Below are 72,089 nucleotides of genomic sequence, written 5' to 3'. Positions count from 1 at the left end.
CTAAAATTTAAATGTTTTATGTAACTAAGGTTATAAAAGTTTCCTAATTTCTGTGTTGCTAAGAAACTAATTGATTGTTGATATTTTTAATATAAGCACGTGATTTTACAATGCTTAGAAGCAACAAAGATGTCAGACAAATAATGTATTGTAGAAGTTTTTGATTAAATGCCTAAAGCTGACAATGTACAGAAACTAGAAGGTGAAAAATTTGTGGTAATGCCACAGAACCACAATTCAATTTGGAAACAGCTTTGATTTTAATTCAAAATATTCAAAGTTAAAATGAGATAGAAAAAAATATTAAGATTACGTGTTTGTGTGTGTGTTTTCTTATAGCAAAGGCACATTGGGCTATCTGCTGAGCTCACCAAGGGCTAAAGATTACGCGATTTTTATTGCAAAATATTGTTTGATAATAATACTTGTTAGATAATCACAATTATTGTTATGAAAATTCTTTAAAGAACTCGCCTGGCAGGTATATAACTTAAGAGCAAACATTTGGAATATTGTGTTCAGTGTTATTTTGAATTTCATGCAAAGCTACACGAGGGCAATCTGCGTTAGCCGTCCCTAATTTGGTAGTTGAAGGCAAATGGGAAGGTAGCTAGTCAACATCATTCACCGTCAACTATTGGACGACTCTTTTACCAACAAATAGTGCAATTAAGCGCTACATTATGAAGTTCCTATGGCTGAAATAGCGAGCATATTGGGTGTGATCGAGATTCAAGCCTGCTACCCTCCGCTTACGAGTCAAGTGCCTTAACCACCTGGCCTATTGTGATCAGTCTTTTCACCACTCACTCCTCCAAAAAAATTATATTTACCAAAAAAGTTTTACCTACTTCAAAGTCATCTTCATATTACTGAAGGAAGAAGAGTAATAACATTCATGAAAAGATGTTTTACACCTTACTAAATCACATGTTCATTGCAAATTTAATAATTTTTCATACCCTTATTTTAAAATAGACCAGAAAATAGAGAGAATGGTGTTTCTGATTTTAAATATTTCTTGGGGAGCATGCCTCTGGATCTTCCTTGAGATATTGTGCATAAAATATGGTGAAGAGTCACAAGCCAGCACTACATAGTACACTGACAGGATTATCTCCCTGATTCATCAGTATCACCCACTTAAACATACTAAAAAACCTTGTCTGTTGATTTTTTATAAAGAGATCTTAATATAACCTTTCCATCCCTGGAGTAATTTTAGTAGCTGTGGTGTGAACAATTTACAACAAATCAGTGTCATGACTCAGACAAAGCTCAGATAATATTTCAAGTGAAGACTATCGAGGGCCAACTAGTGACTTGAATAGAAAGATAACTTCCTCGTTTTTACTTGATAATCAGTTTAGGTTGCATCACTCTGAACAGTCCTTTATACATCACCATTCCTTCTTGTGTATGAAGACCAAAGTTGTACACTACTTTATAAGTATTTGGTGGATCAGAGCAAGATGTATTGATTGTCTTTTTCATGAAGTAGTTTGATCCTGCAGGCACTTGTCACCTTGTAATTCAGAAGTTACTTTTTTGTTTCATAAATGTTTAACAGAATTTGAATTAATAACTTTTTCTTTAATTATGTTTTTTATGTAAATCACTAAGATTTTCTATACTTAATCTTTTGCCATAGAAAGGGATTTTAAGATTATAAAATTTATTTATTTCAATATAATTTCTTCAATAAAGAAATAAGATTTGATATAAAATTGCAGAATGACTTGCCAACATTATGGTTAAGAATGTAACTGAAATGAGTCTGAGGTAATTAACCACCTTAATACAAAAGTTTCCAATACCAAATAATTAGTAGTAAACTGTATTTTAACAAAAAGATTAATTATTGGCCATTGAAAAACAAACTTTATATTATGTATTATAAACATTGTCCATGATTTTATTCCTCACTCATGTTTAAAATTAACTGTAGCAAGTACATTTATGAAAAGTAATTTTTTACAGCATCCAATCAAGAGCAGTTTTCCTGATGTCACTGGTGGTGTTTTATCAAATGTGAAAAGAAAATTAGGCTTACTAGAAGTTTCCAAAATGGTAAGTGTATCTAAAGAATTTTAAAAAAATGTACTTCAAACTAAAACATTCAGGCAACTGATTGTGATCCACATACATATTCCATTATCAATTTAATTATCTTCTATTAAACCTGTATGTGTGCTTGGTCATTCTGACCAGTTTTGTAATCTCCATGTAAACATGAAATTACATAAACCACTGAAATATTCTAAATATACAAAGTGTATCATCATGAGTTTTGGCAAATGTTTATCTAAATGTTACATTCCTCTTGCAAACTGAAATTATAGTTCAAGTAAATTGCTTTCATAAAACATTTATCCATTAATTTATGAATTCTCTCTCAAGTAATTCTGTGTAAAGTGTGATTTGTTATGCTAAGAATAAAATTACTTGTGTTCACCTAATGGTTTTTATGTTTAATTTACATTACTCATTATGCCTTCGAAATGAATATCATTTTTTTATTTTTCATAGAACTTTAAACTTGCTCTCTTATCTTCTCTACCATAACACCAACAGTAATGAAAGTAGTGAAACAAATGTTGAAGTACATAATAATTGCAGATTGTGAAAATGCAATAACAATTTTTATTTTTGCACAGCCTCAGTTTTCTAAACATTTCCAATTTGGCTGCTTTTACTTTACAATGTCTTTCTGACCCTGTCTAATGACATAACTGTGAAATATACACAGTAGTAAAAGTGATCTAACCGACTGAAATACGAAGTGAACAAGGGCACTGAACATTTTGGAGCTATTATGAGGCAGATTGATTTTTTGTTCAAAACTGGACTGTTTGTCTCTTTATCTAAGTTTCTCTCAGGACCTTGGCCTTGAATATGCTGTATGCTGTTCAACATTTGATACTTCAGCCCTGAACAGGGTCTTTCCACACTTCTCCAGTTCAGAGTCTGTACACTGGGTTCCACTGGCTCTACTTTTGGGAATATAGTCTGCCATTCATGTTTTTGGTCTTCATATTTAGGTGTAGCTGACTGAGTTCAGTATGTCATAGATTGACGTTGCTGTTTCCACTGATCAGCCCACCATACGATGTTTTATTACCACCTCTGCCTGTTACCTTTCTCTGAGTCATCTGAGGAAGGTTGATACTTCCAATTGGTTGTATTATTTTCATTGCCAAACATATTTTGAACCATACTTCTATTCCCTTGTATGCAGTTGGTTTAAAATCAGTTTGTTACTTTAGTTTTACTTTTCCCCTTCTCTCTTTGTTCTGATTTATTTGTTTTTGGTATTTCCTTAGTTTGGTGTTCATATCCCTTCATCTTATATCTAGGTACTTTGTCTTGTCTATTGTTTTTTATAGTTCTGTCTTTTGAGATTGCTCCTAACCCTTTGGAATCCAGGGTTTAGACTTCAAAGGTTATTCTTCTTTGGAACCAGTCCCAGTCTTGGTCCTGTCAGTGCCTTTCTCTCTCACTTCATCTCCCAGTTTACTTTCTTCTCCAACAACCTGGGGCTTTGAATGTCCTATCTCATAATTTCATCAATCTTCTTTTTTCATACTTTACCTTTCTTATTGTTCTATTTTCTATCCACTTCTCACTGATCTTCTGTATCTTCATTATTAACAGAAGGAATTATAGAATCTGTCTCCCACTCTACTATGGATTTTTATTCTAGTCTTTTTGTTGTCCCCATAAAGTTGGTTTTTTATACTGTTCCCTTAGTGTGGATTCCTGTACGTGGTGAGGGGACCTCCCAGGTAAGGTTCTGTTTTGTCTGGTTACCTTCTCTGGGATGTAAACATTTACTATTTAACTTCATTAAAATGTATTTATTTTCACTAATACATATAAACAATTGTGATAAAAATACTGACAGAAATAGGTTACAACTTCATGTTGCATAACAAAAGTGTAAAATGTTTAATAAATTCCAAAAAAATGAAAATGAAACTAATTCAAGTATTTGGAAAGACTTGAGACCTACTAGAGCAATAGCTCTGATGATAAAATAATGCTTTTGAGAAAGTATTTAAAAGGTTTAATGAATGAACACAAATTTGGAAAATGTTTTTCACTGATAAGATCAACAGTAGAGTTGTTTTATGGAGGATTAGACACTTGTTCTGCAAATATTAAGGCTAATTTGTGACACCTTTGCTATTTTTCTTATAAGAGCAAAGAAAATTAGCTTATCAAAATATGTTCTGTGATTTAAAAAATTTAAGAATTGGTTTTATGGCGAATCATACCATCTCAGTGCATGCATCGTAAGTATGGTCTTTCACTGTCTTTTCATCCTTACTTTTAGACATGGAATTGGTCTCTGTTGGTACTAAGTTTTGTAGTCAGTGAACAAATTTTCAATATCTTGTACATATGTGAACAACTATTTCTGTCCTTATCATGAAATTAGAAACAGTTAAGGAATGTTATGAAGAAAAAAGTATTTAAATGTGATTGTTTGGAAAGTTTTGAAACATTCTGTTGTGTGTTGGGGGGAAGGGAGTTTCTTCTGGAAGTGGAATTTTATGTTTAAGAATCAAGAGGATTTCTTAAACATTCATTTGGTATGGATAAATCTACGCTACATCATACATGTATGAAAAAATTGCATTATAAAGGTACTTGTCTCAGTTAATGTGACAGTATTGTTTGTTTATTTAATATAACCTTCCAGTGTATACAAATAATTTGTGGTTTATGCAGAAATGACTTGAAGTTTCCCTCTTCTTGTTATTGTAGCATGTATTGTAGTACCAATTGCATGCTAAACAACTGAGAGAACTGTTTAGAACTGGAAAATTTAATTGGTTACCTTCAGGCAGTATTTACATTGATTAGTTTTGTGCAGTTTAATCAAAATTATGACTTAATCAATTGTCACAATAATAATAAACTAATTGCAAATAGAGATAACAATTTTCTCTATTTTTGGTAATTTTATTTATCCAAGTAATAAAAATGTTACTTTGTTTGCTTCTGAGCACAAAACTGCATACCTGACAAATCATGAACATCAGCAGAGATGCCAACCATTATGATTTGAACGTAATCATTACGAGTTTGGTGTATACATTACAATTACATGCTCATACAGACAAATATTACAACTTGTTGCAACTCCCAAATTATTATATATTATTTTGGCCAATACAATAAAGTGATAAATTGTTCCCCAGGACTTGAAAGGGGTGAAAAGAAAATTTCTAGTAAAATGCAAATAAATTTTGATAATAAATAAAAGACATAGTCCAAATGGCTACTTGCAATAATCATGTTTGTGCTTCAAATAATAAAAAAATATTTGTATCTCCAACATCTACCAATAGTTTAAGTGCAGTGCTTCTCCTACTGGGTATGTGGGGGAATCCATAGTTATGTCATCAGTGCTTGTCAGCCAATCAGTGCTCGTGTCGATGGGTATTTATCATTTTCTAAGCAGCATGGAAACACCAATGCGATCGTTCACAAGTTGGAAAAAAAGAGGCCTCGTTTACCAGATTGTCTTGTTTCTGGCAAATCTAAAAGGACTGAAACTGTGGAAGGGTTCTGTCTACAATAATTACGCTCAGTCATTTGAAATAGTTGGCATCTCTGTATCAGATAGTATAAAACTTTTAATTATAAATATGCTTTAATGTCTAGTTTATTAACATGCATGGATAATGAAGTTCATTAATCGTTTTAATGCCATTTAAGTTTTTTTTAATATATACATTACACATTTTTAATGTGGCTCCCTTTTGAAAATCACAGTATATGTAATTTGATTTGAAATTAGAAACTGGCTGTAAAATTAAATCACTTGAAAACATGACTGTAAAGTCCAACTTCAGGTGACTAATGCTGCTGTTTGAACTACCCATTAGTTTTCCTGTCTATAATTTTGCAACACTTCTTTTAAAACATTTTTGTTACTTTCCTTTTTGAAAATGGCCATAACGTCAAATAATCTGGAACCAGGACTAGAAAGGCCAACTTCAGGTGACTTATGGTGGTTTTTGTACTTACCTCTTTGTCCTCCTGGTGAGTTACGATAATTACAGTTACCCTACAGAAAGTCCTTTACAACTTGAATTACTGTAGTTTTCTCTTAATGTTGTTGACTTGATGTAAACTTTGGTTTTATGCTATTTGTATGTTGTGTTTTTAAACATTGTTTTTTTTATCATAATTTCTTTTTATGAATTTTACTAAATTTACTTTTTTTACTGGATGTTTGACATAGATAGCCTAACTGCTTTGTGCTATAAAACTCTAAATCAACCAACCAATCTCTCACAAACACTGACAAAACTCCCTTGCTACTTCTGAAAGATTGTCCATATCAACAAACATATTACCACTGTGGATATTTTCTTGTGTGATATGTTCTTTGTTACGATACCTTTAAAAGTATACAAATGTCTAGATTTTTTCTTAGAAGCACCTTGCATCATGGAATCGTGCTTAGATGTTAGCTTCAAAACTGGTACTTGTGCTACGAGTATCAACAGCATTTTTCTACCAAGTGATTCTCTTGTGCTGCTACTAATCTTATTCGTCTTCTCTTTTTTCAGTTGCTTGTTTCTTGTGTATCTGTTGCCCTGAAACTTCCTGGTTTCTGATTTGTGAGGACCATGCTTCATGTCCAAATTAAAATATTCAGGAATTACAAGGGTAATAAACATTTTTTGTTAGACTACATGAATAAGTAAAAGTATTTTCTTTGTTTAACACATAGAGTTTAACATTTTTGATTGACTCATCAATAAAAGGTTATTGGTACAGTCCATTGAAAGGAAGTAGTAATAAGAAAATCTGCATTTTGATAATGAGGAGGAATTACAGTCAAACTTGGTAAAATTATTAACAAAAATGGATAAAAACAATTGTGGATCACACTGCCATGAAAATGGAATGTAAATAGGGCATTTAAATAGAAAATCTTTTAGCTTTCATACTTTTTTAAGGGTTTACAGTGGTTCTCAGAGGTTTTGATAAGACATTGAAAATATAGGGGCTAAGAATTCAAAATATGCAAAACATTAATTGTGATATTTTTTGATATTTTAAGGGAACATGCTACTGTAAAATTAAGAACAGGGAATCCCAGGTGTGATTGATCTGTTTATTTACTGATTCAGCCCCTTAGGTGCCTTTCAAGATGAAAATTTCAGTTAGAGTTATTCTGGTAGAAATTATTTTTACTGTACTTAATCTTTCCGAACTGTAGTTGATTATTAGAAAGTACCAAAGTATTTAGAGTTGTAATACTTCACTTACATTTCTTATACAACCACAAAAGCAAATATTTGGCTGCGAATATAGATAGTTTTTCTAAAAGTTCTTTAAACACATTTTAAGGGTGTTGAGTGTTGATATAATTACTGGAACATTCTTTATCATAAAAACTTTTGTTCTTGAGAATGATTGCATGAGAGATTGAAATATTGTACTTGTTTTTAAAATATTCCTTCTTACTATAAAAGGTGTAACTTCCAATAATCTTACAGCAGTGTTGGTATTATGAGTACTTATCACATTTTCAAACAGTTTTTCCTTTTTATGTACCTGTTAAGAGCAGAATGACTTTATAACACCCCTTTGTCGGCCCGGCATGGCCTAGCGCGTAAGGCGTGCGACTCGTAATCCGAGGGTCGCGGGTTCGCGCCCCCGTCGCGCTAAATATGCTCGCCCTCCCAGCCGTGGGGGTGTATAATGTGACGGTCAATCCCACTATTCGTTGGTAAAAGAGTAGCCCAAGAGTTGGCGGTGGGTGGTGATGACTAGCTGCCTTCCCTCTAGTCTTACACTGCTAAATTAGGGACGGCTAGCACAGATAGCCCTCAAGTAGCTTTGTGCGAAATTCCAAAACAAACAAACAAACAAACACCCCTTTGTCAAAAGTTTGAATGAGTTATTCATGTTTTTTGCACTTGTTAACAGAGTTCTTAGAATTCTTGCACAATTACCAGCAGCACAGTGTGTGGACTTTTAATGCTAGAAAATTGGTTCTGTGTTCTGATACACATGGTGGGTAAAGCAAAGATAGACTATTGTGTATATTTGTGCTTAATTACAAACACATAAATACTTAGAACTCAACAAAACATTTTGTTTCTGAACAGAATTTAAAAAAATTATACAACAGACATTGTGGAAACACAAATTAAATTTTTATTTTCTTATTCATAATTGTATGCAGTGGACAGACATCTATATTCACAAATAATATTATCCTTCTAGTAAAATGTGTAAAAAATTGAAATATATATAGTTGACATTTCAAGTCATAGTCTTAAACTGATGACATTTGAATTCATGTTTGGAAAATTCCTTATAAACAAATGTTTCAATATTTGTGTACAGTAAGAGATATATCAGTTTGGTGAATAAGTATGACTTGTATAGAGATTTCTAAAGCTAACTGTCATAGAAAATTGGCTCAGCTCAATGCAAACCTAACTGACAGCTGTCTGTTATTTTCAAGTAATGTTATTATAAGGTTGATAGTGTTGTTACATTTAATAAACAACAACAAAATAAAAATCAAACTTCTTTAAAGCCTCTGTTTGTATGTAATTTTCCTTTAAGTATTGTATAAGAAAGATTTAATACCAAACTTAAAATACTGAGTAACGATGTGTGCTTGTGAACAAATTCTATGTTATGTCTTTTTGTGTAAGTATTAAAATTGATGTGTGGGTTAAAGATAAAAAAGTAGTTATATTTTAGTGTCTTTATTTTTCTTTCAGGTGAATAAAAAAGTATTACATTTGTTCAGAAAGTGAGATAGAAAAATAACACTTTCATTTAATATATATTAATTAGAGCATAACCTACTATTTTGTAACTTTGATCTTCATCTACATATTCAGAGTAAATCAATGGATCATTGTGATATAATTTTTGAGCAACAAAATCTTTCAAAATGCAGAATAACTTTTTTATAAACAAGTACTTGTGTTGAGCTGTACCTCATGTTTAAATGTTCTAATGCTGTGTTTTTATCACCCAGATAAATCATGATTCTAGCCTATCTAAAAGTTTACATTGGATAATACACTCCTTTCTTACATGTGGTAAAGCAGAATTTTGTATTATATCAGTGGTGTTGTCCCATGACTATCTGCACAAACAGAAACAAGCTTCAACAAGCTGGGCATTGTCTATGTGAATTGAACCATCTGCCAAGATTCTGTGATTTTGAATGTGTGAGGACACTCTTGTAAGTGGAAAGTAAGTTAATTTCTATAGTATTTAGTATCTGCTTAGTTTCATGTAACTTTAAAAAGTTTAAACATTTCAAGTAACTTGTCATTCAGTTTGTTGAAAAAATTTTGGGACCATTCAGCAATTTAACCAGCATTTATTTATTAGCATGTTAAGGTAATTAAAAAGCAACACTAACCAAAATGAATAGTGATATATATATATATATATATAAACAAACCAAAATTTCAATGTTAGTTACATACCACACTCGGTTATTTATTGAGTCTTGGAATTTAAGATGTCTTTATTAATAATTAAGTAATTTGCTTAAGTTTAAATTATCTAAGTTTTGAATAAGGCTTAATAGGAACTGAGAATGTCTTTCTATATGTATATTTTAACTTATAATACATTTTCATATTCCTATCATTTTATAATAAGTGAATATTGTTTTTGACTTTTTTCATCTTCAGTTTAACATGTGTAAAGAATAGATGTAGATGACTTAATACAGAGAAAAGTGATGGAATGTAGAAATAAACATAATACATTGAATAGTTATATAGTTGATTCTCTGTCAGTAATGACCTCCACTAGTGCAAACAATAACTAATTTCATAAACCAATCACACTGATATAAAAATAAGTCTTGCTGGTACCTTGCCATTGTTTTTTAAATTTTAACATTGTGCCCTCTTGTCATAATGGGGTATAAACATTGTTTAATGAAATTTAGTCAACTTATTGAAAATTTGGTAGTGAGGAAAGCTGAAGAATACTAGTAAATAAAAGGCTGTTACTGATGGAATTTTGGCAAGCTATAGTTTTAATTTTGTTGTATACATTGATCAAAGTGAAAGAAACTTAAAATTTAAAATGAATAAACATAAGTAAAGTGTTGAGAAAAAAAGGTAAAATTCCTACATTACGTGAACATGCATATCGTATCAGTCTTATCATTTATTTGAAAAGAACTGTTATTTTGGATCAATTGAATGAAATAACAGCTGGAAATATCGGATAATTTACGAAAGAAATGAAAGTGAAAGTAATTATAAATAAAGATAAAGGTTTGGCAAGTCAACCAGTATATGAATGACATGTTTTTCTGAAAGTTCAGTGTATTAACTAAGTACTCGCATGATCAGTGGCTTTTTACATATTTATGGTTTCCATGTAGAGTACCTGGTTTGAGACTATTTAAACTTTCCAAACAACAATGATCACTTGAGTGCCTCAATTAAACTGTACCCTTGTTATTTATGGAGTACCTGAGGGTCAGTGCTTGGGCTTTTGTTCTTTCATATTTACATTAATCATATTGCTAGAGGCATGTCATGAGAGTTTACTGAGTTATATTTAAAATTTAATAAAGTTACTTTTATTATCATGGTAAGTAAACTTGGCAACAAAACTTAGCTTGTAATACAAATTTGGAAATTATATAGTTTTATAGGACAACATTTAAAAATGTCTTAAATTTTCCATTGTTTTCGAATTGTGATATTTGCATTTTAAGTATTTCCTCTTCTCTTATTTATTGACTACTTGTCCAAGAAGTACAAAATTTGACATAAGTTGCTCATTATAATATTGTTATTACTCAAAGTATAATTTTTTTTATAGCCTTCAATCTTATTTGGTTACAGAGCTATAAACTAGAAAATCAAGTCCCTTTAGCCATACCCATAATTAAGTTTTCTCTTTCACAAGTTTCCAATATTTAGTTCTCTTTGATATTTAAAACTATATTACTTTTAACCAACAGAAATCCAAATATTATATTACATAATTTTCTGTACAGGAGTTTGTTTATTTTGCTTCCAGTGCAAATTTTATTTCCACAGGAAACACATTGGCAAGTTTAGCCAAATTTTTATTGAGTCTTACTGAATGGTAAGAAAGCCAGAAAATTTTGATAGTCCTAGGACAATATGTGCTTTTAGCATGTTATTTTGTATTCTTTGTTGCAATTTTGATTAACTAAAAATCATTTAGTGCAGTAATACCATTATAATAATAGTTTTAATTGAGAGTTGATAAAAAAAAGACCCAGGTAAGTACTATATTTCTAGTTTTTCATGTGTATTATTTATTATTATAAAGGTAAATAAAATATAAGTTTTAGATTAGGTTAAATAAAAAAAAAAAAACGTTTTCCTGTGATATGCTCATTAGTAACCAATGCATTACATAATTTCTTCAGGTAACGTAAGCTGCATGTTTACAAAGTGGTTCACAACTTGTGTGGTGATATCATTAGTTAGACACAGTTCAAAGAGCAATAAAATTTAAGCATAAATATACATATATTGTAAAGGGCTTAAAGCTATTTAAGATAGTCAAATGTGTCGTGAAGTCATTTTTTGAAAATACAAAGGACAATATGTTTTCTTTTCATGGTGTATGAGGTGTAGAGTTAGAATGAGGAAAATAACATAACACATAAAGTTTTACTGAAAAAACACACATTGAAATTCCAGTGCAATTACCCACCCTTTTTCACAGTTATAGCTATTTTTCATATGATTTCCTTCTCGTGCACAGATTGTCACTCACTACTAGCTGTGAATTACTATCTAATTACACATGTATGCCACATGTGTAAATTAGCATTCAACAACTCTCCACCAGTATGAGTGTAACACATCCTTTTTCTGATATTTATATCACCACATCAACCTGCCACAATCAAGGCAGGTTATCTTAATTGCAGGGTATAGCCATACATTACAAACCCTCTTAGATATTTCCAGTGTCAGTGTTTCGGTCGCTCAAAGACGTCATGTTGTGGTTCATTGAACTGTGCTCATTCTTGCCCAGAATGGTTAGAAGAAAAAGAGATGCAGCATTTGAAAACGATTCATAACATTACTTATCCTGAGGCTTGAAAATTGCTGTCCAGCACTTCATCTCAGATGTATGGCTGCTGCATGTCATCCCACAACTACAGTGGGAGTGCAGACAGATATCTCTGTGTCTCCAAAAGAATCATTCTCAAACCAAATGGAAAGGATTTTGACCTCCATTGTTAAAAAAGTTGATGAATTAGCTTAACATCCATCTCTGTCCCTAACATACATTCCAACAAATCCCAAGATCCACTTCCTCTGGTTCTGGGTACAGGCATTTCTTTGGGTGCATCACCTTCTCCCACCACAAGATGCAAAAAGGATCATTTGTTCTTGTCCCCAGTCACTGGAATTCTCTTTAAACAGCATGGACCTACCCAATCGACCCAGGACAGGATTCATGGAGGTTGACAGACCTCCCTCAAATAAAGACAGTAAAGAACAAAAGACATGGACAAAAACAGAAGGGTTCTCCACCCAACTTACCTGCACATAAGTAATAATGTCCAACTTGATACAATGGAACTGTCAAGGTTTACGTTGTAATCTGGATGACATCAAAACACAGATTGCTTCCTACCATTCTGCATGTCTTTCCTTACAGGAAATATACCAGTAACGTGCCAATACAGTTACCTTTCAGTATTTTTTTTTTGTACAGAAATGACAGGCTGTGTGATGGATGAGCGCATGTAGGGGTGGCATTGTTGGTTTAATAGCATGTGCCCACCCTGTCTTTGCCACTGGATGCACTCTTGGAGTCTATTCCTATCTTGCAAGGTGTTGCTGTACACTAATGCTAGTGATAATTTATTGTTTATGCATGACACCTTGTTAAGAGGATAAAATTGGTCTTACCTGAAATCTAGTGTGTCTTTTTAAAATCCCAAACTTGTTTATTCTTATCCTTTGGTTTTAGATATATCACAAGAAATCACAACACATTCATCCTTCCTGAATATTTTATATATTTCAATAAAGTCTATTCTCTCTCTCTTCTTTTTTTTAATGCTCTTAACATGCTTTTCATAAGTTGCCAGGTAAGTCAATCACGTATTTCAGTTGAAAACAGAGAATCTACCTAATTCTATCTAGTTTCTTTGGTTTTGTACATTTCTTGTCAACAAGCTTTTTTATTTTGTAAAATTTCAGTCATCAACATTATTTTAACTGAACTTTTCATGTTCTTAATTATAGGAATATGTTTTAAAGTCATTTTAAATACTTTATTGTGAGAGAGAAAAATGTAATGTAGATTGTATGGTCAGTAGTATGTACTTAATGGGCATTCTCTACTCAATCATACAAAATTAAATGTAGTCATGTTGTTTCGTATTCAGTCAGTAAATCAAACCACCCCACCCACTCCCCACAAAAATTATATTTACCAAAGAGTTTTGCCTACTTCAAAGGCATCTTCACATTACAAAAGGAGAAAAGATATAACATTTGTAAAAAGTTGTTTTACACCTAATGAAGGAAACACAAAATCACATGTTCATTGCAAATTTAATCACTTTTTATACCCTTATTTTAAAAGAGACCAGAAAATAGAGAGAATGGTGTTTCTGATTTTAAATATTTCTGGGAGAGCATGCCTCTGGATCTTCCTTAAGATATTGTGCATAAAATATGGTGTAGAGTCACAATCCAGCACTACATAGTACACTGACAGGATTATCTCCCTGATTCATTAGTATCACCCACTTAAACATACTGAAAACCTTGTCTGTTGATTTTTTATAAAGAGATCTTAATATAACCTTTCCATCCCTGGAGTAACTTTAGTAGCTGTGGTGTGAACAATTTACAACAAATCAGTGTCATTACTCAGACAAAGCTCACACAATATTTCAAGTGAAGACTATCGAGGACCAGCTAGTGGCTTGAATAGAAAGATAACTTCCTCGTTTTTACTTGATAATCAGTTTAAGTTGCATCACTCTGAACAGTCCTTCATACATCACCATTCCTTCTTGTGCATGAAGACCAAAGTTGTACACCACTTCATAAGTATTTGGTGGATCAGAGCAAGATGTATTGATTATCTTTCTTATGAAGTAGTTTGATCCTTGAGGCACTTGTCACCTTGTAATTCAGAAGTTACTTTTTGTTTCATGAATGTTTAACAGAATTTGAATTAATAACTTTTTCTTTAATTATGTTTTTTATGTAAATCACTAAGATTTTCTATACTTAATCATTTCCCATAGAAATGGATTATAAGATTATAAAATCTATTTATTTTATTATAATGTCTTCAATAAAGAAATAAGATTTGATATAAAATTGCAGAAAGACTTGCCAACATTATGGTTAAGAATGTAACTGAAATGTGTCTGAGGTAATTAACCACCTTAATACAAAAGTTTCCAATACCAAATAATTAGAAGTAAACTGTATTTTAACAAAAAGATTAATTATGGGCCATTGAAAAACAAACTTTATATTATGTATTATAAACATTCTCCCTGATTTTTTTCCTCACTCATGTTTAAAATTAACTGTAGCAAGTACATTTATGAAAAGTAATTTTTTACAGCATCCAATCAAGAGCAGTTTTCCTGATGAAGTCACTGGTGGTGTTTTATCAAAAGTGAAAAGAAAATTAGGCTTACTTGAAGTTTCCAAAATGGCAAGTGTATCTGAAGAATTTAAAAAAATGCACTTCAAACAAAAACATTCAGGCTACTGATTGTGATCCACATACACATTCCTTTATCAATTAAATTATATTCTATTGAACCTGTATGTGTGCTTGGTCATTCTGACCAGTTCTGTAATCTCCATGTAACCATGAAACTACATAAACTACTGAAATGTTCTAAATATACAAAGTGTATCATCATGAGTTTTGCCAAATGTTTATGTAAAAGTTACAAGTCATTTATTAACTGAAATTATATTTCAAGTAAATTGCTTTCATAAAACATTCATCCATTAATTTGTGAATTCTCTGTCAAGTAATTATGTGTAAAGTGTGATTTTTCATGCTAAGAATAAAATTAATTGTGCTCATTTCATGGTTTTTTTATGTTTAATTAACCTTACTTATAATACCATCTTAATGAATATCATTTTATTTATTTTTCATAGAACTCTAAACTTGCTCTCTCATCTTCACCACCATAACACCAACTGTAATGAAAGTAGTGAAACAAATGTTGGACATACAAAATAATTGCAGATTGTGAAAATGCAATAACAATTTTTATTTTCGCACAGTCTCAGTTTTCTAAACATTTCCTGATTGGCTGCTTTTGATTTTATTACTTTACAATGCCTTTCTGACCCAATATAATGATGTAATTGTCAAATATATACAGTAGTAAAACTTAACCAACCGACTGAAATACAAAGTGTACAACTGAACATCTTCAACATCCAGATCCCTTCTTTCACCTCTTGTGGAGCAGATTGATTTTTTGTTCAAAACTGAACTATTTGTCTCTTATTTAAGTTTCTGCCAGGACCTTGGCCTTGAAGATGCTGTACCCTATTCACCATCTGAGACTTCAGCCTTGAACAGGGTCTTTCCATATGTCTCCAGTTCAGAGTCTGTACACTGGGTTCCACTGGTTATACTTTTTTGGGAATATACAGTCTGCCATTCTTCCCTTTGGTCTTCATATTTTGGTGAAGCTGACTGAGTTCAGTATGTCACAGATTGATGTTGCTTTTTCCATCAATCAGCCCACCACACTATGTTTTATTACCACCTCTGCCTCTTGCCTTTCTCTGAGTCATCTGAGGAAGGTTGATACTTCCATTTGGTTGTACTGTTTTCATTGCCAAACATCTTTTGAACCATTCTTTCATTCCCAGTTATACAGATGGTTTAAAATCAGTTAAGTCTATTGGATCTGCCATGGTTTGTTGCAGCTAGGTGGTTTTGTACAATATCCTCTCTACAGTTTCTGTGTTCACTGTCAAGTTATATGGCATTTCTTTTGTTCTGAATGATATCGAAGCTACACAGTACACTCACTGTTCTATTTATACCAACTCTTTTCACTCTCTACTGGTCAGAGAATCGCTTTGTGTTAATTCTCACCTTATTTTCACAATATTCAACACTGGCTGGCCTATTTTTCTTCTATCTTCTATTCACATCCAGTTTTTCTGGATAACTGGTCATGTTGGTATTCACAGGAACAAGTTTGCTGACATTAAGTTGGTCTGTTCTGGTGCTGTCACTGCTTAGCTTGTTCTATATATGGACTGCAGTACTGTATTCAAGGCTCAGCTTCTATTTCCCGTACATAAGGATTGTTTCCTATATACTAATATCACCAATATTTCTATTCATTTTTTATTTCTCGTATATTAGTTTTTGTTACCTGTATATTAATATCACCTTTATTTTTATTAATTTTTCTATTTTCCACATATTAGTATTGTTTCCTATATATTTCTTTACATCATCATTTTCTGTAATTCCCATTTCTTTTTATTTTTCTATTTTGTGAAACCTGTTTTAACATTTTTTTAACTGTTGTCACTGCCATCTTTCATATAATGCACACATTCTTTTATGTACATCTAAACATGACAGGAATGCCTTCTGTTATTATTTACATAAATGACATCAACATCTGTACTTGTAATGTGCCCTACTAATCATTGCTCTTTATTATCCTAAAAAAAGAATAGTCAATCGAGTTAAGATATTTTATGTCACCTTTATTGGGTTATATGTTGTACTGATAAAGATTTAAACACTCATTCAGTTTCACATGGACATAAACAGTCAAAGGATTGTTAGGCTAGTTTGACCTGCTTGAAATGAATAGTGTATTTTGTTCAGTTTAAATTCTTGCTCTTGCTCAGTATGTTAGTTATTGATATTTCTTTTCCAAAAGTTTAGTGATGCATTTGAAAGCCACGCTGTGTAACATTGAATAGATTCAAAATAGTTATTGGTATCTGAATAGACTTATTGACCTAAAAGTTCCATCAGTCTATAGAAATACAGAGATAAAAGTTAGTTTTGTATATCACCTTTTGAGTATATGTATAAAGATTGGCTCTGCTTACTGTTAATAGGAAGATTTTGAATTTTTCATGAAACATTAAGTTATGAAGTACTTTATAAAAATGATAAATGTAGCATGAGATAGACTTAAAAATTGAAATAACTTTATTTTAACTAAACATTTTAGTAAACTGAAAACATTGAAGATCTACATGTTGCATTCTTTGGAAATAAGAAGCTTTATGGCTGTCAGGTATTTGCAGTGTTAAAGAGTATAATGTGTGTGGTAGAAGGAACACTCTAAATGTCCCTCTGGTGTTAATATGTATAATAAACAGTTTGTGTCATGCTTCTTTGTTTTAATAGTAATGGTCTACAATTTATATCATTGTTTTGTAACAAAACTACCAATTGATATTGTTAGGTCAACTATGGTATTTATGTTGTGAATGTTTAATATACATATTGGTTTGTTTTTTATTCTTGTTAATTTTGGTGATAGAACAAAACAATTTAATTCAGAAATTATTTAGATTTAGAATTGATATTTTGTCTTTATTGAGCTTAGAGTAAGTTATTGCACAGTACATTTTTAAGCTTAATTATAAAACAAATAATACCCTAGGCTCACTTATTTCACCACGATAAGTTAAATAGCATTTTATTTCTATTTTTTCAGTTGTTTATTAACATTGAGGTATAGATAAAAGTAAGATAAAAGTTACCAAGGGTTTCAATGGAGTAGCGTTTCAACTAAGCCTTTGTTACAATAATGTTTTACACCCAATGCTTATATTTAGGCCATTAAATACACCTTCTGTTACTAATGTTAAGATCAGATGATAGCTAGTTGTGTCTGAGTGTGAATGTGTAGTATTTAAAGTACGTAATTCCCTCTAGTCTTACACTGTTAAATTAGGGATAACTAGCTGAGTTCCGTCTTGTTTTAGACTTCTAAATTAGGGATGGCTAGTGCAGATAGCCCTCGTGTAGCATTGCATGAAATTCAAAAACAAACAAACAAACATAATTAAAGATGTATTAACTGTGGAAACTCTACTAAGTAAAATAGTTACATATATTTTTCGATATCACATCTTCCAGTTATTTTAGTTTAGTCACAGAGTCCATCAGTCTCCTTTCACTAAAACTGGTTTTTTATTATTACTTTCTGACTTATGGTGTACAATTCCTTTTTCTTGTAATTTTTGTTAGTTAATTTACATATAACAGTTTACTTTATTTTGGTGCACTGGAATTTATCTTGCAGAATTTTTGTAGTTATATTTTCTAATAGCTTCTAGATCTTTTCATGACATGGGACTGGTCAACCTACTTTTATGACTATGGACAAGAAAATAGCAAGTATTTAAAGGTAAGATGATAAATAGTTGTAGACTGTGAATAAAGTAATGTTTTATTTTTTCTTTCTTTAATGTTAGTTTATTTTTAGTATTGGTTAAATTGTTTGATATATATATATATTTGTTTATGAGGATTATTTTGCATTGTTATCTTAAGATATGTGTTCAGAACAAAACTAAACCTTCTAAGCTAGCTGAATCTTGTGTTTGGGATTATAGCAAAAATTTTGCTTGTATAGAGGTACCATGACAGATGGATCAATACCTTCCAATCATCATAAGTATGGTGGTATGTTAGACGTATATAATATTCAATACTCGTTTAATTTTTATTTGAACTATATAGGTATTTTGTTTTGATCAGAAGTTGGAAACAGTTGTAGATTTTATTACCAAAAAGTTTCTCTCCGTAGATGTTTTTTATCACAGTAATATATTAGACATAACTTGAGAATTCTCTGTATTAATACCATAATTATTAATGAATCAGTTTTAACTGTCGAGAGTTTAATAATAGTTGAATGTCTGTTGTGTAGTCAGTTAATCATACATGCATACAATTTGCACATATTCACACGATGATAGGTTCCAATGCTTCACATTAAATAAACATTCTTAGATTTTCATCTCCACGTGTAATGTGAGAGTAATAAAACATTGAATACAAAGTAGATAAATATTATCAATATATTATTTTTCTAAGGTAGATAGAAATAAAATCTTAAATTTATGGTATAATGTTTATAATTAAAATTCTATTTTACATTTTGAAGTTAATAATCATGAATGTGTTAGTTAATTTAGCCATAATTAGTTTCATTTAGTAGAAAACCACTTAAATTCAGAATGTTTGTTTATTCATATATTTAACAGTGCTTACCACAAATTTGCACAATTAATTGATACTTTCTTGCATATAAATACGATAGTTTTCCTTAACCTTTTTTTTATGATAACTAGGTGTCTAGGCTTTTTGTAATGAAAGAACACCTCATATCTGTTAAAGCATGTCTTGTTAGTTGGCATAACTAAGAATATAGATACTTGTAGGAATATCATGAAGTATATATTTTGTATAGGTTGATCTGTAAGTAATTTTGAAAATTTTATATTTAAGGTTGTTCTATGTGTAAGCTTCTTTATAATAGAAGTTATATATGGTTTTAACTATCAGTTTTGAGTTGTACTTATGAGATAAAATTCATGTTTTTTGTTTGTGTGTTGAAATATCCTTAAGTCATTGAATCAAAGTAATTTTTTAGAAATATGTAAAGCATATAAGTGTTTGAGTAATTTTGCACAGTAATTATATGTTTAGAAGTTACACTGTACACAAAAGAAGCTTCTCTACCACAATAAAAATACAACTGTTCATGAGTAGTTTGTTGATCCTAATTCTAAAAATTGTTGAATATTACTGATCACCTCTAGTTTTTGAGCTATGTTAGGTTTATTCTAAATATTCTTATATATTGTGAAAATAGCACTCTGTGATAACTTTATTTATTTATTGAAAATTGCATTTAAGAATGTTCAAAAACAACATGTAATTATATACTGAAAATACACTTAAGCTATGTTTAAAACTTTCATCATAGTATTATTTTTTATTTCTTTTTACAAAATACCTGACTGACTTGTTGTATCTTTTATGTATGTTGTTAGTTTCATGCTTTTAGAATCAACAGTAATCTTCTGTCATCACAGGATTCCACTGTCTTTCTTGATGTTACTGTTCTATTATAGACATAACTTAAGGGAAGTGCTCACCAAGATTATTGCTCACTGCACCTAGATCACTTGATAAGAAGCTTAATTAAAAGTGTGAGAAGTGTAACTTTAGTGACATCTTGGAGCCAGTTTTCCTCTAGTTCTCAGGGATATCATAAATCGTCACAACATAGTTTTCATCTCTGTAAATTCCTAAGAAAATTTTAACAACCAGCTTGAGTGATTTCCTCACAGTAAGTTCTTTCTGACTGAGTAGTGTTTCAAAATCACCATTCATCAGCACTTCCCAAATGTGTGGCCCAACAAAGATGCCACCTTTTAGTTTTTTACTTAAACTAAACTAAACTGAACTAACGTAGCAGGGGTTCAGTTTAGAGAGAAAGAAATCAGAAGAGTTCTCTCTCCAATTGGGGTGTTCAGGAACGTTGTGGTTCCTCTTCGTCCCCTTTCGTGGATTGTTATTAATATTAGGTGGTAGTTTTTTATTTTATTTTTTATTATTATTTTATTTAATAAATTAATTATTGTTATTATTCTTGACTTTTTGGGTGGAGGATGTCTCTTTAAATGTTGTTTTGGGTGGAGGCAAAGGCAGCAGTGGAAAGAAAGGCCGGACCTGTCCCGAAAGGAAGAAGTTGGGCAGATGTGAGCATGAATATAATTCATTCAAATCCAGATCAAATCAAACGGCATGATTCAGGGTCTGGCAAAAGAGTTGCCTGGGCTGGGATCTAGAAACCAATGCCGAAAGATTTTGATGTGGGGAAACGGAGTGCCCCGAGAAAACCCACTTTCACACGACAGGCGCCGAAAGTTTTGCCTGTCGTGTGCCCTGTACCTGAAAAAGGAATTCATGTTAATAACATGGATTTTATTTATTTAGATTCTTTGTTGAGTGGATTGTGATTCTTGAAATATGTTGTAAGGTGATATGTATTTTGTTGGTGCACTTGATAATTTGTGTAGTGATGCCGTTAGTTTGTTTCTATTTTCTGCTTTTAGATAATATTTGAGAGAAAGTTCTGTTATTCTATCTCTTATGGTTGGTAAATTACTAATTTGGTGTAGATAATTTGTTGGCGTAAATGATGGTAGGCTGAATGCGGATTTTAATATTCTGTTTTGTTGCACTTGGATTTTCTGGAGTGTGTTGTTTGACATATTGTATGTTACTTGACATCCGTACTCTATTAGTGGACGGATGTAAGCCTTGTATATTTGTATAATGGTGTTCGGTGCGCATTTTGATTGTTTACCAGTTATAGTCTTTTGATATGAAATCCTTTTTCTGATTGATGAGTGTATATTGTTTGTGTGTTTTATCCATGTTAGTTTTGTGTCGAAAGTGATGCCAAGGAATGTGATGTTTTTGCTCATGTTAATGGTTGTGTTTCCAAGTGATAGTTTTATTTTTTCTAGATTTTTTCTTTGCTTCTTTAGTTTTCTATAGAAGGTGATTGCTTGTGTTTTTGTTGGATTTAACACGACCCTCCACTTGTTGCTCCATGTTGAGACGTTGTTTAGTGATTCTTGTACGCGAGACATGGCCATTACTGGGTTTCTGGAGGTGCTCCAGATCGCGATGTCATCTGCGTATTGTGAATTGTGTGTGTATGTTAGATTTGGAAAAAGTATGTCACTGACGAAAATTATGTATAGAAGCGGAGAGAAGACTGATCCTTGGGGCACTCCTGCCGTTATATTAAATAATTTGGATATAGTTTTATTGACTTTTACTTGTGCTGTTCTATTGGTTAAGAAATTTGAAATCCATTTGACTATCGTGGGATTTATTTGTAGGTGATTTAGTTTGTATATGATGGCGTTGTGCCAAACGCTGTCGAATGCTTTTTTGACATCTAGGAATACCCCGATGGTTACTTGATTGTTGTTGTAAGCTTTATAGATTGATTCAGTGAGTCGTGTGAGGTGATCTGTTGTTTGTCTATTTTTTCTGGAGGCATTTTGAGATTCTGGAAGGATGTTGTTTGATTCGCAAAAATGGAGGAGACGGTTGGAGATAATTCTCTCCATCAGTTTGCCAAGGCAGCTTAACAGACTGATGGGGCGGAAATTATCTGGATTTGTTCTATTCGTTTTTACTTCACTAACTTTTTGAAACTTATAAGATAGATGGAATGAGGGAAGAAACATATCTTGATGATTCACTGAAAGTTGGAACTCAACTTTCTGTTTTCCTACAATGTAATTCTCTCTCACTGCCCATTCCTTCTTTTTGAAATGAATTTTATGATATTGGCTATCCCAGACAGACAAAAAGCTACAGTGTTTGGTATACTCACTTTATAGACTTAGCAGTAGTGGATATTTGATTGCTTCAGGTATAAGCTGCATGTTCTACTATGTTCACAGCATTAATAACAGGAACCAATGGCTTAGTGTTCCCATTATGTAAAAGCAGTTTTCACACTAACTTTAGATGAATTGGTAAAATGTTTTCTTTCTTGAGAGTATATTCAGTACTTGATTCTTCAATTAGTGCATCAACATTTGTACAGAAACACAAAGTATCTTGCGTGCTGTCGTGAGAAGCAAGACTTTTATGATAAATTCCCCATGCTGTTTCAGTATAAAACAAGTCACAAATCTGATCATTCAGCTCATCTTGTGTGATCAGATGAGGCAGTTTATGCTGAGATGCCACAGGGGTAAAATTACTAAATGAAGGAAGTAAAGATGATTCATTGTCTTTTTTGCAGTATAACTTCTGTTTCCCACTTTGCTGCTGGATGTGACACAAGAAAATCATCCCAATAAGATACTGGTGTCATTACAGATGCAATCTCTGAATATTTAGTGTATTGTTTAGTTTTGTCTGAATATCCAGAAATATTAATGCAAAAATAACAGTAAGTTAGATGATCTTTGAGCTCACACTGTATCATTGAAATTGTCAATGACACAATTGCTCTTTTTTTATTTAGCCACTGTGTGAAGCCAGATTTGGAAACTGAACAACACAAATGTAGCATAAACTGTTTAGGTGGTTTTTGGACTTTACGTGAAGTGAAAGCCGTCAGTACATAAAATAATTTTCTAAAAAGTATAAAAGAATTATGTTTACAGAACTAGTTTAAAATATTTTAAAAACAAAATTTTGATTTTATTTGATTATATCACAGGTATGATGTGAGGAAGATGGACTTTGTTTTGAGTGTGTGCAGAGCCAGACAAAGTAACCAACTGAGTGAGTGAGTGAAAAGCAGTTGAGAGAAAGGTGTATCACTCTGCCCATTTTAAACTCAGTTGAGGGACTCCTCAAATATTCCTGAGCAGAAAAGGTGAGCATGGGAATGAAGCAAAATTGGTGCAAGTCATTATAATTTCATCAAGAACAAGTAGCACATATGAACAATATATATGGAGTTTTACACCAATACACTACAGTTACTGTTTGAAGTAATCAAAATTTATTCCTTTTTATCATTAAACTTTCTATGTAAACTTAATTTCACAGTATAAACCTATTGAACTGAGCTGATTGTATGGTATTACACATATTGTTGATAAAGTAGTGAGATACTACAGTGTCTTAAAATCTAGAGGTGTTGGACAAATTCTGATTACATATGTGAAACCAAAACTATTTAATTACCAAGAATCACTTGAGTTTTCTCTAGTAGTAAATGATTTGTTATGCAGTGTTACCTAAAACATTGTTTCGGACAAATTTGTGTCATAAAGATAATTTTTTTTTTTACTTTAAAATGGTGTGTTTACACTTTATATTTTATAATGCATGCTTTTAAACCAATTGCAATGTTTATTTATTTGTGAAAAGTGTATTACTACCTTTCAAGTTGTTTTAGAAATAAAATTATTTCTAAAAAATACAAGTTTAAAATAATGCAACATTTTTTAAAGGGTCTTATTTTTTTTAGGTAGGTCTTGTTCAGGCTTGTGAATGAAAAGAATAATATAATTTACTAATTTTTTAAAATATTAATTTGACCTATCCATACTTTTAGTGTGAATTAATGTTCTTTACTCCCTTAAGGGTGAGAGAAGCAGACAAGAAGAAGTTGGTAGAAACTGCCCTAAAACAGCTCAGACAGTTAACATCAAACAGTGATTAGTATAATTGTACTTAATTCTTCCCTTTGTTACATATTTTGGTTTCCTATAATTACTGGCTTGATGGAAAGTATCCATTCAGTTTTTTGTGTGTTTAATGAATTAGTAAAATGTGACTGTTCAATGTCAAGAACATTGATATCAATTATTCTGAGAAGTGACTGTACCAGGCTTTCAGTTAACATTAACAAAATATAAAGATTCTTATCATTACCACAGTTTTGTTAAAAATGGATAGTTCTAGCAGCAGAGCTTACCATATTAATGTCTGCCATAAAGGGAAATTAGGCCAAGAAATGCACTTTCTACTTATTTCTAACAAAATGTATTGACCAGTTTTTAATTGTTTGGCTATATAGTTTTAAAATTTTGTGAGAGACAAAAACGTTTATAACACTAAATTATTAAAATTATTTGACCCATATGTTGCTTTATTTCTCAGTTTTAAATTACTTTTTGTTTAGCCCATTTATTGTGTTATAGAATAGGGAAAGAGTGTGATTCTGAGGGAAGTTTGATATTATAATTAAATTGTGATCATAACACAAATAATAAAAAAAGACATTAAACACGGGTCAGTGTAAAAGTTCTCTTCTAATTTTCCATTTGATTTAATAGCTAGCTCATAACTGTTTGGTCTCAAGGTAATATATAGATAGTAGAAAATGAACTTGAATCATCTAATAAACTGTTGTTGTGACACATCTGAATTCCTTGTGTTTTCTGAATATAACTTAACAACTAATTGTAAAGTTACATACAGATATTAGAATATAAACAAACCTTGTGGTCTAATAAATAGCAGCTATGATAGATCTAAATTGTCTTCTTTATGATTCAACACACTGATATAGTGGTGTTAAGAGAGTCATCTGTATAAACAATATCTGTAAAGATGTGTTTTCAAAACAAACACCAAGGGCCTTTATGAGATTTTTAGAATGGTACTTAATACAGTTTCTCAAGTGTGGTCCCAGTTATTACTGGAAGAAACATTTTCATGTGGATGAAAAGTAAAATTGCCAACCTGGTATGTGGTGAAGTAAAATGGTAAACAGACAATACAGGAGAGAACAGTTAGTATAATGTACAATAATTTAGGTATAGTTGACTGGTATGCTGTAACATAATGAAGGGTACTAATAATACATTGTGTTATAATAATCCATAAATGGCTAAATGATTGTTACTATACCACAACTGCTGTAACCTAATGGCAGACACTAGAAAAACACAGTACTATAACAATGAAAAAAAAGGTTAATGTGATTGTTACCCTGCTAATATGGTATACTCTAATATAGTGGGAGATGCTAAAAACAAACAAACAGTACTACAACCATGAAAAAGTGACTAAATGATTGTCACTGTTGATGTTGCTATAAGGTGACTGTTTTGTGGTGCTAAATAATTTGACAAATTTGTTTACCAAACTAATGCAGAAGAGCATATGATGTTACTACTATAGGATAATTCAGTTTGTTTGTAACATATACAAAACAAATATGTCTGTAGTAATATTACAAAGTAGTATAATTTGTTTGTCATTGAATAAACAGACTTTTCATCCTCTACTTACATCACACAGTTATAGCTGGCAGCTCTGTAGTAATATTACAAAGTAGTATAATTTGTTTATCATTGTATAAACAGACTTTTCATCCTCTACTTACATCAGACAGTTATAGCTGGCAGCTATGTAGTAATATTACAAAGTAGTATAATTTGTTTATCATTGTGTAAACAGACTTTTCATCCTCTACTTACATCAGACAGTTATAGCTGGCAGCTCTGTAGTAATATTACAAAGTAGTATAATTTGTTTATCGTTGTATTAACAGACTTTTCATCCTCTACTTACATCAGACAGTTATAGCTGGCAGCTGGTTGTTACTTAATATTAAACCCATTTACGTGCTGCGTATCTGAAAGCCAGTGTTCAGTTTATTTTGAAATAAATCTCGCACATCTCATGCTTGTAAGAAATGTTTGGTAGGATTGTCTACAAATGGGAAAAGGACTTTTAAAGAATCTTTAAAATGGGAATAATGTTTGACATGTTTCTCTAATAATTTGACACTGAAAGAAGTTAGTTGTGCTAAGCTTTTATGAAACATTTAAAGTTGTGCATTTTACTTGTCATATAAGTATGCTACTGGTTGAATTGTAATTGGGAATAATGTTTGACCTAGAAAGAACCCTACACACATGATGAGAAGAAACTGGTAGGAAGTGCTTTGCACTCTGAGTGAGAAATGACTACAAGAAAGAACCCTATACTAGATGATAAGAAACTGGAAGGAAGAGTCCTACACTCTGAGTGACAAATGACTGCAAGAGAAAACCCTACACACTGGATGAGAAGAAACTTGAAGTGTCCTTCACTCTGAGAGAGAAATTACTAAAAGAAAGAACCCGAGAAACTGGATGAGAAAAAACTGGAACTGTCCTACACTCCAGGTGGGAAATGCCTAGAATAAAGAGCCCTACACACTGGATGAGAAGAATTTGGAAGGAAGTGCCCTACACTCTGAGTGAGAAATGACAACAAGAATGAGCACTACACACTGGCTGAGAAGAAACTGGAAGTGCCCTACATTCTGAGTGAGAAATAACTACAAGAAAGAACCCTACACACTGGATGAAAAGATACTGGAAGGAACTATCCCACACACTAAGTGAGAAATAACTACAAGAAAGAACCCTACACACTGGATGAGAAATAACTGGAAGGAAGTGCTCTACACTCGGAGTGAGAAATGACAACAAGAAAGATCCCTACACACTGGATGAGAAGACACTGAAATGAACAGTCCAACACTCTCAGTGAGAAATTACTACAAGATAGAACCATACACACTGGATGAGAAGGAACTGTCCTTCACTTCGGGTGAGAAACGCCTAGAATAAAAAGCCCTATACACTGAATGAGAAAAAACCTGGAAGAACGTGACCTACACTCTGAGTGAGAAATGCCTAGAATAAAGAGCCCTACACTCTGGATGAGAAGAAACTGGAAGGAAGTGCCCTACACTATAAGTGTGAAATGCATAGAATAAAGTGCCCTACATGCTGGATGAGAAAATCCTGGAAGGACGTTTCCTACACTCTGAGTGAGAAATACCTTGAATAAAGATCTCTACACTCTGGATGAGAAGAAAATGGAAAGAACTGTCCTTCACTTCGGGTGAGAAACGCCTAGAATAAAAAGCCCTATACACTGAATGAGAAAAAACCTGGAAGAACGTGACCTACACTCTCAGTGAGAAATGCCTAAAATAAAAAGCCCTACACTCCGGATGAAAAGAAACTGGATGGAAGTGCCCTACACTCTGAGTGAGAAACGTCTAGAAGAAAGAGCCCTACACACTGGAAGAGAAGAAACTGGAAGGAAGTGCCCTACTGTCTGAGTGAGAAATAACTACAAAAATGAATCCGATACACTAAATAAGAAGAAACTGGAAGGAACTGTCCTACACTCTGAGTGAGAAATACCTAGAATAAAGAGCCCTACACACTGGATGAGATGAAACTGGAAGGAAGTGCCCTACTCTCTGAGTGAAAAATGACAACAAGAATAAGCACTACACAGTGGACGAGAAGAAACTGGATGGAACTGTCCTACACACTGAGTGAGAAATGACTACAAGAAAGAACCTTAGACACAAAATGAGAAGAAACTGGGAGGATCTGTCCTAAACTCCGAGTGAGAAATGACTACAAGAAAGAACCTTAGACACAAAATGAGAAGAAACTGGAACTGTCCTACACTCCGGGTGAGAAACGCCTAGAATAAAGAGTCCGACACAATGGAAGAGAATTAACTGGAAGGAAGTAACCCATACACTGAGTAAGAAATGACTACAAAAAAGAACCCTATACACTGCATGAGAAGAAACTGGAAGGATCTGTCCTTCACTTCGGGTGAGAAACGCCTAGAATAAAGAGCCCTACACTCTGGATGAGAAGAAACTGCAAGGAAGTGACATACACTCTGAGTGAGTAATAGCTACAAAAAGAACTGTACACACTGGGTGGAAAGAAACTGGAAGGGAGTGCTTTACACTTTGAGTGAAAAATGACAATAAGAATGAGCACTACACACTGGATGAGAAGAAACTGGAAGTGCCCTACACTCTGAGTGAGAAGTAACTACAAGAACGAACCCTACACACTAGGGGAGAAGAAATTAGAAGGAAGTGTCCTACACTGAGTGAGAAATTACCACAATAATGAACCCCATACACTAAATAAGAAGAAACTGGAACGAACTGTCCTACACTCTGAGTGAGAAATGACTACAAGAAAGAAACCTACATACTGGATGATAAGAAACTGAAGCGAAGAGTCCTACACTCTGAGTGACAAATTACTGCACGAAAAAACTCTACACACTGGTTGAGAAGAAACTGGAATGATGTGCCCTACCCTCTGAGTGAGAAATGACTAGAAGAAAGAGCACTACACACTGGATGAGAATAAACTAGAAGGAACGTTCCTACACACTAAGTGACAAATAATTACAAGAAAGAACCCCACACACTGGATGAGAAAAAACTGGAAGGTACTGTGATACTCTTATATGCCTAGGATGAAGAGCCCTACACACTGAAAGAGAAGAAACTGGAATGAAGTGCCCTACTCTCTGAGTGAAAAATGACTACAAGAATGAGCACTACACACTGGATGAGAAGAAACTGGAAGGAATTGCCGTACACTCTCAGTGAGAAATGACTACAAGAAAGAACCCTACACACTGGATGAGAAGAAACTGGAAGAGAAGTGTCCTAAACTCTGAGTGAGAAATGCCAAGAATAAAGTTCTCTACACAATGTATAAGAAAAACTGGAAGGACGTTTCCTGCACTCTGAATGAGAAATGTCTGGAATAAAGAGCCCTACACTCTAGATTAGAAGAAACTGGAAGGAAGTGCTCTACATTCGGAGTGAGAAATGACTACAAGAAAGAACCCTACACACAAGATGAGAAGAAACTGGAAGGAAGTGCCCTACACTCTCAGTGAGAAATGACTACAAGAAAGAACCCTACACACTGGATGAGAAGAAACTGGAATGAACTGTCCTAAACTTCGAGTGAGAAATGCCCAGAAAAAAGAGCCCTATACTCCTGATGAGAAGAAACTGGAAGGAAATGCTCTACACTGTGAGTGAGTAATAACTGCAAGTTATTCTACACACTGGGTGAGAAGAAATTGGAAGGAAGTGTTTTACACTCTGAGTGAGAAATACCTAGAATAAAGTGCCCTGCACACTGGATGAGAAAAAACTGGAAGGATGTTTCCCACACTCTGAGTGAGAAATGAATGGAATAAAGAGCCCTACACTCTGGATGAGAAGAAACTGGGAAAAAGTACTCTACACTGGGAGTCATATACATTTTAAGTTGTAAAGTTTTTAAAAACTAATGAACGTAAAACAAAATACCAGCAAACAAAAAACAGTTAACTGGTTATTGAAGTAATATGCTTAAAGTAATACCTTCTTATTAATTAGTGTTTTGTTCCAGAAATGATCTTTTTATCTATAATATTTTACTACTTAGTACAAATTTATATTTAAAATCATTCTTTTACAACTTTTCACAAAACTTTTCTTTGGGTTTCGTCTTCTGAACAACTCACATACAGAATCTCAAACAGTGTCTACCATATAGAATTTAACATGAACAACTCACATACAGAATCTCAAACAGTGTCAACCATATAGAATTTAACATGAACAACTCACATACAGAATCTCAAACCAAACAGTGTCTACCATATAGAATTTAACATGAACAACTCACATACAGAATCTCAAACCAAACAGTGTCTACCATATAGAATTTAACATGAACAACTCACATACAGAATCTCAAACAATGTCTACCATATAGAATTTAACATGAACAACTCACATACAGAATCTCAAACAGTGTCTACCATATAGAATTTAACATGAACAACTCACATACAGAATCTCAAACAGTGTCTACCATATAGAATTTAACATGAACAACTCACATACAGAATCTCAAACAGTGTCTACCATATAGAATTTAACATGAACAACTCACATACAGAATCTCAAAAAGTGTCTACCATATAGAATTTAACATGAACAACTCACATACAGAATCTCAAACAGTGTCTACCATATAGAATTTAACACACTTTAAGTTTTAAATGTAGAAAACTCTCCTGGTGGTGTACCTATCACATTTAAACTCACCCTTGGCCAATCTGTTTTATCATGGAATATTTTTATAGGAATCGCCCATTGAAACAATACTTTTTAACTTTTTCATAATTTTTTCATCTGTTACTTTCTTTTTCTTTGACAAAATATAATAATATAACAATTAGCATGCCATGCAAATATGGTCAACAAATATTACTTGTAATGATTGCTGTAAAAAACATTCGACATTGCACTATCAAATTTATGACCAAAGTTGAATCTACTTAAACAAAAGATCAGTGTCATGTTTCACAGGCAGAAAGATTCATTATGAAAAACGTTCATTAATCAAGACCGAATACACATTCACAATTATTTATCGTGTTTTACAAGTGTAAGAATTTGTTGTAATTTTCTACCATTTATAACATGTTGCATAAGTAATTATTATTTAGCATTTTCAATCCCTTATGTAACTTTTAGCAGGAGACTTTTAGTAAAAATTAGGTATGTTTTCTGTATAAATTGTCATAAATAAATACTTTTTGTTGTTTTAACAGGAGACTAGAGAAGTTGCCACGACTTAGTTTGGATATAACTTACATTACTGAACGTAACATAGATGAGATGATGATGTCAACAAGTTTAATTTTCAACTTTGTTATAACTGCTGTATATATTTTAAATTATTGGTGATATTTTGAATTAGTTGGTTTTAAAGTTATTTTGTTCTAATTCCTCCTCATTACTACAAGTCTTCCTCTACATAAGGTGCTAAATGTTGGTCAAGTACCATCTTTACTACGATTATATTAAAATTATGTTCATGTTTAACTAACAGATGTTTGTATAATAACAAGCAGGTGCTCGTTGAAACAATTCAACTGTTGCGCAGTTGGCAAAAATGTTTTGGTTTTTTAAGTAGTTGTGTAGATTTTCCAGCTGGATTCCACTGTTTCTTGTCATTTTACTGAGCGCAAGAAGAGACCTCTACCGAGGTGAGCATTTTTTGACAGTTGTCGTTTCCACACGAAGTTTCAAAGGGATTTTATTCGACATGATACAATACAATAATGCATGAATAGAATACCAACATGAAAAAAATTACATCTTTAAACAGTTACTTATATTTGGTCGACAAAGTAAGTCCTCGTTTTCCATTGTTATTTCTTTTTTTCTTTCATAAAATTTCCTCATAAAACGAAACATTTTAATAAGATATATTTTTCTCGGATTGACTGCCTCCCAGTGAAACAGGATAAGTCTTCACATTGATAATGCTAAAAATCAGTGGACACAGCATATAGCGTGTTGTGGGTATGCTATAAGATCTTTAATTGCTTAGATTTGTTTTGCGTTTGAAACTGGTTCTGTGGCAGATCCTAAACGCGGTAGGAGAATTCTGTTACAAAATAAGAAATTTTCTTCATCAAGTACGTAGTTCTTTCATAATCTGAAATATTTAAAACATTTAATTATAAAGGCCGCGCAACCGTAACAACGCAACATGGGCCAAAGATTGATTGATTTCAACGGTGCACATCTCTAACAGCTCTAGCGGGTCGAGTTAACAAACATAACGATCTAACGCGGCTTTTGCAACACTTCGTGACCTTCCAGTAGTCCTCACATAATTAACCTCATTTAGTCACAATAACAATATTGTTTTCCAGCACTGCATCAGCAGGTCTCGTTACTTATGGAAAGCAGTTGTACTCAGTGAACCCAAAGATTCTTGCTTTAATTATATTATCTATTTCTGTCAAGCAACTATTGTTAGTTTATTCATACACCCTCAAGTCCTTCCTGCATATCCTAAAAATAATTGTTCAACATTTACCTGTCTGATTTAATGGCTCCTCTGCAGCCTAGGTAATGACATGTGTTTGGATTCTGTCTGCAGACTTACAACGCTAAAACCCGGGTTTCGATACCCGTTTTGGGCAGAGCACAGATAGTCCATGGTGTAGCTTTGTGCTTAATTCAAAACAACAACCAGTCTAAATATACTATTACTAAGTTTTCAATTTATAAACATATTCCTGGCCTATAACTTGGATTCATAGAGAAAGTGGACTGTCTAACTATTTGATTGATGGTTAATTGTAGATTTAGACCATTGATAGGCTAGAGTTCTTTGATCCAATGCTAATTTAGCGAGTTTGTCACCACAAAATATCTAAAATCAGCATCAAACGGGCCATCATTACAAGTGGTGTTCGAATCATTTTGTCACCCCCTCTACCCCAGTGGCTCAACAAGAAGTTAGCAGACTAACAATGCTAAAAATTGAATTTCAATATCGATTGTGCAGTTGCACGCTAAACAACCGACTGATCAGCTAATTGAATCATTTTGTAAATACAAAGTTACCGTTGTGACTTTTTTTGTCTTTCTGTGACTAGGTTGTCGTGTGTTATTTGCTGCATTTTTACAATTCGATTCCGAACAAACAGTAGACCAGTGTGAGCCCCATATCGTAAAGAATTTTGCATTTTTACATAACATATAGGATTTTCTAATACACACAAAGTTAAAATGAAGTTAGTTAGCCATTCTTTGTAAATTTGAAGAAAGAGTACCGGAAAGTAAACATTCCATATTATTATGAACAATACTGGTATATGACGGAGGCTAAGAAGAGTTATGTGAGTTAATTATAAAGTAAATACGTAAAGCGCCATACAGTTTAGTAGTGGTTAAATACACAATAGCTTACGCATGCGTACTAATAATGGTTTACTCATGCTTAAATTACCAGCCTTAAATAATTACTTTTAAAGTAGTTAAATGAACTCAAATGTTACACAGGTAAATTGATAGCGATATAAAATTATATAATCAGGACTCTATCTTACATATGGCTTGATAATTTTACGAAGTTTCAATGAATAGCCGTGTTTTTTCAAGGGTTTTCTAAATGTCATTGTGTTTGAATGTTTTTCAGGGGGTGTGTGATCAGTTGAGAGGTGCTTACTCCCTAACCTCTTCACTTCGTTATCCAAACTTTTTAATTTGTCTTGTAAGTGGGGTAACGAAAACTGCGTCAACTCTTTTAGATTTTCACATAGTTTTCGATGACTAAGGTACACCTTTCAACCCTAGTAGCCAACAGTAGTCGATTTAGCAGATTTTCGTATTTTAAAAGCTTCATAGTTCTTGATTTTGCCGGTTACAGGTGGCGACATCTGTAGAGAGTTTAGGAAAGATGTTTTGCCACATTGATCAAATTCCACCCTCATAAAATAAGAAAATATCTTTGTATGTCCGTGGTTATCAACAGACTTAAACCAGTGTGGCAAAACAATGAGGAATAATATTCTACACATGTCCTTCATGTTTCATCAGAATTCGTTTACCTTGGACTGAGTTATAAAGCAAAGAAGTATAAAAATCTATCCCTATGTTAACTGTAATCTTGACCCAAAGTATATCAAATTTCGGCCATATCCATTCAGCTGTTTATGATAAATCGTGCTGAGAAACACACACAGAAATAAACACACTGGGATGAAAACATAACCTTCATCATCTTCAATGGCAGATACAATGATTGGTTTAAACCCCAGGAAGTTACTTTCTATTTTTGGAGCAAATGGAATTCTGTAACGTTTTTTGTGTGCAGGAAAACATTTTGTTCACTGCCTTGACTGAGGATTTAAATGATCTGTCAGTACAGGATAAATGCCAGCTCTGTCCACAGATTCAGCTGCTGTTTCATCAGTCTTTTTTACATAAAAAACAGTTATGGATATACCCGACACATAACACCCAGATATTTTCAGTTACCTAATTTTCAGTGTTTAATTTTGAAAGCACACAAAGTTTAGATGCCTTGTAACAGGCTGGGTGCACGTAATCAGACGCATTAGTTTTCATAATCCAGTCGAAGTTAAAGAACTGGTACAAAAAACTGTTAAACACACGAGTTCTATATAACCACGTTTACTTGGTTAGAAATATTTAATGTGGATAGATATTGTTCTATACTGAAAGAAAAACTACTTATTTGTTAAATTTTTTGTAACGTTTACCAGATATATTAGTGTTATTGTTTGTTTGGGGAAATTTCGTCCAAAGCTACACGAGAGCTATTCACGCTAGCCGTCTAATTTAATAGTTTAAGACAAGAGAGAAGACAGCTGGGTTTTACCACCCATCGCCAACTCTTAGGCTAGTCTTTACCAAAGAATATTGGGATTAATCGTCACATTATAACGCCACCACGGCTCAAACAACGATCATGTTTGATGTGACGGGGATTCGAATCCATTCCTCTCATATTACGAATTGAACGCTCTAACTATGATGTTATGTCGAGCCATTAGGCCTAGAATCTAGATCTAATTGTTTAACGGGGCAACGCTTGAATTGGAACCTTACGATACATTTACATTTATATTTTATAGATCATATACCAGTAAATATATTTTAATGCATGATTCTGTCCAAATAATCACATTTTTCATAAAACAAGCAGGCTACTATAGGCTACAGGCTGCTATATATAATTACAGTTTCGGAAATATGTGTTGATGATAAATATGTAATTAATGTGTTAAAATGAGGCAACATTCACAGTTTACAACAAAAGTTTATTTTCGTATCAGTTAACTACCGATCCTGATTTACAGTAAAATTGTAAAATATAACGGTTATTAAATTTCAAGTTGTTCACAAATTAACAAAAGTTTATATATTAATGCTATATTTCAGTACGAGCCTAAATATATATAGTAATAACTGTGGGCTATTGTTTTAGGTAGGATTGTTTGATCTGTATCAAAAATTATTCCTGTTCTCGAATCTCTTGTGGTTCTAGTATTAATATTCATGATGTCCTGCGATGACACAGCAGTATATCTTTAGGTTAAATTTCTAAAATCAGGGGATAAATTCCCCTCAGTAGAGACAGCAGATAACCAAATATTCATGACAATTTCATTCTCCGAAAGAAAATACTTGTATTACATTCGTGTATGTTTGTATTGACGTCAGTCACAATGACTTACCTTTATATGGGTTTTCGGTCAACTAGAAGGCCAGGACTTGACTGCACATTGCACGTATGTACACTCTTGTGCAAATTAATTGAAACAAGACGGAAAATTACGATTTTTTCAATTTTTTTGCGTTTTATTTCTGAGAATCCAAAAATTACAAATTAATACATGATTTGACCGCCTTTATGTTTCAGCAGATCATTAATCCGCTTTGGTATCGAGTCCACGAGTTGACTACAATCTTTGCTAATTTTGGATCGCGGTACCACACCTCAGTTATGGCCTCAATTAGCTTATCTTGCGTAGTACAGTCTTTTGCTCGAAGTCTTTCGTTACAAATCGCCCAAAGATCTTCAATAGGATTTAAGTCCGTAGAGTTTACAGGCCAGTCCAGCACCTTTATTCGCGTTGTAGTCATAAAATTCTTCACAAGTTTCGATGTGTGGCACGGAGCCAGATCTTGCTGAAAAATGCCAAATCAATCAGGAAATCTCTCTTTCAATTCTGGAACGACTATTTTCTGCAAAACTTCGACGTACTGTGGTTCTCGCGTTATACCTTCTACGATATGTAGAAGGGATGTTTTACGAACTGATTGATGTGAGATTCTCGAAGTTTCTCATCTGGAGATCTGCGAACATGCAGACTTCTTTGACCCTGTACGAAGAAATGAGTCTCGTCACTGAATAACACCTTCCTCCACGTTTCTTGCGTGTAGTTCTTATATTTCAGACCCCATTGATACCGTTGTTTTGTCATTGAGTTGATAAGAAGTTGTTTTTTGACTGGTGCCCTTCGACCGACATCAAGAAGCTTACGACGAACCGTTGAAGAGCTGATTTTTATTCCTTTGACCTCAAAATCTCTTTTATGGCGTCACTTATTTTCCCTTAATCTTTCACACACTCCCTTACCACGTACGCGTCGTCTCTTGGCGTTGTTTTCCTTTTTCAGCCACATCTTTCTTTACGTTTCGGACTGATAGATCCGGTACACACCTTGGCCTGGAATACAGCGCTGACTGTCGATAGGCTAACACCAACAACGTCCACGATTTCCTTGTAAGTCATGCCGGTGTACTAGTGCAGTGTCACAATCTTTGTACGCTTTCTAGGAGTCACATCCATTGTGTATGACGGTTAAAAACGACTAATTAGCAGCAAAACAAATAGCCTCATTTTTGAAGAAAGTCTAACGCAATTTCGAATGGCGTAATATTCCTCAAAATTTCGTCATATATCCCAAAATAGATCGACCGTACTGCAAAACATAGCTAATTACGCCGTCTGTGTGAAAAAATGAGTATTAAAGGAAATCAGCGGGTCCATCGAGCCAACACCGGCCGCCATGCTGAAAATATTGTAAAATGACCATTTCTTTCAATTAATTTGCACAAGGGTGTAACAGGAATATGATTGTGTTACGTGCAGCAGCCACATTATTCTTAAAGGTCATTCTTGTACCTTGTGCAACCAAGTGCAACAAAACCAGTTGGCATTATTACATGATTCAGTTCTAAGCATTTACTACTTTTAGAACCTCACGTGAGAGACTGGTTTCCACAAGACCAGATAATTACTCACTTCATCACCGAGTGTGAGCAATTTAAACCTTTCACTAAGTGTCATTAATGTGTTGCTATTGGTGCAAATAATACGAAGACCTTGACTAGCAAAAACAAATATTTCATTTTTGTGTGTTTTTATAACTAGTATAAAATATTCACTCTCACCGTGGAACTCTAAGATTCTGTCATGATTCACAAAGACCTTAACGCACCAATCAAATGTCTCCTTTATCTTGATTACTTCTATAGCTACCTTGCTGCCTCAATGCGTCGATTCATTAATTGATTTGATTGTTGCAAGCTCTCAAACTTAATACAGTTTAACTCGTTTAATTAATGTAACGAATGGTGCAAGGAATCAACGGTCTGATTTGAAAAGAACTGTAGTTCTATTGTATCATCAACATTGAAACTATAATAATTGTATACATTTAGCATCGAAAAGTAATCATATACTTCAAACATCAACAAATATGAGGAAAAGTGATTAATAGTTTCACTGTGTGCATATAAAAAAAGTTACATGTTTTTCGACACATTCCCTAGCAGCACAGTGGTATGTCTGCATTACAACGCTAAAAATCAGGTTTCGATACATGTAATGGTCAGAACACGTTGTGTAGTTTTGTGCTTAACTACAAAGTTTCTCGACAATGGTCAATTACTAACTCAAAGTATTTATGAATAAAAATATATTTAATGTATCATTATTTTATGCCAATTACAACTACGACGTTCATTTAAGTTTTATTTGACTTTTGAAACCTGGATTCCATCGTTTTAATTCAGCAGACATGACACTGGGTCACTAGGGGGATTTGACTTTGTCCACTTAAATTATTGTTCTATTATTAGAAATAGGTTTGAAGATAGCGTTATGGTTTTGTTTACCTTTAATCTTTCTGTCGTTTGGTTCTCATTTTCTAGGTAGAAAACGTTATTGTTAATTGAAACAACGGAAAGGGTTGGAAGGGTCAAGTGATTTTTTTTTTGTAAGTATATACAACAGTAAGTGGTTAGAATGGTCAAGTTATGTTGTACAAGTAAAGAATGGACCAACAATTGACGTTACTACATTGTTCTCCACAATTCTGTTAAAGGTTCAATTTCCATTATAAATTCATTAATTGAACAATTGTGTTATTCTTTCACAGTATCGGAAGAAAGAAACTTTAACTCCAAAATCATAAAAGATATATTAAGTTTCGGTATTTATAATAATTATATGTTTTCAATAACAATTTAAACAATAATAGGAGTTTCAATGGACGTTAACTATTCTACTTGTATTGCAAATTTATATAGTTATTTTTATGAGAAAATATTTTTAAACATTACCTAAATCCAAGCATCTATGCTGACAGTCAAACTTTCTAGTTTCTTAACAACACCATCTATAGAAGTTGCTATAGCAGCTTCATACTGAGATTTCTGCTGTTGCTTGTTGGTAATGGACTTCCGTTCTTTCGCAACGTTACATATTTTATAACAAATATAACATTTCTTTACCCATTTGTCTGTTCACCCCATGTAACCTTTGGTAAACTCCTGTTTTTAGTCAACTACCAGTTTTTGTTTTAAATAATAATCTCTTCAAAACAAGACAAACGTATGTACAAAAATTATTTACACCATGAAATATCACAGTTGTATCCAAAACTCTAAATAATTAATGTTTATTTTCAAATATCCATTTGGGCTGATTCAATTACTTAAGAATATAATTGACAATATAAACTATTTTTCTCACAGTACTTACTTTTACTCACAGTACTATTAGTAAATTATTCACTCAGTAACTTACTGAGTTACAACATGGGTTACAACAGTTGTGTCATAACTTTAAAAAAATGTCTACTTCTCATCAAAATCCACAGAGAATGGTTCAATTAATATAGATCCCCCTTTTACAATACAAATTATTATATTTATTAAACTTTGAAACTAACTTTATCATATCGCTCGATATGGTTAATTGTTCTCACACCAGCTAACTTCACGTTTTCTCTCATTGACTAATTTTCTGAGAAAAGAACAATTTTTCTCAATCTAGCTCACAGTTGGTTGGTAGCCCATATATTTATCAATTGTTCATTGAGGCCTCAAACTATCTGTAAACTACGCAGTGACGTTTGAGTGTAACAATACAAACTTGAGGAAACATCAAAAATACAGAAGAATCGAGTAACTTGGCGTCAATAATTGACTCACACTATGTATGACTCTTACAACGTTGGGCCCGGCATGGCCAAGCGTGTTGAGGCGTGCGATACGTAATCTGAGGGTCGCGGGTTCGCATCCCCGTCGCGCCAAACATGCTCGCCCTTTCAGCCGTGGGGGCGTTATAATGTGCGGTCAATCCCACTATTCGTTGGTAAAAGAGTAGCCTAAAAATTGGCGGTGGGTGGTGATGACTAGCTGCCTTCCCTCTCGTCTTACACTACTAAATTAGGGACGGCTAGCACAAAGCTACTCGAGGGCTATCAAAAAATCATAGCAAGAGTGTTGAAAGTGATTATTTAAGTTTGTTTGTATAACGTGGAATGTTTGTTTGTTTGCCACGTTATACAACCAAACTTAAATAATCACTTTTTTAAATCAATAAATATTAACTCACCAAATAAATTGAATAATAACTCTTAAACTAAACAGTTTTGTATATCCAAAAATATTAATTACTAATTTGAAATCATTTTTCCCCAACTTGTGTGTCTACAGTGAAGTTATAATTTATAAAGCCTCTGTAATAAATAATCATTTTCTTTGAAACAAACATGTATTTTAACGCGATAAAACAGACAATTTTAAATACTCTATAACTTTTATTTTCTATTTACATACATTTTATTTTAATTTTTTTATCGATGTGAAGTTTGTGAAAATTCGGGACAAGAAAACATAAATCGAGTTCCACTGTCTCTTATTAGTGAAGAAAATCGTCCGATCATAGAAGTTATTCTGTTGTTGTCTTGCATCTGGCTTTCTAATTCAGTTAAACACTTGTCAAAAAATTCTTGTAGATCTAAATATGTTTCAGGGGCTTACTTTTCTCAATTTTTCTTTCTACTCTAGTCGTCGGAACACTCTGACTCTGATGATTTCCTTTCATGAAACAAATCTCGCAGTTCTTTGAAGTAAAGAGGTCTCTTTGATTTATATTTCTTAAATTTTTTGTTACGTCTACAATGTGAAGGTACCTCCTTCCTTTCAGTTAACAGAGTTTCTGATATATATGATATTATTGGTTGATATTTATGAGGCTGTGTTGGTATAAAATATTTTGCATGTGATCCTTCAAGACTCGTGATAATGTTTGTTATTTCATTTGAGACATTACTATTTTTGATGTCCTTCCTGTTGGTAAAAACATTCGCCTTTCTTTCTCTCTAAAAATAACAAGAATCAGGATAGGTTGATGTTAGTTATCATTATATAGAAATTACCTCTTGGAAATTAATATAATGAAACTACCGATAACTGGGCTATATCAGTTTAGTGGATCTCAATTAAAATACGTTTCCGAACAACACTTTTATTGAAATATCCAAATTTTGAGCAAACTAATTGACTCTATAAATTGATTTCTAATAAGTAAAAAGGGAAGGGAATGTTTATCTTATGCATATCGAAATATTTACAACTTTACTTTGGGGAAACACTCTGTAGAAAGTATCATATTTTTCTAGCACTAAACAGAATAAAATGTAAACAATTACTAACAAGCGTTATTAGAAATGTGAGAATTTCAAAAATAATCAAACTGAAAAAGAAATTGAAATAAAAAACGTTGGTACTAACAACTATACTTTTGAGAATGATAAATTGCGTGATGTATATTTTAATTTAGTTGCTGCAATTATCGAGAATTTCACTCTACGTTGTTTTTTTAGAAAACTTCAAAACGGACTATCTGTGTCTGCTCACCAAGAGCATTAATACCAGACTATTAGAGTCGGAGTATTCGGTCGTATTACTGGGCTGCACCAGATGTCCTTAATCTATAGGTGCCTTTGTATTTAAAATTCGAATATTTAATATTTGTTTGGAAGCAGCTTAACATCGAGATGGCGCTGCGAAATTCGTCAATATCGATTTGAACTAAAACGCAAGATTGTTTGTTTGTTTGTTTGGGAATTTCGCACAAAGCTACTCGAGGGCTATCTGTGCTACCCGTCCCTAATTTAGCAGTGTAAGACTAGAGGGAAGGCAGCTAGTCATCACCACCCACCGCCAACTCTTGGGCTATTTACCAACGAATAGGTGATTGACCGTCACATTATAATATTTTAACGGCTGAGGGCGAGCATGTTTAACGCGACGCGGGGCGCCGCGAAATTACAGTCAATATCGATTACGAACTAGGCCATGCCGGGCCAAAACGCAAGAAGAATACAAACACGATAATAATGATGCTTCATAAAAAGTAAAATAAAATACATTTTTAAACTCTATGTGGTGCGTAAATGAGTCCAGTATTTTTAATTAGAAAGTTTCTAGCTAGCATAAATGTCAACTTGTTAGAGAATTTCTGCTGTTTAAAATTTTGGCATGACGAAAGGGGTGTTTGAACATCAGATAAGATACATCAAAGTTCTACACTTATCCAAGCAAAGAAAATTTGGCTAATGCCGGGTTGTTAAACAGCAAAAGAAAATAAGCAAATATAAATGTCCGGGCATGGCCAGGTGGTTAAGACGCTCGGCTCGTAATCCGAAGGTCGTGGGTTCGAATCCCCGTCACACCGAACATGCTCGCCCTTTCAGCTCTGGGAGCATTATAATGTGACGGTCAATCCCACTATTCGTTGGCAAAAGAATAGCTCAAGAGTTGGCGGTGGGTGGTGATGACTAACTGTCTTCACTCTAGTCTTACACTACCAAATTAGCAATTGTAGTATATGAAGGATGGAAGTCCTCACATTATACATCATACGTATATATGTCTCTCTACTACTAAATGGAATAAGTACAACCCAACTTTACGAGGTAATGACTCATAAACAGAGTCATACAGTACAAATCTATAGAATAAACATTTATTAAAGGTTTGGAGACGGCTTGAATGGTGATGAAGAAAATGTTATTATATACTAGCGCAAGTACTAGTCCCCTGGACGGAATTTACGTAAATTCAAAATTAATGAAAAGTCATCTAACGACATGAAGAATTGTCTCCCTTATATGTCACCAGATCAATAAAAACCATGAGATAAAATACTGATAAAACGCCTTCCTTTCCCCGTAGCGGGCTTAGAACTATAATTTGAAACAGCTTCTATCCAAGCGGAACCGTTTTAAAATGGCCATATTAGAAGCATCTTTCATATATCTTCCCAAATGTTAATACAGTAGAAAATATGTAACTTTTACAATTTTGTTGTTCATACATTTCACTTTATACTTTGAGTACATAGATTAATAAGAATATCAGGTTATACTTTTGTTGCTAAGCGACATGGCATAAAGTTGTTGTATTCCTATAACAAGTCAAGATTCATCCGTAACTGTGTTAATAGCGCAATAACTGTGAAAACACATGACTCATAAACAGAGTCAATAGAGTACAACAATTTCCAAAATGTTTTGAGATGGCTGCAATGATAAAGAAGAAACCTGTATTACATGTATATATCTACACACAACGTCTCTAGAAGCTTGTTATCAAGTATCCATTTAAACCGACTGCAATTTCCTTCTAAAAATCGATACCATTAAATTTAAACGTTTCTTAGAAGGTGGAAGATTATAGTGTAAAGTTTATAGCCTTAATACATTATATTTATAACGGTGTCTAAACTTCACGCAGAACACCAGCATAAAAATGTATAGAAAGTGAGTAAACATATGTGACTGAAGGTACATTACATTCTTGTTATGTTCGTTTATTTGTGCTCTACCCACCACAACTGTCGGTAGCCGGTTTCTAACATTGTAAGTCCCAGACACTCGGCATGAAATGTGATGACATTTCCCGTTATCACAATACTTACTTTAGGAAGATGAAAATTCTGAACTTTTTTGGCCCGCTTCTCTTTTACACTTTTACATTTTCTCTTCTCGTTTCTAATAACAGTCTGATCTTCATCTTTTTGTGGTACAAGTGAATATTTAATTTTTGTTCTGTCATCTTTATTCGCATGGTCTTCTATGTTCACTGATTTTACTGCTTCACATCCACAACAATTGCACTTCCAAATAATGACACTACAAAAAAAAAAAGCGCGAATAAATAACATAGATGATTTAATTTGACTCTTATTTGTACATTAGTGTTATGTCAATTAAAAATGGAATATAATTATAATCTAGAAATAATAACATTTAACAACGACAGCCACAGATACGTTCTCTCCCAGTGGAACGTCAGTAAGTATATGAACATATAACACTAAAATAGGCGGGTTCAGTTCCCCACGGTGGACATGACAAGTAGTCCCCTGCTGCATCTCTTTAAAATAAAGTTAACAAATGTAAACAGGAATAAAATGTTATGGCTTATGAGGGATAATTTAATAATTATTATACTTGCTGATAAATTTCAATTTTAAGACCATATTGAAATAAACTGAAAATCATTAATTAGTTAAAGAACTTTTTTGAATGAAAATGCCTTTTATATTTATCTCAAGTACTCGAATTGTAATAGTTTAGGTTACCCATATTTTACACGTTTCAATTTCAAGTATTTCTACTGACACGCACAGTACCTTATTGTATTTACATATAAAAAACAGGTTGAACAATAACATACTTACAAGGAATGTTTTTCATCAGAAGAACTTGTAATATTGTAAAAAGTGATCCACAATTTAAGCTTTAAGTGAATCTCCACACTTAAAATACACTTTATTGTAAACTAATGATGCTAATTTCTCCTTACATATTTCTTATCAATGCAAGCGTTTGTAACCTTTTGATTATTTATCATTCTAATTAAAATAAAGTAACTAACATTTTTTTTATTTCTCAGCCCCTATAAATTCATTATTAAGTATATACACACATGGTTCAACTATTAATAACATAGAAATTATATTAAGATCTATTCAACAAAACATAAAAAAATACTGTTTTGTTCTTGCCTTAAAGAAATGAACAATAGTGGTACTCCTACTGCAGCAGTTACCAATGGAATCGGATATTCTAACATGGATGGTGCTGAAATGGAAAAATACAAGTTAAAAAGAAAGTTAGTTTAGTGCAATTTGTTTTTGTTATATGATAGTATTGGAGGAGGCTACGTTTCATTTGGTATACTTACAGTGAAAATAACAAGATAACCACAGCGTTCTAAGTTACTGGAATCGAAGAAGTTCCACTCTTTATTCAAACACGTATAAGTTTAATGCATATGAAACAAACAGTACGGGTAAAGAAGTGTAAAGTATCACTTTAGGGCCTGGCATGGCCTAGCGCGTTAAGGCGTGCGCTTCGTAAACTGAGGGTCGCGGGTTCGCGCCCGAGTCGCGACAAACATGCTCGCCCTCCCAGCCGTGGGGGCGTATAATGTTACGGTCAATCGCACTATTCGTTGGTAAAGGAGTAGCCCAAGAGTTGGCGGTGGGTGGTGATGACTAGCTGCCTTCCCTCTAGTCTTACACTGCAAAATTAGGGACGGCTAGCACAGATAGCCCTCGAGTAGCTTTGTGCGAAATTCAAAACAAAGTATCACTTTAGATTTACTTTCTTCCTTGATAATCCAAGTAAAGATATTAACTTATCATATCTTATGAGAACCAAATACACTGACTGTATATTTAGGATAATCATTTGATGCGTCACATGACTGACCACCATTACAGCATATATATATATTCGTAACAATGCAAAAGTGACGAGTTCTCAGACTTCCAAGGATGTATGATTGTTGACACTGACTTACTAGCAATTTGTAAACTGAATACTGTTTATATGTTTCTCTATTCAAAGAAATCTGTAATTAGTGTGTAAATGAACTACAAACGAAAGAGAATATATTGGAAAACTATCGGTAACAATTCGAAGCGAAAGTGCATGGACGGTTGTTTTGTTGTAAACAAATCTAAAACTCTGCTCTAGACAACCAGTTTTTATAAAATAGTCAAGGTTTAAATAATACAACAATACTAGGAGGAGAAAAATACTTATGGCATACAATTACTGGTCCAAAAACTTACTTCAGACAACAGAAAAGCCCAAACTGTGAACAGTGAATTAGTGGGAATGATAGACGTAGTTTGGTGAATCATGTTTTACCTAAGTTACTATGAGTGGTGAAATGGTAAGATATTTATAATTTAGAATAGAAAATAATGTCCACAATGCACTGGAATATTATAAGAGATCGGGTCTTCACACCTTACTACATTTTTAACCTTCATGAATAAGGGATTGAAGAAATTTAATGGGAAGAAAGAACAACACGCGTCAACACAAACATCGTCACAGTAATATTTTTACATCACGACATTTTGTCACCAACCTTTCCACACATATTGTCTCACGTTAAAGGTACGTTTTACGTAATTTTATATGTAGCATAACTTACTTTTCTTTGGAGAAGGAACGTATGTTTCTTCCTCCGTTTCTGTTTGACTTGGATCTAAGAAAAAAGTTTGAAATATAAACAATGTTAACTTTGGCAATTAAAATAAAATAATGGATGAAGTATATAATAACTAATTTACTGCTTAGTTTGTTCAAAACAGTTTTTCCTTTTTCGATTTATTTAAAAATTAGAATTCACAAATACTGATCACACATATAAACGCTTTAAAGGAAAGCACAACTTACAACACATGTTATTTCTCAGTGTGAATCCTTCAGGACATTGGTGGTTTTCACTAGGTTGTACGCATGCTAAAATAAAGTATAAGATAGTTCGTAGTTCAAGTATTGTTGACATAAGAAATAATATGTCATACATTGGAAATCCTGTAAGGTATAAACAAAATCTAACAAATATAGTTGATGGCTTATCTTGTTCTTTATCTACTGTATCGTAAGTCACAGGAAGTTTCAAATCAATGTATTTTCATAATTAATAATAAATAAGTATTTACAATGCTAAAGTTGAGGGTTCGATTTCCCCTCGGTAGGTACAGCGGATATCTCTTTGAAGCTTTGCTATATGAAAAACGCAAATTTTGGTAATTAAAGGCCCGGCATGGCCAGATGTGTAAAGGCATTCGACTCGTAATCTGAGGGTCGCATGTTCGAATCCCCATCACACCAAACATGCTCGCCCTTTCAGCCGTGCTATAACGTGACGGTCAATCCTACTATTCGTTGCTAAAAGAGTAGCCCAAGAGTTGGCGGTGTGTGGTGATGACTAGCTGCCTTCCCTCTCGTCTTACACTGCTAACTTAGGGACGGCTAGCGCAGATAGCCTTGTGAAGTTTTGCGCGGAATTCAAAAACAAACAATCGTAATTAAAAATATATATAACATGACTGACGGAACAATAAAGTGAAGCGTGAGAGAGAACATAAACTAAAAAAATTAAAATTATTTACGAAATCATGCGTGTTTTCTGCTTTACGGAATAGCGAATAAACAACACGCAGTGCTGTATTTATTCTTGAATTTTTTTTCATTAATATGTGACGTGTTTAATATTAACTTCCAACAAATGAAGATGTCTACCCAGATCAGAATTAAAGATATGCTCAGTAACAGATATAGTTAATCAAATAAGCTCTTCAAACTTTCTTATTTCAAATGATAAGAATGTATTGTTTCATCGTTGGATGTGAAAAGTGGCTGAACAATGTCTCTGAATACCAGAACTTGGCTGTGTGTTTGTAACAAAAGAAACATTTTTCTGCTATAACACCGTAGCATTTTGCAATTTCAATATTTTCACAGACGATTAAAGAAATCATTCAACACTTTTGATTTTTTAAATTATTTGTTCTATGACTTGTAAAGAAAACAACAAAACCTTTCTAATTTCTAACATAAGGTTATCTCGTTTTCTGACTTCACGGAATGTCTAATTTCATTAATTGTGTAATGCTATTGATTACATTTATTCATATATATATATATATATATATGTATTTAGTTATTGTATATAATAATAATAAACCAAAAATTATTTCGTAATGATAAATTTATATCCAGACAAGTTTGATTTTCAACGTTTTAACACCTCAGGTTTAACGCGGAAACAATGGCGGTGAGCTGTATGTGGGTAGTTGGAAAGGTGATTTCATGGATTTTGGAAAATTAATGTACAATCATTAAATATATATCGAACTTATAACACTTTACATAAATTGTAGTAAAAATGGATGGAATCCGATTCATAATATAAAGTGTTTTTTTTTTAACTTCTAAACACTACCAAAATCGATTCTTATAGGCATTTACCTTCTAAGAAATGAGTGATGGAAATTGGTCTGTGTGCTTTTATCTCCCAGTTTCTTGAGTATTCAATAATGCACTTATAAGCACCGGCATCAGAAATATCAAATTTATCAATCATCAAATCACCCGTGGCTTTGTTTACGCGAATTTTCTCGTCATCTGTTGCTATTACACCGTATGGGCCAAACCAATAATACCTGAAAACATCAAAGGTATAACATTTGATCTTATAGTTATCAGGTACACATGGAATCACCTGTGGGGCGCCAAGTATAATATTTTCAGTTTTAAGTTTTATGTGCCCAGGCACTGCTATTATTACAGCATATAATGCCATAAAAAGCGATGTTTTGAAAAAGAACTTCACCATCTCTATATCTTAAAGTTTGCTTGCAGTAGTATGTTAAACGTTTTACAAAATGTCTCCTAATTATCTGTGTTGCTAAGATACTGTTTCATTGTTAATATTATAAATATTGTAATGACGTAAGAACCACAAACAATATGTCATATAAGTTACGGAGTTACGGATTAAACACTAAAAGCTGATAAAAGTTACGGAGTTACGAATTAAACGCTAAAAGCTGACAAAGTACAGAAACTAAAAGTTGTAAAATTTATGATGAGGCTACAGAAACCACAGTTCCATTTTTAAACAGCTTTGATTTGAATTTAAAATATACAAATTCAAAAATGTGTGAAAATAAATCTAATGTTTACGTTATTTTTATTACAAAATAAGATATTGTTGTTTCACAACATGCTTAGAGGCAACAAAGAAACACCACAAACAATATATCATAAAAGTTACGGAGTTCCGGATTAAACACTAAAAGCTGATAAAAGTTACGGATTAAACGCTAAAAACTGACAAAGTACAGAAACTAAAAGGTGTGAAATTTATGATGAGGCTACAGAAACCACAATTCCATTTTTAAACAGCTTTGATTTGAATTTAAAATATACAAATTCAAAAATGTGTGAAAAAACCTAATGTTTACGTTATTTTTATTTCAAAATAAGGTATTGTTGTTTCACAATAATACTTGCTAAATAATCACAGTTATTGTTGTGAAAATAGTTCAAACAACTCGCCTGGCAGGTAAATTACATAACTTAAAAACAAGCCTCTGAAAGGCTCAAACCACACTTTTATCTTGCAATTCACAGGTGATGTTGCAGTCTGGAAGAGTGCCGAAAAACGTATAACAGCAACAAATGGCCACTACTAAACAATATAGAATTTTAACTGCAGATAGTGGAGAATTAAAATAAATGCGCACAAAATACAAGTCATATTATTTACAAAATCGTACAAAAAGAAAACAAATTAATATATTAATATTACAGTTATATCTAAACGTGACTCTCTTACAAGTAACAATATAAAAGGGCCTGGCATGGCCTAGCGCGTTAAGCTGTGCGCTTCGTAATCTGAGGATCGTGGGTTCGCGCCCGAGTCGCGCCAGACATGCTCGCCCTCCCAGCCGTGGGGGCGCTATAATGTTCGGTCAATCCCACTTTTCGTTGGTAAAAGAGTACCCCAAGAGTTGGCGGTGGGTGGTGATGACTAGCTGCCTTCCCTTCAGTCTTACACTGCTAGATTAGGGACGGCTAGCAGAGAAAGCCCTCGAGTAGCTTTGTGCGAAATTCCAAAACAAACAATATAAAAAAAAAATCATAGGGGTTACTTTGATTTAAAATTAAACTGGATACCACACTATATAACATAAAAACCAGAATTTGTAAAATAGCAAGTTACCTTAGGAATTTAGATGATTAAAACAAGAAGATTCAACAATAAACATATGTAAACTTTACAGAACATACATGACTAGTCATAGAATATGTTTGTGTAACATGGATAAATGTATCAAAAACACTCATCAATAATCAAAGTCCTTCGTCTGATACAAGTGTATCATACAAGGTCCCATATATGACAGTCATTCAGTTCAACAGCAAAACATTGGCTTGAATTATAGTGAATAAAATCATTCAACGCGTACTTTCCGATTATTACTAAAGTGATATTGTTATGATAGTTATAAAACATCAAAATTATGAGATTTGATGATTTTTACCTCTCGAATATGGTTTATTTCCATGCATATTTCAAGATCTCGGACTTTATAGGAAATTTAAAAAGTTTCTATTCTTCCCTTAAGATTCCCCAATTTGAGTTAAATTATTAAAAAATAAAAGCATCATAAACAAACTGTTTAGATACTGGTTGGAACAGAATTACAAGACAAAGAAATTTATTTATTTTCTCCCATGAAGATACCTAGGGGGCTGAATAGAAAAATCGTAGAGTTAATAACATCACAGGCCTACTACCAATGTCTTCTCACAAGTATAATTAATTGTGATCACACTCTATCAGTTTAGAAAACGTTTTCATCGTAAGGCAAAGTATAGTTGATATAATATTGTACATGTTTGTTTTTGAAAAATTCGTGAGTGCTTATGAAGCTCGTGAGGTAGATAGAGCACAGAGTGCCGGTTTTGTAACTTTGCCTGGAGGTGCAAGCAACCCTGTTAATGGAATTATCTGCAATTGTTCAATGAGAGACTGATCGTTTTGTGAGTCAGCCACTTTCTCTTGAAGTTATTCACCTCATGAACAATCTGAACCTGTTCATTCCGAGAAAGATTTTTATACCATTTTCTCACCACAGGAATTTTCTAATGTTACCCTATACACCTCCTGCAGAGTCAGCTCGGTTTAATATTGCGTATTTAGGTATGATTCCTCAGGTATGTGATGTTTTATCCTTTTTTATGATTTCCTACAATCCTCATCCTTTTTTGTTGTATGATAGTTCTTAGTTCTTCTTTACCTTATTCAGTTTCCCACTTTCTTTGGTTATTAGGGTTCATACAAAGCATTTTACTTCATAATTGGTTGAGAGTTCCAGCATGTCTTGCTTCCTATGTGCTGTGAATAGTTTGTTTGACGAACCATCAAGTAGCCTATCCGTTTTAAGACTCACAGGTGTTGGAATCTATTTTCATTCTCTACTCTTACCTTGCATACATAATTTTTCTGTTGTTGAAACATACTGGGTCAAAATGCAGCCTTCTGTCAGACTTATTTGCTGCCCACTTAGGGAATCATGTGTAGCTCTGTTTCTTAGTATATTTTTAAACATATTCCAGACACTTTGGAATTGCATGCTGGGAACACCTGCATCAACACTCTACCCTTTCGTTTTTGGTAGCTCGTTTGCCACAGTTGGAATCAAGAACAAGCCCCTATTTCTGTTTCCCATCCTAGTGCTTCCCAGCTTTTACCTGTTCCTCTTTCCAGGTGTTTTCTTCAGTGTAGATCATCATAATATCAACAGTACCAGTTGATAACTGGATGGGAGCTCAGTTGTGTGACTTTCTTCCCCTTTGGCAATGTTTCACCACAGATTGGTGGATTATTTGGGCATGTCCTATGCTTCCTTTACCTTCCTCTTTTTATCACAGATATCCATTTCTTTCCTTCTTCCTCAGGATCCCATTAACAGCCAGCTTCTGTCGGAGGTAGTTCAAGACCTTCTGTCCAACAGAACATTGAATCTGGAAATCATCTCTCTCACAGTTTCTATTCCAGCTGTTTGTTGTTATTAAAACTGAAGACTGGCTATCTGTCATAGTCTTTCAATCAATTTCTAAGTCTCCTTTTTTTGTTTTATAATGAAATTGTTTCTTCCCTTGGTGGGTGTTTTTTCTCTTATTAGCTTATGGATGTTGGCAGTCTGATTTATTTGCTGTTAATGTTTCATATACTCTTTATCATTTAACATATTTTATTTATCCAGATTATTCTTTTCTTTCCTAAAATCTTGGCTGCTAGATATGGTTACTCCAATTTCCCTTCCTTCCATTTCCTGGCCTTCTGTGTCCTGTATGTGCTCTTTATTGTTGTATTGCAAAGCTTCCATTCATGATTTCCATTTCCACCTATTTATCCCTTAGAAACCATCTTCTGTTTGTGATTTTTCTCCTTCCACCATATGGGTTCAACTTTTGATTTGGTTGGTTTATTCCTATGTTTCTTTATCCTGCCATACATTGCTCCAGGTGTCTTCTCATCAAATTAGGCATTTTACCTTTTCTCTGGCATTGCATCTTCATTGTCTGTCGGAGGAAATTCTTAGGCATATGGACTACATGTGATATGTTTCTCTCTCATTATTTGCATAGGCTTTCTACTTCCTCTTCAGGATGTTGTCTTCCACCTGTGACTATTCTTTAGACTTCCATGTGACAACAAGCCTGGATAAGTTATATTTCATCTTTTTCTACATTTTCAGAGGTCTTATTTCCATTCTCATTGTAATTCTCTGTTTGGATCACACTCCATGGCAAGTGTTGCCTGATTAAATATTCTTTAACCTTAAAATCCACACTTTTTTGCCATGTATACGCACCTAAATATATTCCATGGCCATTCAGTGCACACTGTTGAGATGGGGCATTCAACAAGGTTGCTTGAGGATTAACTTTGCAACAAAAGTGCTTCACAAATACACCCATCCCAGACTGTACCAATCATGGACTACAGGAGTAAAACAGAATGTTATAGCTGCCTATCCTGCCATGCCTTATATTGAATAAATCAGCTTGGTCTACTTTAAAAACAGTTTCATGGTCACCTATTTCACTATCTGAGGTGTTGACATATTTCCAAACTTTCCACCACGTATCACACTCCCTTTTTTTCTAGTGGAGCTGGGTGTCTTTATCAATTTTCAATTCCAAGTCACTGTGGTAGTGGAATGTGGGGCATTGTCCTGAATTGTTTAATGGCATAAAATATCTACAATTCAGTGCAGAGTAGGGAAGTGGTTTTCTGCTGGTGTAGATGACATCATATATATAGACCAAAGGAGTGAGACCTCAAATTGCAGTTAACTCGTTTGGTTGGGTTTCATCATCCTGGTCCCAGATGAAAATCCATTGGCTGGATTTTGGATATAGAGTAAAAGCAAAATACATAAGTTTTTGCACATTGTAGTATGGATGTTTGACTTCCTCCTTCAGTTATACTTTATCTGTATTGTGGAGGCAGGGCTGAATTATTTATAAGGCACAGTGCCTAGGGCCTATGAAAACTATAGGTCCATGAAAATTTTCCTTAAAAGTTAATTTTTGGATTAACTTATATGGCTGGTAGGGCCTACAAACAGTAGGTGCCTACGTCCTACATGATACAGCATGGTGGAGGAACTTGGGATTGTTCTGGTTCTTTCCCTTCAACTGTCTTTTGTGTAGCTTATTCTGAGGATGTTATTTGTCTTAGGTTGGTTCTGGTCAATTTCTCTTTCATATACATTTTTTCAATCCAGGACATCAGGTTTTCAAAGTTGATATACCATTTTCTGTTTTTAACATACGCTCTCTTCAGGAGTCAGATGTTTGATATCCCTTCTGGTCTCATTAATTTTAAGTGAAGATGGTATGATCCTCATTCTACACCCACCCTCTCTATCTGTGTCAGTTTCCAGCAGCATAGATTTTGGATGTAGTTGACTTGTGAAGTACAGTTTATCATGCCCTAGCCACTTTGTGTCTGGAGACACTTCCATTTTTCTCCAATACTAATTGGATTTACTTCTCAGTTTTTGTCTACCAGAATATATAACACATTTCCGAGATTGGTGAAGAGTATGGATAGTTTAGAAATAGTGTAGTCTCCCACATCATGTCTTCATATCTAATTCTTTAGACTCAAGGTGTGTCCTTTGTACTCTTCCAAAGGGTGCTTCTTTTCTTCCCTTGCACCAATTCAGTGTGTGATTCTATCTGATTATATAAGCACAGCTGATGTACCATTTTAGAAGTTAGTTTTTATATACATAAAATGTACTTCCTCTCCACTCAAAATGAGTGATTCAATTCTCTACCAAAACTCAAAACAGTAATTTGATAGAACTAAATAGAGGAAGTTACCTGTATAATGAGTGAATAGCACTTTCCTTTGTAGAGGATTATCCACGATAATGTGCATGAGGGACATTAAAATGAGTGATTTCCAAAGGATGGGAGGAAAAAGGCTTGTGGCATGTTTTTCTTCCATTTTTGTCACATAGAGGGCAGCATTAAATGAGACTAGTTATATGAAATACATTTTCAGTATAGGAAACATAACTTTCACTGTTGCCCTGGTTAATATCTTATTTTGTTGAAAATCACCTATATTTTCATGAAAATTGGGATCATCTAGAAATTTTTCCCTCTCTCCAGTATATTTTCTTGGCCTCCAAATTAACAAGGCTCCTTATATCCAATTTTATATTGTAAGCCTCGATATGGATGTATCATCCAGTTGTAAAAGAGACCCAAGGCATCTCTCAGTCCTAACTTGTTAATTTGGAGGCCACAAAAACATCCTGGATGGAGGGAAAAATTTCTAGAAGATCCCAAAATATTAAAGAGTCAGTGAGTTTAATACAAAGGTAGATGATGTGAAAAAAGATTGAAGTAGGTGATGCAACTTTGAACATTTTACAGTTTTAAGTCAGCTTTATCATACTAATAAGATATAGTGTATAATGTAAGCCAGTAGTGAAAAGGAAAGGATGGTTTTCTGTGGACAAATATTTAGTCCCATCTTTTTAAGTAAGGTGTACTTTTTCTGAATTCAGCTTGACAGTGAGGATGAATCACATATATTAACCTGGTTTTGCTTGTGTTATTCAGTTGTTATACGAGTGAGATACAATGGATGTATAATGTAAGTACTGTGGTTCCTGGGACACAAACAGCTCAGTATAAAGATAGACTTTAATACAATAACAGTTTCCTTACTTGACCATTTTCCATATATTGCAACAAAGGTATTTCTGCTGAATTAGACAATGACTGAAGATGGAATTTGGTCATTTAGCAAACACATTATGCTATGATCTTTTTATAGATGATTTATGGACAAAATTGAAAGTGCTTTTGTTGTTATTTTTTAAAGCTTTTAACATCTGGGGAAATAAGGTTAACACAGTATATGCAAATCAAGAAATTTTAAGAGTTTGGAAAATTTGTACCTTATGGACCATCACTCTTTAATGTTATTACCTTAAAATTGAAACTGTTTATTTAAACCACATCTGAAACATAAAACCATTTTTATCAAAATCTAATTTCAAAGATACCCAAGAATAATTAACTTCTTAAAGTTTTAGGTCAATTAGGAATTGTATTTTTTTTAATGAGATTTAGTTTTCTGTGAAGAGATTTATTTTTGTTGTTGATTAATTAATGAAATTCTTATTGTAGTTTTGTTCTTATTTATTTTTCAGTTGTGTAAATAATCAGAATACTTAATAATTTTACACAGTATTATTTGTTTAAGGGTTAATTTATCTTTTAAGAACAATTTTCAGGCTTCCTGCTGCCCTTGGAACTATTTCATTGTAAATCATGTTCAGTTTTGATGGCCATAATAATGCATTATTGCCTGAAAATACTTCTTTCATTGTTGTAAGTTTCTACAAAATGAGGTCAATCTTATTCCACACATTTTGATAAACTTATACACAATCTGCACTGCATTTGGAGGTTGGCTTTCTAGACTATGTTTAAGCAGATCAAAGACAAAAACGAAACAGCATTTTATGCTTCAATAAAACTGAATTGTGTTGGCAATCCAAATATTTTATGTTAAGGCGTTCAAAACAAATGCAGATAATAATTATTCACTAATGGATATAAACTAAACTGAGTTCTTTTTTGTCTTCAGTAGTGTTTGCTAATTCAGAACCTGTTAGAGGGTTTGAAGAAGGTGCAGTCCAGATGTGCTTTGCTGATCTTAGGCAGGTTAGTAAGCCTTTACCAAAGTCTACTATTTAAGTTCATATTAAAAGTTATTACAAGTAATGTAAACATTGCTTTTGGACTAAATACATTTTATGTGGTTGCTGTAGAATAGTCATTAATATTGTATACGTATGTAACATAGGCATACATTATGTATATAGATATGTAATTAACAGTTCCATTATGGAAGACATTAAACCTTGAAGAATGATATATGCTCATAGGAAGAAAAGAATGCAACTCTCATGAAATGCCTTTCAAAAATGAAACTAGTTAATGAAATTATTTCCTTAAAACTTGATAACAAACTTTCATTAAAGTAAGTAGTTTCAGCAAAAGTTTTATTTTGTAAATATTTTTTGGATTTTTCTAATAAACATTCATTATTTAATGTAGTTATTTACACTTGGACTCTGAGTAGTTCACATGCAAAGTAATTTTTATATAAAGAATACTTTTTACCTTACACTTTTTACATTTCATTTGCATAACCTCTAGAACCTCATAAATGAACATCAGTTGCTGTTTTTTAAGGTAAATGTTTGTACTTTATTTTCTCTTTTATGCACCGTATTACTAACTCTATTTGTCATCATCAACAGAGAGTGCAGGGAAATGATTTTAAAATTAACAAATAAAAATGTGTACATACCTTTTACATCTTTATAGAAATTTATTAGTATAGTCATCTTTTTCACATATTCGTAATTTAACGTCTTTATCTTTTCATTTATAGTTTATTTTTAATTATCCTTTAAAATTCTTTGTCACTATTTATTCTGATATGTTAACTGATACCAATAGGCCTTTTATGAAGAAGTTATTTTGACAAATTTCCCACATAGATGTGTTGCAAAAACAGGATGGCTGTTATGGATACCATCTTGTTTATAAAGCTTTCACAATCCATGTAACAAGTTAAGCTTATAAAAACCATTAAATCACTCAAATATGATTTTTAAAACATAAATTATACATAGTCAACTAAAATATAAAAATTAGATTTAAGTACAGTTCAACTGTAACTATATTATTTTGAGGTAACAAACCACTGTAAGTGCTGTAGACAATAGTACTGCAGGCTGTTACTTCTACTTTAGAACAAAAACTGTACACCAATTTCATAATAACTGTTGGTGGAGTGGAGTGTAAACTGAGCTCTTTATAACAGCTTTGTACACTTGTATTAACTAATTACTTGTACATCATAAATTTGTTTCCAATGTATAGAAGATTGGCATAGCACCCATTAAAAGGCTGTAAAATCTATTTCTGTTTTGCAGTGGATTCAGTTCTAAGACTGCATATATCGTATGTCTCAAAAGGACATGTAAAAACACATTGGCATCTTGACAGTTGTATGCATTGCGAGCTTATGTGTTTAGTCAGTTTCTGTTAAATTGGAGATTTTTTTTTATATAATTTGGATCATGTGACAAGCAAACTATGTGAGCAAAATATTTATTTTAAATGTTTCTGTTGTAACAAAGAATTAAAACTTGGATAACATAAACATTAAATTATATACTATAATGTTAATTTCATTCACATGCATGGATTGTAAAGATGTTTAATTAAATTTTGTACATAATTCAGTAATTTGCATATAAATTAATTTTAAAATGCTGCTGTTCTGATCAGATAAACAGATATGGCTTTCAGTGTTATTTTGTTTATCAACACTACTCATCATTGAGTTTCTGATGTGAATACTTAAGACTATGTCATTTAAATGCTTCTGTGTGCATTTTAATGTGGAATTTTTTGCCTGTTGGCTTCAGTCAAGAACACTTTATATATTTGGTTGCCAGATATATAAACACGAGATTCACATTCATTGTCAGTGACATCCGTCAATGTATTTATGGCATTTGTACTTGTGATTATAAATGTCACACATGTTTGTAATTGATACATTTTTTGTTGACTTCGCTCTCTTGAACTTCGAGGAATCCAGTTACATGTCTTATCACAGCTGTATGTGAGAGTGACTTATTTTGTCACGTAATTCTTGGAATTGTGATTTCTTCATGAAGTTATTTGCTTTTATTCTCTTTTTTTATATTTTTTCTGTTGACTAATTCACTGGACCTTTCTACAGGCTTTAAAAGAATTTCAAAGTAATTGTTAATCAGATTGTTTACTTCTGCTATAATTATTTTGGTGAACTTTGTATTTGGTCATTCTAATTTGCTTGAGAAACATCTCTAGAATACTTTAGAATTCTCTTTTCTTAGTCTTGCCTAAAACATCAGTCTAGTCTAGTTATCTGAATGGTAAATGGTGAACAAGTTTTTGTATTTGTCTCGTTCATCCCATAGTTCTGATGCTCATGAACTGTCATAGTTAGTAACCTGTATGGTCACTTCAGTCTGATTGTTAATTGAGAACGTTTTATTAACTACTAGATACTAGTTACTCATTACTTTTTATCCTGTGTTTTGACTAATAATCTGCTTCCATATTCTTGGAAATTTCAAAGAACTATTTATTTAGTGGTCGTGGCTGAAAATCAATCATTAGTCTTCTTGATACAGAGACTGGTTGATATACATACAGTAGTTTAAATATTCAGTGACCATCATGGATGTCTGTTTTCTCTTTTTTTAACTCAAGGGAGTTTCAAGTTTGTATTATGTGAATTTTGTTGCATATTGCTTTTTCTTTGTATTAGAGGATGATCTTGTGTGTGTCTCAGGTTAATAGGCTGGCTTTTGTTGGTCACTAGCCATTGTTTAGGAAGGTTGTATAAAGTTTTACTTGCACAGGTCTCATGCTTTTCTAGGTACAAGGAAGCACTGTGCTGGTATATGGAATCCTCTCTTACTTCACAAAAGAAATATTGTTTTTATAAACACCTAAAGTTACAAAAAGGACAAAAACAGTTACATTATTTAACTAGTGTTTCAAGCAACTGCCCTACATTAGGTTTGATATTGTTTAAGGTTATTTAATTTTCTCAAGTTTCAACATAACTGTTCATTGTTATTTGTGAATCTTTTCCACTTTTAGAAAGAAATTAAGGATGTTTATTGGATAGCACTGTTAAATTCTATAACAGTGTGACATCATTCTCAGTCCTAGAATTAATGACCTTTGTGCATCTCTTAAAAAATTTCAAAACAACTTTGTAATTTATTTTTATTTTTTTATTAATATCACCTGTATTTTAATTCATTTTTCTATTTCCTGTATATTAGTATTGTTTCCTATATATTAATATCACCTATATTTTTATTCATTTTTCTATTTCCCATGTATTAGTATTGTTTCCTATATATTAATATCACCTATATATTTATTCATTTTTCTATTTCCCATATATTAGTATTGTTTCCTATATATTAATATCACCTATATTTTTATTAATTTTTCTCTTTCCCATATATTAGTATTGTTTTCTATATATTAATATCATTTGTATTTTTATTAATTTTTTATTTCCTGTATATTAGTATTGTTTCCTATATATTAATATCACCTATATTTTTATTAATTTTTCTATTTCCCATATATTAGAATTGTTTCCTATATATTAATATCACCTATATTTTTATTAATTTTTCTATTTCCCATATATTAGTATTGTTTCCTATGTATTAATATCACCTATATTTTTATTAATTTTTCTATTTCCCATATATTAGTATTGTTTCCTATATATTAATATCACCTATATTTTTATTAATTTTTCTATTTCCCATATATTAGTATTGTTACCTGTATATTAATATCACCTCTATATTTATTCATTTTTCTATTTCCCATATATTAGTATTGTTTCCTATATATTAATATCACCTCTATATTTATTCATTTTTCTATTTCCCATATATTAGTATTGTTTCGTATATATTAATATCACCTATATTTTTATTCATTTTTCTATTTCCCGTATATTAGTATTGTTTCCTACATATTAATGTCACTTGTATTTTAATTCATTTTTCTATTTCCTGTATATTAGTATTGTTTCCCATATATTAATATCAATATTAATATCACCTATATTTTTATTCATTTTTCTATTTCCCATGTATTAGTATTGTTTCCTATATATTAATATCACCTATATATTTATTCATTTTTCTATTTTCCATATATTAGTATTGTTTCCTATATATTAATATCACCTATATTTTTATTCATTTTTCTATTTTCCATATGTTAGTATTGTTTCCTATATATTAATATCACCTATATTTTTATTCATTTTTCTATTTCCCATATATTACTATTGTTTCCTATATATTAATATCACCTGTATTTTTATTAATTTTTTATTTCCTGTATATTAGTATTGTTTCCTATATATTTCTTTACATTATCATTTTCTGTAATTCCCCTTTCCTTTTTATTTTTTTTATTTTTCTATTCTGTGAAAACTGTTTTAACATTTTTTTAACTGCTGTCACTGCCATCTTTCATGTAATGCACACATTTTTTTATGTACATCTGAACAAGACAGGAATGTCTTCTGTTATTATTGACATAAATGACATCAACATCTGTACTTGTAATGTGCCCTACTAATCATTGCTCTTTATTATCCTAAAAAAGAGTAGTCAATCTAGTTAAGATATTTTATGTCACCTTTATTGGGTTATATGTAGTACTGATAAAGATTTAAGCACTCATTCAGTTTCCCATGTTTTACATGTACGTAAATAGTCAAAGGATTGTTAGGCTAGTTTAGCCTGCTTGAAACAAATAGTGTATTTTGTTCAGTTTAAATTCTTGCTCTTGCTCAGTATGTTAGTTATTGATATTTCTTTTACAAAAGTTTAGTAATGCATTTGAAAGCCACTCTGTGTAACATTGAATAGATTCAAAATAGTTATTTGTATCTGAATAGACCTATTCACCTAAAAGTTCCACCAGTCAATAGAAATACAGAGATAAAAGTTATAGCTTTGTAAATCACCTTTTGAGTATATGTATAAAGATTGGCTCTGCTTACTGTTAATAGGAAGATTTTGAAATTTTCATGAAACATTAAGTTATGAAGTACGTTATAAAAATGATAAAAGTAGCATGAGATGGACTTAAAAATTGAAATAACTTTATTTTAACTAAACATTTTACTAAACTGAAAACATTGAAGATCTACATGTTGCATTCTTTGGAAATAAGAAGCTTTATGGCTGTCATGTATTTACAGTGTTATAGAGTATAATGTGTGTGGTAGAAGGAACACTCTAAATGTCTCTCTGGTGTTAATATGTATAATAAACAGTTTGTGTCATGCTTCTTTGTTTTAATAGTAATGGTCTATAATATATATCATTATATTCTAACAAAACTACCAATTAATATTGTTAGATCAACTATGGTATTTATGTTGTGAATGTTTAATATACATATTGGTTTGTTTTTTATTCTTGTTAATGTTGGTGATACAACAAAACAATTTAATTCAGAAATTATTTAGATTTAGAATTGATATTTTGTCTATTGAGCTTAGAGTAAACTATTGCACAGTACATTTTTAAGCTTAATTATAAAACAAATAATACCCAAGGCTCACCTATTGAATATAGATACTTGTAGGAATATCATGAAGTGTATATTTTGTACAGGTTGATATGTAAGTAATTTTGAAAATTTTATATTTAAGGTTGTTCTTTGTGTAAGCTTCTTTATAATAGAAGTTATATATGGTTTTAACTATCAGTTTTGAGTTGTACTTATGAGATAAAATTCATGTTTTTTGTTCGTGTGTTGAAATATCCTTAAGTCATTCAATCAAAGTAATTTTTTAGAAATATGTAAAGCATATAAGTGTTTGAGTAATTTTGCACAGTAATTATATGTTTAGAAGTTACACTGTGCACAAAAGAAGCTTCTCTACCACAATAAAAATACAACTGTTCATGAGTAATTTGTTGATCCTGATTCTAAAAATTGTTGAGTATTACTGATCACCTCTAGTTTTTGAGCTATGTTAGGTTTATTCTAAATATTCTAAAATATTGTGAAAATAACTCTCTCTGATAACTTTATTTATTTATTGAAAATTGCATTTAAGAATGTTCAAAAACATGTAAATATATACTGAAAATAGACTTAAGCTATGTTTAAAACTTTCATCATGGTATTATTTTTTTATTTCTTTTTACAAAATACCTGACTGACTTGTTGCATCTTTTATGTATGTTGTTAGTTTCATGCTTTTAGAATCAACAGTAATCTTCTGTCATCACGATTCCACTGTCTTTCTTGATGTTACTGTTCTATTATAGACATAACTTAAGGGAGTGCTCACCAAGATTATTGCTCACTGCACCTAGATCATTTGATAAGAAGCTTAATTAAAAGTGTGAGAAGTGTAACTGTAGTGACATCTTGGACCCAGTTTTCCTCTAGTTCTCAAGGATATCATTAATCGTCACAACATAGTTTTCATCTCTGTAAATTCCTAAGAAAATTTTAACAACCAGTTTGAGTGATTTCCTCACAGTAAGTTCTTTCTGACTGAGTAGTGTTTCAAAATCACCATTCATCAGCACTTCCCAAATGTGTGGCCCAACAAAGATGCCACCTTTTAGTTTTTACTTCACTAACTTTTTGAAACTTATAAGATAGATGGAATGAGGGAAGAAACATATTTTGATGATTCACTGAAAGTTGGAACTCAACTTTCTGTTTACCTAGAATGTAATTCTCTCTCACTGGCCATTCCTTCTTTTTGAAATTAATTTTATGATATTGGCTATCCCAGACAGACAAAAAGCAACAGTGTTTGGTATACTCACTTTATAGACTTAGCAGTAGTGGATATTTGATTGCTTCAGGAATAAGCTGCATGTTCTGCTATGTTTACAGCATTAATAACAGGAACCAATGGCTTAGTGTTTCCTTTATGTAAAAGCACAGTTTTCACACTAACTTTAGATGAATTGGTAAAATGTTTTCTTTCTTGAGAGTATATTCAGTACTTGATTCTTCAATTAGTGCATCAACATTTGTACAGAAACACAAAGTATCTTGCATGCTGTAGTGAGAAGCAAGACTTTTATGATAAATTCCATTGCCGTAAATGAAAGTTCCCCATGCTGTTTCAGTATAAAACAAGTCACAAATCTGATCATTTAGTTCATCTTGTGTGATCAGATGAGGCAGTTTATGCTGAGATGCCACAGGGGTAAAATTACTAAATGAAGGAAATAAAGATGATTCATTGTCTTTTTTGCAATATAACTTCTATTTCCCACTTTGCTGCTGTATGTGACACAAGAAAATCATCCATATGAGATACTGGTGTCATCACAGATGCAATCTCTGGATATTTAGTGTATTTAGTTTTGTCTGAATATCCAGAAATATTAATGCAAAAATAACAGTTAGTTAGATGATCTTTGGGCTCACACTGTATCATTGAAATTGTCAATGACACAATTGCTCTTCTTTTATTTAGCCACTGTGTGAAGCCAGATTTGGAAACTGTACAACACAAATGTAGCATAAACTGTTTAGGTGGTTTTTGGACTTTACGTGAAGTGAAAGCCGTCAGTACATCAAATAATTTTCTAAAAAGTATAAAATAATTATGTTTACAGAACTAGTTTAAAATATTTTAAAAACAAAATTTTGATTTTATTTGATTATATCACAGGTATGATGTGAGGAAGATGGACTTTGTTTTGAGTGTGCACAAAGCCAGACAAAGTAACCAACTGAGTGAGTGAGTGAAAAGCAGTTGAGAGAGAGGTGTATCACTCTGCCCATTTTAAGCTCAGTTGAGGGGCTCCTCAAATATTCCTGGGCAGAAAAGGTGAACATGGGAATGAAGCAAAATTGGTGCAAGTCATTATAATTTTATCAAGAACAAGTAAACAATATATATGGAGTTTTACACCAATACAATACAGTTACTGTTTGAAGTTATCAAAAATTTATTCCTTTTGTCCATTAAACTTTCTCTGTAAACTTAATTTCACAGTATAAACCTATTGAACTGAGCTGATTGTATGGTATCACACATATTGTTGGTAAAGTAGTGAGATACTATAGTATCTTAAAATCTAGAGGTGATGGACAAATTCTGATTACATATCTGAAACCAAAACTATTTAATTACCAAGAATCACTTGAGTTTTCTTTAGTAGCAAATGATTTGTTATGCAGTGTTACCTAAAACATTGTTTAGGGCAAATTTGTGTGTGTGCAGTCTTATAAAAGAATTGATTAATTGATAAATTTGTGTTATAAAAACAAAAAGTTTTTTTTTTTGTTTTTTACTTTACAATGGTGTGTTTACACTTTATATTTTATAATGCATGCTTTTGAACCAATTGCAATGTTTATTTATTTATGAAAAGTGTACAACTATCTTTCAAGTTGTTTTAGAAATAAAATTATTGCTAAAAATACAAGTTTCAAATAATGCAACATTTTTTTAACGGGTTTTATTTTTTCTAGGTAGGTCTTGTTCAGGCTTGTGAATGAAAAGGATTTGTACAACTTTAATAATATAATTTACTAATTTTTTAAAATATTATTAATTTGACCTATCCATACTTTTAGTGTGAATTAATGTTCTTTACTCCCTTAAGGGTGAGAGAAGCAGACAAGAAGAAAAATATATTTTCAGCATTAAAAAAGAATTAACGAGACAAGAAGAAGTTGGTAGAAACCGTCCTAAAACTGCTCAGACAGTTAACATCAAACAGTGATGAGTATAATTGTACTTAATTTGTTACATATTTTGGTTTCCTATAATTACTGGCTTGATGGAAAGTATCCATTCAGTTTTTTGTGTGTTTAATGAATTAGTAAATTGTGACTGTTCAATGTCAAGAACATTGATATCAATTATTCTGAGAAGTGACTGAACCAGGCTTTCAGTTAACATTAATAAAATATAAAGATTCTTATCATTCTTTACCATAGTTTTGTTAAAAATGGACAGTTATAGCAGCAGAGCTTACCATATTAATGTCTGCCATAAAGGGGAAATTAGGCCAAGAAGTGCACTTTCTTCTTATTTCTAACAAAATGTATTGACCAGTTTTTGATTGTTTGGCTATATAGTTTTAAAATTTTGTGAGAGACAAAAACGTTTATAACACTAAATTATTAAAATTATTTGACCCATATGTTGCTTTATTTCTCAGTTTTAAATCACTTTTTGTTTAGCCCATTTATTATGTTATAGAATAGGGAAAGAGTGTGATTCTGAGGGAAATTTGATATTATAATTAAATTGTGATCATAACACAAATAATAAAAAAAGACATTAAACACGGGTTAGTGTAATAGTTCTCTTCTAATTTTCCATTTGATTTAATAGCTAGCTCATAACTGTTTGGTCTCAAGGTAATATATAGATAGTAGAAAATGAACTTGAATTATCTAATAAACTGTTGTTGTGACACAACTGAATTCCTTGTGTTTTCTGAATATAACTTAACAACTAATTGTAAAGTTACATACAGATATTAGAATATAAACAAACCTTGTGGTCTAATAAATAGCAGCTATGATAGATCTAAATTGTCTTCTTTATGATTCAACACACTGATATAGTTGTGTTAAGAGAGTCATCTGTATAAAGAATATCTGTAAAGATGTGTTTTCAAAACAAACACCAAGGGCCTTTATGAGATTTTTAGAATGGTACTTAATACAGTTGACTGGTATGCTGTAACATAATAATACATTGCGTTATAATAATCCAAAAATGGCTAAATGATTGTTACTATACCACAACTGCTGCAAACTAATGGCAGACACTAGAAAAACACAGTACTATGACAATGAAAAAGTGGCTAGATGGTTGTCACTGTGCTGAACCTTGATGTTACTATAAGGTGACTGTTTTGTGGTGCTAAATAATTTGACAAAGCTGTTTACCAAACTAATGCAGAAGAGCATATGATGTTACTACTATATAATAATTCAGTTTGTTTGTAACATATACAAAACAAATATGTCTGTAGTAATATTACAAAGTAGTATAATTTATTTATCATTGTATAAACAGACTTCTCATCCTTTACTTACATCAGACAGTTATAGCTGGCAGCTGATTTTTACTTAATATTAAACCCATTTACGTGCTGCTTATCTGAAAGCCAGTGTTCAGTTTATTTTGAAATAAATCTCACACATCTCATGCTTGTAAGAAACGTTTGGTAGGATAGTCTACAAATGGGAAAAGAACTTTTAAAGAATCTTAAAAATGGGAATTATGTTTGACATGTTTCTCTAATAATTTGACACTGAAAGAAGTTAGTTGTGCTTAACTTTTATGAAACATTTAAAATTGTGCCTTTTACTTGTCATATAAGTATGCTACTGGTTGAATTGTAATTGACTAATTAGATAAAATAATTATTAGCTATGTTGTACTGTACATTTTAGGCTCATAATGAATGACACATCATCAGGTTTTTATGGGGTATAATTTTCAACAGTTTTTGTACTTTACGTTAAATAAACCCCACTATCTGGTAGATGGTGTAGTTAAATACTTTTCCTTTGCAAAGAGGTTTTAGTGGAATAGTCCATTGCAGTTAATAATAAGATAATATCATTTACTTTGTTTGTGTGAATAATACATACTTTATGAAAAATATGTTAAGATCCAATTTTTTTCATAATTACAGTCATTAAGTGTTGCTTTTTTTTTATATATCATTCATGCTTTTTCATTTATAAATTTGACTGCTCATGGGAGAGATGTAATTAAACATTAAGGGGTTCTTTTTTTTCTCTCTAACACCATACTGTTTCTGCTTCTGTTTCTTTAATTTGTTTGTTACGTGAAATAGAAATACCAGTTTTGAAGGTCCCAAACTTGTACATGTTTAAAGCACTAGAACTACCAGTAAACATTTGTTAATGATGAAATTTTGTAACATTACTCCTGTTACTGATTGTAAACAGAAGGCTTAGTACTCGTGATGTTATTTTATGTTGGTACAAATATAGTACTACATCATGTTGTTGTTGTTTTTTAATTCATGGAATACCTATTGTGTATCATATTAGATACACAAGAGATTCAGACAAATGAAAAAGGTACAGAGCAATATAAAAATTCTAGCAAAAGATAGCCATGTTTAGATTATTAGTAAAAAACTTTCATGTTTTGTGAAAAAAAGTCAGAGTAGCCTTTTAACTAATATAAAACAATTTGTTAATGATAATGCAAGTTCCTTTGCACAGGCCTTCAACAGTTACAAAGATTAGTGATAAGGGTTAACATTTTCTGTGACCATCAGTTGTCTTAAGGATTCAAAATCTTTGTAAGCTAATAACCATCATGAAGGGTGGAAATTTCTGTAAGATATCAGCCTCTGTGTTTCTTAAATGTTTTCACAAAAACTCATAGTTGTTTACAATCCATTTTGTCAGGTTAAACTTCAGTGGTCGCTTCATGATTCAAACTGCTTACTCTTGAATGTTCAACATTTAGTTGTTTTTTGTCCCATTTGTCAGGTTGGACTTCAATGGTCACATCATGATTCAAACTGCTTACTCTTGAATGTTCAACATTTAGTTGTTTCTTGTCCCAGCCTTTTGTATTACTTTGTTTTGACCATAGGCAATTTTTTTTCTCAGAATAGTATGTTACTGTGGACATGAATAATTAGTGTAAATATGTGTATATTGCTTTGACGTTTTGAACTATGAAGTGCTTCTTTATGTTTAGTTTTACACTTCTGGAAACAGCTAAACCCATTTAACTGAATTGGGATTTTAACACTAGTTAAAAGGTTATAAAATTTGATAATATTGTCATGTTTTTGCTTTTGTGTAAATAATAAAAATTTATCAGAGAAACTAACTTTAAAACATAATATTTATAAGTAGATTTCAAATGAAACAAGTCAGAACTGTTTTTTTTTGTGTGTTTGGAAAATATTTTATTAATCATTATAAACTTATAACTGCTGCAAAGAAACTGTATAACATACTTATTTTTCTGGTTGTGTTAGATGTTGATATTTTTCAGTTTGAAGAAATCAAGTATTGTGGAATGTTTTTTTGTTTAGTAACTAAGAAAGATATTTATCTGCATAGTACGTTGTACGTTTTGTTTGTTTGTGGGGTACATTTGTTTTCCACAAAATAGTTTATTGTAACTATCTGTTTATACCTTTGTTGCTGAGTTTTTGGGAGATAGTTTTCAAGTGCCTTTTGTGTGCAAACCAAACAATTTCCATAAAATCAGTTTATAAATTTTTGGTAAATTGATCCTATTTAATAATACCATTTTTTTGCTTGTTGTATATAGAGCTATATTTATATGTTTATGTACACAGTATATTTATTATTTGTTTTAGTTTCTGAAAATATTGATGGATGAATGGATAGAATACATTAAAATTTAATTGTATACTTAGTGTTGTTTTGATAGCTGGTGTTTATTTTTAATGTTTTAAACAGTAATTTGTTTGTATTAACCAGTACTATATTATATGAAACTATATTGTTTTATCCAATAACAAACAAGCATACTTCAATGAGATGTTGGTTGTTTTTTTTAAGTTAAGAAATAATAATACAGTTATTAACAGAATGGCTAGTACACAGTTTCCAAAAAAATGTTTTTTGTAGATTGTTTTTATTATAGGCTGTGTGTGACTTACAGATATTGCTGTATAGTCACAGTTCTTTGTAGTAACATTTACTGTGCAACTCTAGATACATATACTTCTCCCTCAAGTACTTTTGTCAGACATCATTTCATTTGTAGGTCATAAAAACATGATGAATATAATCTACAGCCTTTGTTACTGTTTGTTTTTAACAACTAAAATAAGAAGACAATTTTTATGACACAATATCAAGATGTTCCTCTCATTTGATAGTTCTGCTTATAATGACGTAAAATTATTTTTATGGAAGTAAACATTACAACTTTATTCAACATACATTATTATTGTGGCATTATATTTTATTTCATAACATTCAGTTTGAGATGTTTTAAGGATAGTTTGGTACAGCTGTAGCAATGTATCCTTGTCTGATAAATTTTTTAGTGTTCATCTTTCTTTTGTTCATGCAATCATATGTCCTAATGTGATATTAAATACAGTGATTGTGAAGGAAAAAGAAAATTTATTTAATGTTTAACATCATACAGGATATTTGAATATTTTGAATTATTTGCTTGAATCATTTCATAATGTTCTTTTTGAAGAATGAGGACTTAACAATCTGGATTAAACAAGTTTATTTATACATCGCTATTTATCTTTAGTTAAGACATTTTTAGATTTTTCTGTTAGAGATTCCATCTTTTGATTTCCCATCCTATGTTATAATCCTTGTACAAATTTTACAATCCTAGTCATTCCCTTCCTTGGTGGTCACGTTTGTATGTATATCTTCCCCCTTAAATAGCTGATTGGCAAATAGCAAGATTTTGCCCCAGTTGTTATTATCTTTGAAGAAAGTTCACTGAATAAAGTAAATTAACATTTTGCCAGGGATATTTTTAGCATGACACAGCCATGTTCTCAAAGCTCTCTTTGCCTTCATTTGTAAATTCAAGGTTTACTGTTAGTAATAGGGATAACACAAGATGAGTCTGTAAAAATATTTTATATATCATTTTTTTACTTCCAATAAAAAACTTGCTTACAAGAAAACGATGACAGTTTTACACTATTGACTCATCACCTCTTTTCTATGCCTTTTTTCAAGAAGCTTCCACCAATAAAAAATTAACTTCTCATCCTAGACCTGTAGTACTGTTATCTAGTATCATTCTATTTATTTTTCTAATATTTTCAATTATTTTTCTCTTTATTAGAAATTGCTACTTTACTATATTTAACATACATATTGTTTGCAAATTTTCTGTAAATTTTAATAATTTTAAAAGTAGAATGGCTTATTTATATTATTTACACGTGAAAAACAACGAACGTTAACTCATAAACGATTAAAGACTTATAAACTTGCAAGGCGTGTAAAGAAAGCTGAACAATAGTGTGTGTGTATACATAAAGTGCTTAAATTAAGTGTTGGTGGGAAGGAAGCACTTGAATTTGAAAAAAAACAAAACTTAAACTATTGGTGTATAATTTTAGATTACATGTGACTGAAATGGCCATTCTGAATTTTTATAGTTTATTAACTAAATGTGTAATAAACATACAATCTTACATTTTCTTATTGTAGTAGCAGAACAAAAAGTGTATTATACATATAGCTGTGATTGTTTCACAATTTTGGTTTGGAATGTTTAAAAACGAGTAGTGTTCAATTAGGAGATTTTGTAGGTTACACAAAGGAAATTTGACAATTTTTAATTTTAATACTTTCATCATTTTTGGAGTAATGATCAAGTTCACACAGTAGATCATTTTTTTGTAAATTTTTTAAAAGTAATTTAGAGAACTATGCAAGAGTCTGTTGGCTGTGGTTTGTATATTTGTACATAAATTTTCACAATGTACTACGAGAGACTTTGTATGCTGCAGTAATTATTAAGAGTTGTATTGATTGTATTTTATTTATGTGTTTCAGTCCTATGGAAATACTGGAAATGCATATTCGATAGTATATATGTTTTGTAGGTTTTTATTATGTTATCTGGTGAGGTTCCTTGGTTTTTGCCGGTTAGATTATTTGCATAATTTGTGCGTTTCCAATTTTTTTAAAATATATTATTTGCATGTTTCACCCATGTTAGTTTCATATTGAAGGTTAAATCTAACAGGTTTGTTGTGGTCTGGAGAAGTGTTTCCCTCGTGTGTAATTTGGAAGGATCTCTTTTATGTTTTGTTTGTGAATGTAACTAATTGATTTTTGGTAAGTTTGGTTTAACACAATATTTCTCACAGTATTCTTCTGTATTATCTAACAACAGTTGTAGATTTGTCGTTGTTACTGATGAGGTGGGAGCACTTTTCCAGACTACAACATCATCTGCGAATTATGATGCATACTCCAAGTTTGGGTGTTTTAAGGGCATATTGTTGAACAGAATAGGGCTAATTACCCCTCCTTGGGGAACACCAACCTCTGGAATAAAGGAGAAGGTTCCCCTGATGAACTAATAATCAGTGATGTTGAAAAAACCCACTTGTAGAGAAATATATGTAAAAACGGCATCGCCAGGTTCACAAAGAATGACCGAAGAAGGTCGAAATGTTGTTCGCTCCTCAACGTAAAATATTTTCTCAACCCAAACGAGCCGTTTTTACATGTATAAGGTTCCCCTGACATTTATTTTCCAACTTCTATCTTCCAGGAAGTTAGATAGCCAGGTGATCTCTGGTCTGTCTATTTATTTTCTGAATTCATTTTTAATTCTAGTGATTTTCAAGTTATTTCTAAACAACTTGATAGTCTATTACTAATTATTCTTTCGAGAATTTTTCCTACACAGCTGGCCAGGCTGATCGGGGGGTAATTGTTTGGTTTACTTGTTGGTTTTCCTTTTTTTATGGAACACAAAGACTATTGCTTGCTTCCAAAACACCGGGATGTATCCAGAACTGAGTGATAAGTTAAAGATTGCTGTTATGTGTACACACAGTCCCTGAACGCCTTTTCAAAAAGGAGAATGACTTGTATGTCATCCTCTCCTGGTGTCTTGTCTTTTGTAGATTTTATTGTGAGTTTCACTTCCTTTCTTGTTATTGTTTTAGTTTGTTTTTTTAATTTTGCGCAAAGCTACACGAGGGCTATCTGCGCTAGCCGTCCCTAATTCAGCAGTGTAACACTAGAGGGAAGGCACTAGTCATCACAACTCACTGCCAACTCTTGGGCTGCTCTTTAACCAAAGAATAGCTTTGTCCTAATTCAAACATGGGGAAATTATATATTTCCTGTCATCAGTGCTCATACTTTGGTAAGTTAGATATTTATGTCCTCTGTCATCTGAGTTACTCTAGATGAATTGAAAGTTAGTTACTGATTGCTACTTTGTTTTTTCTGGGTAAACTTAATTGTCTTGGATGTTTATTGCTATTATAATCCTAATTTTTAGAAGTGCAGGACTTAATTATGTGTCCTTCATTGTCCTTGTTAATTCAGATATCTGTTAAGTTAGAAATTAATTATTCACGTGTTTTTTTAAGTAATTCTGGTCAATTTGCACATTCTTTTTTATTCCATACTTTGTGGGCTAGATACAATTAGATGGTTTGTCCATAAGATATTTATCAGTATTTTGTTTACTGATTATGCTTTAATAGTTTCTACATTACACAGCTTTACTACTTGTAATATTTCATTTATTCTGTCTGATTCTTTTTCATTATTGTTAACTGTATATCTTATTATCCTAATTTTCATCAGTGGGACTTAAAATCTTTTGACTTGTTATGTATTCATTTATTTCCCATGGCTAAACTTGATTTTGGCTACTTCAACGTGACAGAAACCTAATAGAAACCTGTGATACCAGAAACCTAATTTAAACCCAGTAATCTACACTTTATTGTTCTGCCCCATAGTGTCCACTTTATTGATAGCTGTTTGCAACTTTAAGTCCAATTCTCAAATTCAAGACCCTACCATTCAGACTAACCTTGACTCTAAGTTGTTTGGAGGTACAAACTTTTTTGTGACTCTGAGTCTCTGCACACTTCATTCTGTGGATTATTGGCTCCTGCTTGCTTCCATCCATTTGAAGTCCAGAGACCACACTACTCTGCTCTAACAAGATGCACTATTGAATAGGATTCCTAATGATGGAGAGAAGTCTCTTCTTACCCTTCTCAATACCTCATTCAATGATGAATTCTTCTTTTCAACTTCAGTAAAGTTTAGCTTCCTCCTTCATCTTCACGTTTGGAATGAATACTTCACACATTCATCACCTTCCAATCTCTGGTCTACTATGGAGTGTTCCGTCCATACCACCTTTACTGAGGTTCCTAAGCTTTGTCCCACTTCCCTCTACTTCTGCTGGGATGGTGATTGTTATGGTGCATCACAACATCTTCAAAGTGGTCACTTATATCATAGAG

The 72,089-nt window shown here is 32.3% G+C and overlaps 1 protein-coding gene and 2 long non-coding RNA genes across 41 annotated transcripts in view; 2 read left to right on the top strand and 1 right to left on the bottom strand.

The window, feature by feature from the left end:
- The window catches only part of LOC143243016 (uncharacterized), a 31,193-nt gene extending 6,249 nt beyond the window's left edge, over positions 1-24,944 (top strand). The window contains exons 2-8 of one of the 30 annotated variants that reach the window (XR_013023696.1): positions 1,981-2,070; positions 6,588-6,687; positions 9,120-9,249; positions 14,620-14,712; positions 17,240-17,305; positions 18,357-18,427; positions 23,291-24,944. This is a non-coding gene — a long non-coding RNA (uncharacterized LOC143243016). Of the gene's footprint in view, positions 1-1,980; positions 2,071-4,682; positions 6,055-6,587; positions 6,688-9,028; positions 9,250-14,619; positions 14,713-17,239; positions 17,306-18,349; positions 18,428-23,290 lie in introns of those variants that run through there. The other 29 variants (XR_013023692.1, XR_013023704.1, XR_013023707.1 and 26 more) reach the window with 29 other exon arrangements.
- Positions 24,945-31,339: 6,395 nt separating this feature from the next.
- Positions 31,340-67,621, top strand: LOC143243015 (uncharacterized). 10 transcript variants are annotated; one of them, XR_013023683.1, is made up of 4 exons: positions 31,340-31,419; positions 55,073-55,149; positions 62,765-62,980; positions 63,705-67,621. It is a non-coding gene; the product is annotated as an uncharacterized LOC143243015 (long non-coding RNA). The 10 variants fall into 10 exon arrangements; XR_013023679.1 differs by lacking the exon at positions 62,765-62,980 and adding an exon at positions 55,648-55,683; XR_013023678.1 differs by lacking the exons at positions 31,340-31,419; positions 62,765-62,980 and adding exons at positions 49,617-50,100; positions 55,648-55,683 and having other exon boundaries at positions 55,076-55,149.
- On the bottom strand, positions 39,883-47,710 carry LOC143242252 (uncharacterized). Its single transcript, XM_076485622.1, has 6 exons — positions 47,344-47,710; positions 45,763-45,828; positions 45,518-45,571; positions 44,073-44,148; positions 42,981-43,194; positions 39,883-40,377 (listed from the first exon to the last, which is right to left on the bottom strand). The coding sequence occupies exons 1-6, from the start codon at positions 47,708-47,710 to the stop codon at positions 40,060-40,062; spliced, it is 1,095 nt and encodes a 364-aa protein (XP_076341737.1). The 3' UTR covers positions 39,883-40,059.
- Positions 67,622-72,089: the final 4,468 nt, after the last annotated feature.

This window comes from Tachypleus tridentatus, unplaced genomic scaffold, assembly GCF_004210375.1.
Source record: "Tachypleus tridentatus isolate NWPU-2018 unplaced genomic scaffold, ASM421037v1 Hic_cluster_2, whole genome shotgun sequence".
Lineage (NCBI taxonomy): Eukaryota > Metazoa > Arthropoda > Merostomata > Xiphosura > Limulidae > Tachypleus > Tachypleus tridentatus.
The sequence above is the reverse complement of the archived record's forward strand: the minus strand, read 5'-3'. Positions and strand labels throughout refer to the sequence as shown.

Excerpts from the sequence above, each read along its gene's own strand:
- LOC143242252 (XM_076485622.1), bottom strand. The coding sequence starts at position 47,710 with ATGGTGAAGTTCTTTTTCAAAACATCGCTTTTTATGGCATTATATGCT. Across the intron at positions 45,572-45,762 it reads ACTGAGAAATAACATGTGTT|ATCCAAGTCAAACAGAAACG; the intron begins GTAAGTTGTGCT and ends CTTTTTTCTTAG. Across the intron at positions 43,195-44,072 it reads CTATTGTTCATTTCTTTAAG|TGTCATTATTTGGAAGTGCA; the intron begins GCAAGAACAAAA and ends TTTTTTTTGTAG.